Here is a 72,089-nt window from a genome sequence, read left to right as displayed (position 1 = left end):
CCATCCGTCCGGGTGCAGGACGGGGAGCGCGGCGTTTGGGTCTCCCGGCCGCGACCATCTTCCTGGGGCCTGTAGCGTGCACATCCAGTATGAGAACCAGCCAAAGTTGTTTGTCTCCAGTCCGGCACCGCCATCTTGTGGTAGCCAACCAATGGCCCGGATCCCCAGTTCAGCTCCTCCAATCAAGATCTGCCCTGGGGGATAAAGCAGAGCCCTCTGGGGCATACAAGCACCAGTGCTTTGTTGTCAATCCCTTGGGAAGAAGCTTCTGCCTGTGCTCCTGCCCTTGCTCTGTGAAACCCTTGATTCCAGTGTTCCCTGTCTGCAGTCCACACCTGTATCCTGTATTCATTATCTTCTAATCAGCACCTGTTACCTGGATCCCTGCATTTGCATTCTGCCTCCAGTCCTTACAGCTCAACACCTGTTTCCTGGACATTGCAATTGCATCCTGCTTCCAGCTTTCTCAGGTTTGCTCCAGACGTCTCCACTCCTGCTGTCGACCAGCTGCACCTGCTGCCAGCCCTCCGTGCCTGTTGACACGTCTCCATTCCTGCTGTCGACCAGCTGCACCTGCTGCCAGCCCTCCATGCATGTTGAGACGTCTCCATTCCTGCTGTCGACCAGCTGCACCTGCTGCCAGCCCTCCATGCATGTTTACTCGTCTCCATTCCTGCTGTCGACCAGCTGCACCTGCTGCCAGCCCTTCATGCATGTTGACACTTCTCCACTCCCGCTGTCGACCAGCTGCACCTGCTGCCAGCCCTCCGTGCCTGTTGACACGTCTCCATTCCTGCTGTCGACCAGCTGCACCTGCTGCCAGCCCTCCATGCATGTTGACACGTCTCCATTCCTGCTGTCGACCAGCTGCACCTGCTGCCAGCCCTCCATGCCTGTGGACACTTCTCCACTCCCGCTGTCGACCAGCTGCACCTGCTGCCAGCCCTCCGTGCCTGTCGACACTTCTCCACTCCTGCTGTCGACCAGCTGCACCTGCTGCCAGCCCTCCGTGCCTGTCGACACTTCTCCACTCCTGCTGTCGACCAGCTGCACCTGCTGCCAGCCCTCCGTGCATGTTGACACGTCTCCATTCCTGCTGTCGACCAGCTGCACCTGCTGCCAGCCCTCCATGCATGTTGACACGTCTCCATTCCTGCTGTCGACCAGCTGCACCTGCTGCCAGTCATCCATGCCTGTTGACACTTCCTCACTCCTGCTGTCGACCAGCTGCACCTGCTGCCAGTCATCCGTGCCTGCTGACGCCTCTCCACTCTAGCTGTCGGCCATTTGCACTTGCTGCCAGTCATCGGTGTCCGTCGACACTCAACCTCCGCTGCTATCTGCCGTCCGCACCCGCGGTCAGTCGTCAGTGTCCCTCTCGGTACTCTGACAGAGACTCTTGGACATTCCTTGTTATTGTGGACATTCCCTTGTTGCCCAAGTATCCACTGGGTTCCTTGTCCTGCAGTTTCCCTAAATGGTCTTACCTTCCAGTGTTGGTACTACAATAAAGCGTTATATTAAACCTGCTGTTCTCCAGTCTCCTTCAAGCCGTGAACCCCTGACCTCCAGGTCTCAGACAGATCCACAAGGTACCCCTAGTGACACGGAGCCTGCAAGTATAAGTCAGTCTCCACCGACTTATATTTGCGAGCCCTGGAGAAATCATTCAAATGATTTTTCCCGCTGCGGGCACATGCGAGGGGATGTGTCTTCGTGTAGGGGTTGCGTATTCAAGAGGATATGGTGGCTGAGGGGTATGTAATCGCCGGGGCGGCATTACAAGGACTCGGTGAATGGCGTATGTGGAAGGCCACATCCATTAAATAATCTGTAATCACGTTGCAATGCAGAGACTTAGATTTTTATAGACAGTTTAAAATAAAGCTGTGCAGCATTTGTGGGCTACATGCAGAATCGCCCCGGATTGAACAATATGTTACGTGAATGTGCACTATATACTGTAGTTCACATCCGCATTTCCCTGCGTGCAGCACATCCGATGGGATGACCCCGGGCAGTGCATGGTAGGGATGGACATCGGATCTCGATGTTTCACAACCATCAATGTTTTTGTTTGGATTTTAGTCGTTTTACCACTTGATGGCGGCATTCCGATGATTTCCACCATGGAATTATAAACATTTGATGGTGTTCCGATGGTCCGACCCCCCCCCAGCTAGTCACGCTGCAGTGCTTCAGCACATGGGTGACCACGTTGAAGATGTTTGCACATGTGCAAAGGGCTTTATTTTTGTGCATGCATAATTCATATGAATCAGAGGGCGGGATGTATTAAAATACATCGCCGCCCTTCGCGCCCCCCCGCCGCGATGCCGCCGCATATGTACTAACATATGCGGCTGGCATCGCGATGCGGTGACGGAGGCCCCCCGCGATACCTGCACTGTGGTCTGCGGGGGGTCTCCGTCACCTCCCGGCCGGCTTCTGCAGCTTTCACGCCGGGGACAGCTAAGCAGGCTGTCCCCGGCGCTTCCTCCTCCCCCTGCAGCCGGAAGGACGTCCGGCTGCGTTGCTAGGGGGAGGAAGGGCTTACCTTCCGGGGTCCAGGAGGACCTGCAAGAAGGTAAGCCCAAGGGAGGGGGGAAAGGGGGGGTCGGCGAGGCGGCGGGTTGCGGCGACGCGGCGGGCGGCGAAAAGAAGCCCATAGGCTATCGCCACCCAAAGGTGGCGATACCCTGCCCTGCGAAACCGCTGCGAACGGGTTTTAGTACATAGGAAAATGCGGTAAAACGGGGGTTTTACCGCATTTTCCCTTTAGTACATCTCGCCCTAATTCTTTTGATGCGATGGTGTCAGTGACCACCGCAACAAAAGATTTGATGGCGTGAGCCCAGTCATCATGCGATGGTGGGCTTCCGATGTCCATCCCTAGTGTGCGGTAGTGGGTACATAGTAGCCGATGTTCCAGAAATACACTACAAGCAAATACATTTCAATTGCATAATACATTAAATAAAATCTTCACAAGGACTGGAACTAGGTATCTATCATACAAGGGGCCTGATTCAGACCTGACAGGTAAGCGCTGTCCGACGTACGCGCGGAACCTCCGCCCTCCACCACCACCACCACCTCAATTATTTTTCTACCCTTCTTCAGTGTAAACTGACTTTTATATCCACCACTGATTACCAAATATGGGGGGGAGGGCTGATGTCATGTGAAGTCAGCCACCCGTCCCAGGCAGGCAACGCCATGCCTGTGTACCCAGGGGAACGCCCGGCATTTTTATGGAGATGCCCTTTTAACACTGGGTGTCCCCCTGCTCCAGCCCTCTGTTTGCCGCTGCCTCCCCCTCCTGGAGCTAACGGCCCAGCGAGTGTGAAACTTGCAGAAGTCGTTGCCTCTCGGAGTTTGCACATTGCCAAACCTCAAACATCGGAAAGGGGCCGATTCCGAGCGTATCTGAATCAGCCCCAACCAATGTTCCCTCTAATTTTACGAAGGCTGTGTGCGGCAAAAGATTTCGGCTGTGCAACTTTGGAAGGAAATTAAAAATTTTGTGCGTCGCTTATATATAACTGGAAAATGACGTTCAGCATTTGTGTTAACTTTACTTCAAAATTATATTAAATATTTAAATATTCAAAACACAGCAGACAATGTAGTTAATGGGTGAAACACACATTAATTGAGTCCACAACTGCAAAAAGGGACCACTGCTGCTTTGTGCGCTCTGTTGTAATGTCTGTGCGCACGCTCGTCGAGTTGTGCACAGCTTAGAGGGAACACTGGCCCCAACGTTTGTAGATGTTGCATTCCCAGGGATCAGTGCCTCTGAGTCAGCTGGTTATATATAAATTTCCCACATATCTCTCTTATCACGCATTTCACTGCACAATTTTATTTCAGGGTTAGGGCTTTAACCTTCTTTTAAAAAAAGCTTACGTCAGATCAACATTAACCCTTTGAGTGCCGTCTGAATTTGTCGAAATAGGTGTGAAAATTGCCAAGCAAACAGTTTTATTCATCATAATGACCTGTAATGTTACGTTATGTAGGAAATGTAATCAATATTTTTTACACATTTTTTTTAAATTTGACTCTATATAACAAATGTCAGCGACGCTGGCGCCTATTTAGCATATATTTTGAACATCTCTCACAGAGATGTTGGCACTTAAAGGGTTAAACCAATCACTCTTAATCCCAGAAATTAGGTAGCAACTCTTTTTTTGGGAATCCAGATTGAATATCAACATAATTACCCATTAGATTTTCAAATGACAACAATAATGAGATAACTACCTTCTTTTCCATTTATACTGTCACAGAGTATCTTATTGGCAGAATAATAATAGCATTCATTTTTTTAATTGTCTTTCTTTAAATAATGGGTACTTATGTATTATCTGGACTCCCATGTTAAATGCACCCCATTTTTTCATACCCCTACTATCCAACTACGCATGGAGTTGATTTTATATAGTGTGGCGAGCGTAGCGAGCCACCGTGCCCGAAGCGTGGTGAGCGCAGCGAGCCCCGCGAGGGGACGCGGTCTCATAAGAAAAACGGGAGTCCAGATATTACATAAGTACCAAATAATGTATTTAGACGTGTAACATATACATGCTTGTATATGTTAGAAATGTATATATTAAAGTTATTAGCAGTTTCCACCTCAGAAATGATATTGTGTGATGGACTCTTATAGGGATATGGTAACATTGACCGAGCAACCAAACCGCATTTGTTGCTCAGAAACTTTCCAAAACTATGTGGCATGAACATATGTATACTAATGACTATGGCTAAAACAGACTTTGCCATACATATGTGTTATTGTTGATTTATTGAGCAAGGAACTTTATGGCAGTGAGTGTATTATTTACCACAGACTTTGGTTAAGCAGCACTTGTACTGTGTTGCCCCCTGAGTGACCTTACAGCTAGCTGTCTATCAAATGGGGCCAGTGAGTGTCCCCGAGGACACTAAAAGTGCGGGAAGTCAGCTGTCTCGAGGGCTGAGCGGGAGAACAGCTGAGCTCGTGCCCAACAGCTGACCTCCCAGTCTGTATATAAAGGAGCTGTCAGTGCAGCGCAGGTCAGACTGCTGTTCCCTCCTTCGGGTGCTCTCCTCACTGCTGGCAGGCTGTAAACATTGAGCTATAGACATTTGCCACAGCAGAGGAAAAAAGAGCCGGTGAAGGGGCGTCCTCTATAACTGCCTGCTGGTTTACTTACAGCTACGAAGGGACAGACATAGGCAGCCCTGGACCTGCAGTTATAGCTGCAAATTACTAAGGCGCCCCGGAGTAACATTCATTCAGTCGAGAAGCACCTACAACAGCCAAGAAAATTACCATCGACTTGTAAGGAGAGAAGCGCTGTCAAGCGAGGCATCCTGTCAACCACAGCTATCGGGGATCAAGCATCGTTACTGCACAAGCCGGGAAGAAGCGTCGGTGAGTGACACTGGGCCACCATCGCACTACCCAGCACGCTTGCCGCCCACCATATCACTGCCACTGCAGAGAAGCGCAAGCACCCCTCCACACCCTGGGATCGCTTCTGTTATCGGCGATACCCAGCGGGAGACGGGAGGGGAGCAGAGAGCCATCCAGCAACGAAGGGACTCTTCGTCGGAGAAACTGCCCCGCCGCTCACCTGAATCGTCTGAAGGGGTGTGCCGCCTCCCATCCGTTCATTGGTTACAGCTGACTGTAGGAGGACAGCGCAATCCTGCCACCTCCCGCATACAGAGGGAGGGAAGCGCTGCCGGACAGAGTCAAGCTGCCGAGGAACGCTGCCGCTCACCACATCAGCTGTCATAGGAGGGCTTCCCCTGTCACGCCCCTCTACACCCTGGTGCTGCTTGTAACATAAGCAGTCACCAGCGGGAGACGGGAGGAGGCGCAGACAGGAGGAGAAAGGAGCCGCGCCCACCTATTACCTCACCGCCCACTAGCAATCAAGCCGCCGGAGTAAGACGCCGCCCCCTCCGCCCACTGCAGTGAAGAAGCGGCAGCACATAGGCATCCCCAAGCACACCCCCCTCCACACCCAGAGCCTGCCTGTCATACAGCAGAGTTCTGCGGGAGACGGGAGGGGGCGGGGAAAACGCAGCCCAGTTGCTGACAGCCATCAGCCCCAGCCAGCAGTAGCTGAAGAAGGGACAGTGTCTCATTACCACTCACTAGCAGTTCTTCCTCTGTGCCTCCTGCACAGACATCAGGGAGAGGGGTAGCCGCTGCCCACTGACTAGTGATTCACAGCAAGTAGAAAGGAAGCCACAAACATGCCCCTCTACACCTAGGTATTGCCTGTTAGCCTGGCAGCAATACCTACGGGAGACGGGAGGAGGTGAATTGCCTAAAAAATAAAAGCATATTGCACAAAGTGATGCTCTTAGCCAAGCAGAAAGAGAGAGGAAGATAGAAAGAGGGACAGTTTACCAAGCAAGGAGATAAAGCAGGAAAGGGAGGACAGAGAGAGAGAGAGAGAGAGAGAGAGACAGTTGCCCAGTATAAACAAAGCTGCGAGAACTGGTGAGCTAACCTCTTTATGCACTATAACACCACAGGAATCTCAGACATTTATGTTAGCTCTATTTAAAGACAGCAGCAGTATAGGAATGGCTTAAGCTCCCTACTGCACTGAATAGGAGATTTTGTAGCAATTGCCCCTAGGCTCACTGCCAAGCAATTATAGGAGAAAGATAGAGAGTTTCAATTCTCAAAGGGAAAGCCAGACTATTGTTTTTAAACTCAGTTATACAGATACTTTGTGTGATTAATATCACACATCATAGGGACAGAGACATAGGGCGAAATGTAATAGGGTGTGATTTTTTAGACATGTGCGATTTTTGGTCAAAAACGGCCGAAATCGCACATTTTCCGAAAATCGCACATTTAATAGGTTGAAAATCGCGGTAAAAAATCGCACTTTTTACCGCGAAATCGCACTTTTAGAAGTGCGATTTTTAGTCACATTTCAATTCGCATCCAGATGTTTTCCCATTATAAAGTATACAACTCGCAAATGTAATAGGGTGCGATTTTTGGTAAATGTTACCAAAAATCGCAAAAAAAATAGACCAGGTTCTGACAGGCGAATTTGACAGAACCATGCACAGATCATTGAGATCTGTGCATGGTTCTGTTAATAAAAATGTGTAAAAGTGTTTTTATAAAAAAAAAACGGCGTGGGGTCCCCCCTCCTAAGCATAACCAGCCCCGGGCTCATTGAGCCGGACCTGGTTCCAAAAATACGGGGGGACAAAAAGCATAGGGGTCCCCCGTATTTCTGAAACCAGCCCCGGACTCTTGGACCGGTCCTGGTTCCAAAAATACGGGGGACAAAAAATCTGGGGGTCCCCCGTATTTTGAAACCAGCACCGGGCTCCAACAGCCCGCGGTGTCATGCCACAGCCGGGGGACACTTTTTATACAAGGTCCCCCGGCCAAAACATGAGCACCGTGGCTGGTCAGCCTTGGACGGGGTACCTGGAGGAGTGGGGACCCCCCCAATAAAGGGGTCCCCCCCCCCCAGGCTTCACCCGTCCAGGGCTGAAGCCCGGGGCTGTCACCGGCGTCCGTGGCCAGTGGACGCCGGCCTGATAGGGTTAAATCCATCATACATATCATTACATTGCTTTTTACTGGCGAACTACAAGTGCCAGCAGACCTCCCCCGCATGCTGGGACTTGGAGAACCACAAGTCCCAGCATGCGGGGCATTAATGGGCCCGCTGGGACTTGTAGTCCACCTGTAAAAAGAATGTTTATAAAAAACACACACACAGAGAAGTACAAGTTTATTACACACACACACCTCACTTTTACACCAGCGTTACTTACCATTCCTGGATCCAGCGCTGGTCTGGCTGCTTCACAGCCGGCTCCCCCCGCACTGACAGGCAGCGGGGAGAAGCGGCTGTCTCCGTCGCTTCTAACAGCCTCTGTAGCGCTGTCCGAGTGCTACAGAGGCTGAGAGCGTGATTGGCTGAGCTACAGTATGCGTCTCCATGGAGACGCATAGCTCAGCCAATCAGGACTGAGCTATGCGTCTCCATGGAGACGCATACTGTAGCTCAGCCAATCACGCTCTCAGCCTCTGTAGCACTCGGACAGCGCTACAGAGGCTGTTAGAAGCGACGGAGACAGCCGCTTCTCCCCGCTGCCTGTCAGTGCGGGGGGAGCCGGCTGTGAAGCAGCCAGACCAGCGCTGGATCCAGGAATGGTAAGTAACGCTGGTGTAAAAGTGAGGTGTGTGTGTGTAATAAACTTGTACTTCTCTGTGTGTGTGTTTTTTATAAACATTCTTTTTACAGGTGGACTACAAGTCCCAGCGGGCCCATTAATGCCCCGCATGCTGGGACTTGTGGTTCTCCAAGTCCCAGCATGCGGGGGAGGTCTGCTGGCACTTGTAGTTCGCCAGTAAAAAGCAATGTAATGATATGTATGATGGATTTAACCCTATCAGGCCGGCGTCCACTGGCCACGGACGCCGGTGACAGCCCCGGGCTTCAGCCCTGGACGGGTGAAGCCTGGGGGGGGGGACCCCTTTATTGGGGGGGTCCCCACTCCTCCAGGTACCCCGTCCAAGGCTGACCAGCCACGGTGCTCATGTTTTGGCCGGGGGACCTTGTATAAAAAGTGTCCCCCGGCTGTGGCATGACACCGCGGGCTGTTGGAGCCCGGTGCTGGTTTCAAAATACGGGGGACCCCCAGATTTTTTGTCCCCCGTATTTTTGGAACCAGGACCGGTCCAAGAGTCCGGGGCTGGTTTCAGAAATACGGGGGACCCCTATGCTTTTTGTCCCCCCGTATTTTTGGAACCAGGTCCGGCTCAATGAGCCCGGGGCTGGTTATGCTTAGGAGGGGGGACCCCACGCCGTTTTTTTTTTTTCCTTTTTTTTTTTTGAACAAAATCGCATTTATGAAAATGCGCACATTTTCATGACTGAAAATGCGCACATTTTCATGACTAAAAATCGCGGCAAATCGCGGCAAATCGCATTTTTTGCCGCTAATTCGCATCTCATTACATATGCGAATTCGCGGCAAAAAATGCGATTTTTAAAGGTGCGATTTGGTGCGATTTTTTTTTAGTCTAAAAATCGCACCCTATTACATTTCGCCCATAGACTTCTACAGTGCTAGGAACACCTAGTGAAGAACAGCGGAGAGACTCATATTTAGACAGGTTGCTTATTAACCCATTCATACCTTCAGCATATCAAGGGCCCCAACGAGAGCATTCATACCTATATACTGTGTTTATTGTTATTATACTGGCCAGTAATTGGTAATTTTTGTAATGCATGCACTATTTTTATTGTATAGGCAAACATAAGGGTTTTAGTGTGTTAGTGATATTACATATATATGTATATATGAAATGTATTACAATGTTTGTATTTTAAGTATTTACTGTATTTAATTAAATTATTTCTAAGTATATTTACCATTTGTGGGATATTTCCTTGACGCCATTTACCGATATCTAGATAAATAAATAGAGATAGTGGGTTACCCAAGTGACCCATATATATACTTTTAAAACTTGGGTGGAGGCACATTAACAGTTACCCTCATACTTAAAGGAGGGTTACATTTGGAGGCACAGGCCGAGATACGAAATACAGGATATACGCCTGTTAATTCACAGGAGAAAATGGAGATCATGTCAGGGAAAGATATTTATGAATGGTGTTCAAGAAAAGGAAAAGATGAGGATAAATGTTTTGCAGTAGGAGGAAATTTTTCCGAATTTACTGATGATAAAATAATACAGCAAATAAATAGGCTATGTGGTGTAGTCAGACCTAGAGTGATAGATAAATGGAGAGGAGAATTGGGGAAAGTTGTGGCTGTATTAATTGAGACTGACGAGGACTTAGACAGTGAGTTAATACCATTAATGATTATAGCTGACAAGGAGACGGGGAGGAGATGGCACATTATGTGGCCTAAAGTAACAGAAGAAGAGGCTGCAAGTGTGCATGCGTCAGCATTCAGGTCTGGAGAAGGAAATGAGAGGGGTGATGCTGATAGAACCACTCAAGAAAATGATACCAACCTAAATGGTAGTCAATTTGAGACTATGGTAGGCAGAGTAGTTACTCAGTTGGAACGTTGGCACTATGAGGGCAGCTATAGAAGATTAAGAATCTTTTCTGGAATTATCCCTGTACCCGCTGGAGAGGAGGCTTATGAAGTCTGGAAGGAGGCTGCCATACAACAAGCCGAAGAATGGCAATGTCCGGATAAAATCAAAAGGCAAAGAATAGTCGAAAGTCTGAGAGGTCCAGCTATGGGGATAGTACAAGCTGCCCGGCGTAGCAACCCAAATGCCACGTTGGACACCTACTTCGAGGCACTCGATTATGCCTTTGGAACCATGGAAGACGTCGGAGACCTAACATCCCGCTTATACCACACTTTCCAAGAATCCGGAGAAAAGCTGAGTACCTTTCTAATTCGTGTAGACAAGCTGCTGTACAAGATTGTGGACAAAGGAGGGATTGAAAAGAAGGATGTCGATAAACAGCGGATGAAGCAGCTCCTAAGGGGGGCTTTGACCAGTGACCCTGTAGCACAGAAATTGAGGTGCTCAACAATGCAAGAACCTCCTCCTACCTTTAATGATTTACTCAGAGACATAAAGCAAGATGAAGCACTGATTGAAATGAGGGAAAAGACCGTGAAGAAAGTGAAGGTGGTCCAGCCTACAACAGAAAGCAGTGAGTTCGAGAGCAAGGTTCTTAAGATGTTAGAAGAACAGAATAAAAAGATAGAGGGTTTTTTGACCAAACAGAACTCCAAGACTCCTAATGTGAACAGCTATACCCCTCCGAGAGGCTTGGGCAGAGGAAGCGGTAGAGGGTGCTTCAATTGCGGAAGATTTGGACACCGAGCATTTGAATGTAATAGAAATGCATACAGAAACCCTGGCAGAAGAACTGATAATGATGAGCCACAACAAGAAAGCCAGAATCAGGGAAACGGGAGAGGGAGACCTATGAACCCCGCATAGACTCCCTCGAAATCACGTACTGTGCCATGGGAAACTCATGGTGGAATGGGGAATTGCCTGAAGGTTTGGTGGGGCCCTCCTGCCATTTGAATGCGACCATCAACGACAAACCATGCCGAATACTCCTCGACAGCGGATCCCAAGTGTCCATAATCTTTGAAAATTGGTACCAAGAAAACTTGCCTGAGGTACCCATTAAACCACTCAGCGGGCTCGTGATATGGGGACTTAGTGCCGAAAAATACCCATATTCGGGCTATGTACAAGTGACTCTTAAATTCCATCAAGAATCATCAGAAGAAGGTGACACTCTGGAGATCCCTTTAATTGCCTTGGTGTGCCCTGATTTATCGAAAGAGAGAGGTGAGACACCAGTGATCGTGGGGACAAATACCCGGTTGTATTCCTTGTTACAAGAATGGCAGGAGGGTGAGAGTGAGCAGTTCAAGACGACTTCTTTCTGCATACAACCTAAAGAAGATAAATTCCATGTCTGCTTTGAGGGGAGCGACATTCGTAAAAGTGATAAAGATGAACTTATCTTTGAACTTGAAAAATACCAACAGGCATTCTCCGAGGGAGAGTGGGACCTTGGCACAGCAAAAGGAGTTGAGCACAGCATCCGACTTACCAACGAGACCCCTTTTAGAGAACGCTCCCGACGGATTGCCCCAGCTGACTTCGAGGATGTGAGACAGCATTTGAAGGGATTGATCGAGAACCAACTAATTATTGAATCTCGGAGCCCTTACGCTTCCCCTATAGTGGTGGCCCGAAAGAAAAGCGGCAAAATCAGAATGTGCGTAGACTATCGTACGCTAAACCATTGTACTATCACTGACCAATACACCGTGCCCAAAGTGGATGAGGCCCTAGACTGCTTGCAGGGGAGCAACTGGTTCTCGGTGCTCGATCTTAGAAATGGTTACTATCAGATCCCTATGAAGCCAGAGGACAGGGAAAAGACTGCTTTTATATGTCCCCTGGGATTCTTTGAATTCCTGAACATGCCCCAAGGGATCAAGGGAGCCCCTGCAACTTTCCAACGGGCCATGGAAAAGATTGTCGGGGATATGGCGTACAGAGAGGTGGTCGTATACCTCGACGATATCATAGTATTCGGAGCCACGTTGCAAGAACACAATCAGCGCCTTTTAAAAGTACTAGGAAGACTAATCGAAGGTGGATTGAAACTATCGATCGACAAGTGCCTGCTGTGTCAGTCAAAAGTAAAGTATCTGGGCCACATCGTCAGTCGGGATGGGGTAGCTACTGACCCCGAGAAGGTGGAGGCGGTGAAGAAATGGCCAAGGCCGATCAAATTGAAAGAAGTGCGGTCATTCTTGGGTTTCTGTGGGTATTACCGGAGATTTGTTCCCAACTACTCCAGTGTGGCAAAGCCCCTAACCGACCTCACCAAGGGGTACCCTTCGACGAACAAGAAAATTAAGAGCAAGAAAGAGTGTTATAAGGTTGGTGAGCCTTTTGGAGAACGATGGACACCAGCGTGCGAAGCAGCTTTCCTGTCTCTGAAGAGATGTTTGACAGAAGCACCAGTACTAAGCTATGCAAATCCTGACAGAACTTACACACTCCACATTGACGCCTCTCTAGATGGACTAGGGGGAGTGCTATACCAGGAGCACGAGAATGAATTACGGCCTGTATCATTTGCCAGCAGAGGACTGAGTGAGAGTGAAAGGCGGTACCCGACGCACAAGCTAGAATTTTTGGCGCTGAAGTGGTGCATTGTCGACAAGTTTCACGACTATCTGTATGGGACATCATTTATAGTGCACACTGATAACAATCCACTCACCTATGTGCAGAGTACCGCCAAGCTCGATGCCACCGGACACAGGTGGCTGGCCGCCTTAGCTCTCTATGACTTCTCCTTGAAATACCGTCCGGGTGTCAACAATACAGATGCCGATTCACTCTCCCGCATTCCAGGCCAACAAAGTAACAGCGTAGAAGACGACTGGATTGAAGTGCCTGTATTAAAGGAATGTGCCATAGTATTGGAGTAGAGCTGCAGTTTGAAAAGAGATGCGTGGATTGTCTAGGGCCCCCGCCGCAAGTCCTACCACTATCATATTGCTGGCTCAGTCAAGTCGAGATGGAGGGACTGCCGAAAGTGAGACAGGATCAATTAAGAAAAGACCAGCGAACTGATCCCGGTATGAAGTATGCCTTCTTGAATAAGTCTGACCCTAATGTTTCACAAGACATCAAAAGAGAAGCTGAATTGTTGAGGCGACAGAGAAAAAACTTTATCACTAAGAAGGGAGTGATGTACAGGAAGCATGAAACCGAGAAAGGCCGGTGGCAAATTGTGCTCCCCAAGAGACATCGAGCAACAGTAATGAAGGCATTACATGATAGGCATGGTCACGTGGGAATGGAAAAGACCTTGAAGTTAATATCTGACCGTTTCTACTGGCCTAATATGAGGAAAGATGTGGAAATGTACTGCAAGAGATGTGGAAATTGTATTGTCCGGAAGACCCTCCCGGGGAGGACGGCCCCTTTGATGAATTTGAAAAGTCAAGGCCCCATGGACTTAGTGTGCATAGATTTCTTGACGTTAGAAGTAGACCCAGGGAACAAGTGCAACATCCTAGTAGTCACTGACCACTTCACTCGCTATGCACAGGCGTATGTCACCCCAAATCAAAAGGCCATTACAGTCGCAAATGTGCTCTGGGAGAAGTATTTTGTACATTATGGCCTTCCCAACAGAATACATTCCGATCAAGGACGTGACTTCGAGAGCAGGCTCATCAAGGAAATGTGCCAAAGATGCGGGATAAAAAAGTCCAGAACAACTCCCTACCATCCGCAAGGCGACCCCCAACCTGAGAGATTTAATCGTACTCTGTTGGACATGCTGGGGACATTGAGTCCATTAGATAAGCGTAGTTGGAAACAACAGATCTCTCGGCTAGTACATGCTTACAACTGTACCCGTTGTGACGCCACAGGATACTCGCCATACTACCTCATGTTTGGGCGTGAAGCGAAACTCCCCATTGACGTCAGCTTTGGGACCCCAGATCCCAACCAGTCAAACCTGTCCCATCTAAAGTATATACAGACTCTTCGCAGAGAACTCAAAGAGGCATATGAACTGGCTGAAAAAACTGCTGATAAGTTAGGGAAGAAGAATAAAACCAATTATGACCGCACTGTGCGTGACCATATTCTCCATCCTGGAGACAGAGTACTACTGAAACGGCTAGGACATCCTAAAAAGTTCAAAATATCCTACAGGTGGAAGGAAGAACCTTATGTAGTGCTGGAAAAATTTAGAGACTCCCCTGTCTACAAAATTCAAAGGGAAGATGGAAAGGGAGCCATCTTAACTCATCATCGACAGAACCTACTACCAATAGGAAGAGATACTCGCATGGAAGATCTTATAGACAAAAGCACAAAACCCATCAGGGAAGAGATAACCACAGATAATACCAGTCAAGTACAGCACCAAACAGAGTCTGAAGAGAGTGAGGAAGAGATTGGACAGGGTCGCTACTACAAAGACTGTGATCGAGACAGAAATTTGTGAATGTAACCCAGAGACTGATGAACTCTCTTCACCAAGCCCTGTGTTGCCTGAGTGGGACTTTACCATTGATGACTCTGACCGTCCTGTCCCTGAAGAATGGGTTGTGGGAGAGGGGGATGTAACAGAAAGTTATCCCAATGACTATACTTCGGAGGATGGGGAAGCATTTGGGGAAGTGACTGCAACTAAGCCTCAGAGAGCATGTAGGCCCCCAAACATTGTTACCTATGATCAGTTAGGGGTACCCACATATATCCCAAGAGTGACCTACCCTGCCAATTTAGCAGTGTGGCCTTATTTTGCAAATACTCAGACTGTATATTAAGAAAATGTAAATATTTCTATGATGATCCAAGTTCATTTATTGCCTTATATCATCAGGGGAAGAATGTAACATATACATGCTTGTATATGTTAGAAATGTATATATTAAAGTTATTAGCAGTTTCCACCTCAGAAATGATATTGTGTGATGGACTCTTATAGGGATATGGTAACATTGACCGAGCAACCAAACCGCATTTGTTGCTCAGAAACTTTCCAAAACTATGTGGCATGAACATATGTATACTAATGACTATGGCTAATACAGACTTTGCCATACATATGTGTTATTGTTGATTTATTGAGCAAGGAACTTTATGGCAGTGAGTGTATTATTTACCACAGACTTTGGTTAAGCAGCACTTGTACTGTGTTGCCCCCTGAGTGACCTTACAGCTAGCTGTCTATCAAATGGGGCCAGTGAGTGTCCCCGAGGACACTAAAAGTGCGGGAAGTCAGCTGTCTGGAGGGCTGAGCGGGAGAACAGCTGAGCTCGTGCCCAACAGCTGACCTCCCAGTCTGTATATAAAGGAGCTGTCAGTGCAGCGCAGGTCAGACTGCTGTTCCCTCCTTCGGGTGCTCTCCTCACTGCTGGCAGGCTGTAAACATTGAGCTATAGACATTTGCCACAGCAGAGGAAAAAAGAGCCGGTGAAGGGGCGTCCTCTATAACTGCCTGCTGGTTTACTTACAGCTACGAAGGGACAGACATAGGCAGCCCTGGACCTGCAGTTATAGCTGCAAATTACTAAGGCGCCCCGGAGTAACATTCATTCAGTCGAGAAGCACCTACAACAGCCAAGAAAATTACCATCGACTTGTAAGGAGAGAAGCGCTGTCAAGGGAGGCATCCTGTCAACCACAGCTATCGGGGATCAAGCATCATTACTGCACAAGCCGGGAAGAAGCGTCGGTGAGTGACACTGGGCCACCATCGCACTACCCAGCACGCTTGCCGCCCACCATATCACTGCCACTGCAGAGAAGCGCAAGCACCCCTCCACACCCTGGGATCGCTTCTGTTATCGGCGATACCCAGCGGGAGACGGGAGGGGAGCAGAGAGCCATCCAGCAACGAAGGGACTCTTCGTCGGAGAAACTGCCCTGCCGCTCACCTGAATCGTCTGAAGGGGTGTGCCGCCTCCCATCCGTTCATTGGTTACAGCTGACTGTAGGAGGACAGCGCAATCCTGCCACCTCCCGCATACAGAGGGAGGGAAGCGCTGCCGGACAGAGTCAAGCTGCCGAGGAACGCTGCCGCTCACCACATCAGCTGTCATAGGAGGGCTTCCCCTGTCACGCCCCTCTACACCCTGGTGCTGCTTGTAACGTAAGCAGTCACCAGCGGGAGACGGGAGGAGGCGCAGACAGGAGGAGAAAAGAACCGCGCCCACCTATTACCTCACCGCCCACTAGCAATCAAGCCGCCAGAGTAAGACGCCGCCCCCTCCGCCCACTGCAGTGAAGAAGCGGCAGCACATAGGCATCCCCAAGCACACCCCCCTCCACACCCAGAGCCTGCCTGTCATACAGCAGAGTTCTGCGGGAGACGGGAGGGGGCGGGGAAAACGCAGCCCAGTTGCTGACAGCCATCAGCCCCAGCCAGCAGTAGCTGAAGAAGGGACAGTGTCTCATTACCACTCACTAGCAGTTCTTCCTCTGTGCCTCCTGCACAGACATCAGGGAGAGGGGTAGCCGCTGCCCACTGACTAGTGATTCACAGCAAGTAGAAAGGAAGCCACAAACATGCCCCTCTACACCTAGGTATTGCCTGTTAGCCTGGCAGCAATACCTACGGGAGACGGGAGGAGGTGAATTGCCTAAAAAATAAAAGCATATTGCACAAAGTGATGCTCTTAGCCAAGCAGAAAGAGAGAGGAAGATAGAAAGAGGGACAGTTTACCAAGCAAGGAGATAAAGCAGGAAAGGGAGGACAGAGAGAGAGAGAGAGAGAGACAGTTGCCCAGTATAAACAAAGCTGCGAGAACTGGTGAGCTAACCTCTTTATGCACTATAACACCACAGGAATCTCAGACATTTATGTTAGCTCTATTTAAAGACAGCAGCAGTATAGGAATGGCTTAAGCTCCCTACTGCACTGAATAGGAGATTTTGTAGCAATTGCCCCTAGGCTCACTGCCAAGCAATTATAGGAGAAAGATAGAGAGTTTCAATTCTCAAAGGGAAAGCCAGACTATTGTTTTTAAACTCAGTTATACAGATACTTTGTGTGATTAATATCACACATTATAGGGACAGAGACTTAAGGGCCCTACATACGCAGAGATGTGTGCCAGAGATACATAACGGGAGATTCAGCACAAGAGATTTCACTCTTGTGGCTCATTTCAGACAATAAGCCACATACAGAGAGATTTGTGTCAGAGATTCAAATTGGGAGATTCAGCACGGGAGATCTCAAATCTGTCACAACTGTGACATTGTGCAGCTGGCTACTCTGGATGTGCCTGCCCAGACTGCGCTATATATATATATATATATATATATATATATATATACATACACATACATAGTATATATATATATATATATATATACACATATACATATATATATATATATACATATACATATACATATATATATATACATATATATATACATATACATATACATATATACATATACATATACATATATATATATATATACATATACATATATATATATATACATATACATATATATATATATATATACATATACATATACATATATATATATATATATATATACATATACATATATATATATATATATATATATATATATATATATATACACAGTATATATATATACATACACAGTCCCCCATAAAAAGTTTTAATCATAGTCCCCCATAATAAGTTTTAATCATAGTCCCCCATAAAAATTTTATTCATATAGTCCCCCATATAAAAAGTTTTAATCGTTGGTGGTATAGTGTGGCATCCCCCTCTCCCCTCAACCGTTGGTGGCACAGTGTAAAAAAAAAAAATATATATATACTTACCAACTCCGGTGTCTTCCAGCGTCGCGTCCTCTCACTGCAGCTTCCATCTGACTGCAGAGGGCGGGCGCGGCACCCGGCAGGTCCAGGAAGCGTCTCTTCAGCTGGGCTCCGGCGGCGAGGCTTCCAGGCGGCGGCGGCGGGGCTTCCAGGCGGCGGCGGGGCTTCCAGGCGGCGGCGGCGGGGCTTCCAGGCGGCGACAGCGGGGCTTCCAGGTCGGTGGCAGCGGGGCTTCATCTGGGCAGCGTGCTCCGGCATGACAGTCACTCAGATGGCCCTGCTCATCCCCGCGCCACACATGCGGGAGATGAGCAGGAGCATCTCAGCGACTGTTATGAATTGACTGACCGGGCCATTCTGAATCTTGTGCAGATTCAGAACGGCGGGGGCGCGCATGTAAATCGCTGTGTGGGCTATATACACAGCGATTTACATGCATTTTCAGGCATTTTCTGAGCGATTTAGTAAAATCGCTCAGAAAGTGCCTGAAAATTGTGCTGTGTGTGGGGGCCTTTAAGGCCCCCATACACTATACGATTTGGGCACGATTTCACCCGATTCGGATGAATCGGGTCATGAAATCGGGCCAAATCGCATGGTTTGACAGCCCCCCCGATCCGATGCGCGGTCCCGTGCGCATCGGATCGGAGTCGGCCAGTCGGACCGGCTGCACATAAGATTTCCTAAATCTTATGTGCAGCCTCCGGGCGGAGGACGCCAGAGCCAGGCAGGGGGAGAGCGGGCAGCGTCAGCGGTGACAGACGCTGGGGAGGGCGATGCTGGAGAGCCGGGCTGGGGACACAGGCAGCAGCGGGCGGGGGTGGACGCCAGTGAACGGAGCTGGCCGGGCGCAGCATGACCGGTGACGGGGAGAACGCTGCAAGAAAAAAAAAAAACATTACAAATGAATTGGAAGCCAGTGATTGGCTGAGAGAGCTCTCTCAGCCAATCAGCAATTGGCTGAGAGAGCTCTCAGCCAATCACTGGCTTCCAATTCATTTGTAATGTTTTTTTTTTTTCTTGCAGCGTTCTCCCTGTCCCCGGTCATGCTGCGCCCGGCCAGCTCCGTTCACCGGCGTCCACCCCCGCCCGCTGCTGCCTGTGTCCCCAGCCTGGCTCTCCAGCGCCCCCCCACCGCCCGCTGCCTATTTGACAGCTACAATGCCCGGCTCCCCCCCTGTTGCTCCCCAGTGTCCCTCACCCCGCTCTCCCCCTGCAGCTCCCCGGGAGTTTTATATGATAAATCGCATGGCGATTTATCATATGCACAACTTGGCACATCAAGTGCCTTATCATGATGGAAACCTCCCGGGGAGCTGCCGGGGAAATCGGGTCCGACTTGTCCCTAGGACAAGTCGGGCTAATGTATGGGGGGCCATAGACTTCTACAGTGCTAGGAACACCTAGTGAAGAACAGCGGAGAGACTCATATTTAGACAGGTTGCTTATTAACCCATTCATACCTTCAGCATATCAAGGGCCCCAACGCGCGCCAACGAGAGCATTCATACCTATATACTGTGTTTATTGTTATTATACTGGCCAGTAATTGGTAATTTTTGTAATGCATGCACTATTTTTATTGTATAGGCAAACATAAGGGTTTTAGTGTGTTAGTGATATTACATATATATGTATATATGAAATGTATTACAATGTTTGTATTTTAAGTATTTACTGTATTTAATTAAATTATTTCTAAGTATATTTACCATTTGTGGGATATTTCCTTGACGCCATTTACCGATATCTAGATAAATAAATAGAGATAGTGGGTTACCCAAGTGACCCATATATATACTTTTAAAACTTGGGTGGAGGCACATTAACAGTTACCCTCATACTTAAAGGAGGGTTACAGACGGCAGGATTGTTGTGATCCCTAAGGAGAGCAAAGACCTGCTTAATTGAGCCAGCTATAGACCTTCTTCCTACTTAACCCAGCAGAAGCTCGTGGTTAATCTCATTCGAACCCAAATCGCTGGGCCTTCAATCTGATCCCAGGCTGGTCTATATGGGTCAATTGGTTCCGGAGATATTGAGGGTAAAACTATTTTTGTTATTTCTCTGGAACCAAATGATCCAGTTTCACGGGACCAAAATCATTCGAAGCCCACTCAAAAGTTCTTCAATATGATAGTGGTCACATGTGAATGGGTCAATTGGTTCAGAAGATAATGGGCCAGATGCACTAAGCTTCAAAAGTGATAAAATGGAGAGTGATAAACAGCCAGCCAATCAGGTTCTACCTGCCATGTCATAGGTTGTGTTTGAAAAATGTCAAGCATGGTTGGTTGTTTGTTTATCCCTCTCCATTTTATCACTTTTGAAGCTTAGTGCATCTGGCCTATAGCTGGTTAAATGATATAGCCTGTTAAAGGGGGAGGGGGGGGGGGTTTCGCTCACCCTCACACCAGAAAATGAAAAAGGGGCCAACCTGGGAATGTCCCTGCATGATCCAGGGACCATATTCCCGGGTAAGTCCCTGCATTTTCTGGTGTGAAAGGGGTATTATTTCAAATAGTCGGGACCTGCAGTGATCTGAATACCTCCTGCTCTCTGCCCGGCTGTCAATGGCTGTCACTTCTGCCCAGCAGCAGCTGTCCCCCAGTTACCACAAGCATGTATTCCCCCTTGGCAATGAGCATGTAATCCCACATGGCAACGAACATGGAACCCCTGGCAATGAGCATGGAAGCCTTGGCAATGAGCATGTAGGTAAGCAGCACTTATTTAGAATCATTTTTAATAGGCATTATGGTGCTTGGCATAATAAGTAATGGACATTATGGTGTGTGGCTTAACATGTAATGAGCATTATGGTGTAAATTTATAATGCACGCCTTTGGTGCGCAATGTCCCTGTTTATGAAGCATTTTGTGAATTTTGCCTAAATCCATTTGGCATTATATGCATTTTGGCTCAATACATATGGCATTATGTGAATTTTGGCTCATACCATTTGGCATAATTTGTAACGTGTAAGCTGAGCTCCAGGAGTGGATGAGTGCCAGTTGGCTCAGACTGAACCCAGATAAAACCGAAGTCCTGATGATAAATCACAGGACAAGACGGCAGCATAGCCAACTGACAGGTCTTACGCTGGGGGTCACAGCACTAAAAAAACTCTGATCATGTTCGAAATCTGGGTTTTGGATAGTGGCCTGACACCAGGGCCGGACTGAGAACAGAAATCGGCCCTGGCATATTGAACACACAGGCCCACCTGCAGCAGACGGGACCCTTGCGCGTAGAAGCCACACAGCGAAAAGGTGGCGTGGCCTCATGGAAAGGAGGCGTGGCATCACATAAAGGAGGCATTACACAAAATGCTGCACACCGTAATGCCCATTACATAAAATGTCCCCCTCTCCCTGTGTCAGACATGTCCCCATTCCTCTGTGTCAGAGAGAGAAAGGAGGAGAGAAAGAAAGAGGGAGGTAGGGAGGGTGGAAAGGGATTGAAAGGGATGTGACAGCATGACAGGCATCACTGACAGGAGGGAAGGGGAAATATAGAGGGTATGGGAGATAGGAGGGACTTAGGGGGAGATTCTCTAAGAATCTCCGCCCCCCTTCGCCGCCCATCGCATTTATAATTATCGCATATGTTCTAACATATGCGATAATTATAGCAAAGGACAGCTCTTGCGTTAAGAGCTGTCCTTTGCGGTGCGTCAGCGGGTCCCAGCAGGTCCCGGCGGCTCCCCCCTCCCTCCCACACCCGGCGCTGCTGCTGCTGCTGCGCCGGGCTCTCCTCCTCCCTGCACCCGGAAGAGGATCAGTGCAGGGAGGAGGTCACAGGTCCGGGCAGCACTGCGCTGTGCTGCCCGGACACAGGTGAGGGGGGAGGGGGCGATGCGGGGCGGCGGGGGTCCATGTGGGGCGGTGGTGGGATGCGGTAGAAGCCCATTGGCTTCTATGGGGCATCGCCAGATTTTTCTGGCGATGCCCCCCGCCGCGTTAACCCGGCGGGGGATGCTTACAGCATCCCAAAATGCGGTAAAAACCCGATAACGGGGTTTTTAATGCATTTTTAGCTTAGAGAATCTCCCCCAGAGTGAGAGAGGGTGGAGGGGGAAGGAAGGGATCAAGGAGGTTGAAAGGACAGAGAGGTGGCAATGAATAACCTTGTTCTACACCCCCCCAGCTTCCCATTCAGTACAACTACCTTGAGTAGCAGCGCATCTTCTGCACACAGCACCGGGTCTGCCACAGACACAGCGTCTCCCTCAGGTGCAGCGTCAGGTCTCCTGCAATAATACAGTGCTGGATCACCGCAGTCTCAGCGCAAGGTCTCCGGGGACAAATTGCTGAGTCTCCTGCATTCACAGCACCAGGAATCCAGTGGTCACTGCCCCGGGTCTCCCATGCTCACTGTCATAGCACCGGGGCCTGGGCTGGCAGCAAGTTCGCTTTGTTTTCCGCGCTGGGGCACGCAACAGAACCATCAGAGAGGGGAGGGGACTCAGGGAGAGCCTGGATCAGGGAGGAGAGGCAGCTTCTGCCTCAAGGGGAAGGGGGCAGCTGTGCACAGTCACACACAGGGCAGAAAAAGACCGCAGCGAGGAGCAGCCACTGGCTGCTACCCTGATCCCGTGACCTGGCTGCACAAAATTGGCCCACAAGGCCATCGGTCTCCCATCAAAAGAATTGCACTGCTTGCAACTGGTACAAAATGCAGCCGCCAGACTATAAACTAACCAGTCCCGCTCCAGCCACATAACTCCCATTCTCTACGCCCTTCACTGGCTACCTGTAAAATGGCGAATCGTTTTCAAGATTGGCTTACTCACTTTCAAGGCCCTACATAACCAGGGCCCAAGGTACCTGCAGCAGCTGCTGATCCCTTACTGTCCGACATGATTACTACGATCCGTTGAAGAAGGACTACTAACTGTACCCAGAATCTCCCTGAATTCATCTGGGGGTCGAGCTTTCAACTTTGTTGCTCCAACTCTATGGAACTCTCTTCCTCGCATAGTGCGAGAAGCCCCCACTGTAGAATCCTTTAAAAACAGACTAAAGACTTACTTATTTCACTGACATCCACTGTTAAGCTTGTTTTGTATTTTGAGCTGTAAAGACAATGGTGAAGCACTTTGAGTCCTATTGGAAGAAAAGCGCTATATAAATATTATTATTATTATTATTATTATTATTATTATTATTATTATTATTAGTATTACTAGCTGACCTGCCCGGCGTTGCCCGGAAAAACCTTGGGGTTTCTTTATTTCCAAAATTGCTGAAAAATGTCATCTTACAATATGCTGTGCCAAAGACCTAAGATTGTAATTTGTTATAGATTCCACCATAATGTTAGAATGTGTTTGCATTGATACTCAATGACGGCAATGAAATCAGGTGTGGTGTTGTTGTTTGATACACAACACTCCTGAGTTGATAACTCGTATGTGTTGATGAATTCCACATCCACTCCTGAGATTTAGCACCTACTGTATGACATATCCTCCAACATCTGAGGGTCAGAAATCGGTACAAAATCAGAAAGGGACGTGGCCACACCTCCATTTCTATACTTTCAATGGTACATTTTCTAGGGTGTGTAATTACAGGCGCTGAGTGCGTGGAGACCGGGATGGGCGTTACTTACCCCGCCATAATTAATTAAAAATTCAACGCTCCCGGCCACTGCTGCTCCCCTCACCGATCCTGCCTGTAGCAGTCTCTGAGGTCTGGGGATCTGTAAAGCACATGCACCGGGCGTCTCTACCAAATAGTGGGGCAGCCCCTGAGTGTGGGAGCAGGTCCGCGGGCCTGGCCACATGATGTCATGACGCGACGCACGCTACCCGCACCACTGTAATGCACCACTGGGAATGGGTGCAATGGGCCAAATTCTTCCCTACACCCGCCGAGCCAATCCACTGATCCAGCCATCACAATCATCAATGGGTGCATTGATAAGGTTTGAGTGTAAGAAGTTGAAGAATAAGACTGAGAAAAAGAATTGCCATGTTACAAAGTGTACAATTTACTCAATAAATCGTGAAAAAAATGTAAGTGTACATAGAAGTACAATCAAGAAATGAAAGTAGGATTAAAAAGTAAGTTCTGATTCAAACTGATAATTGTTTGGATGGGGTGGGTTGTGAAACAAATCTATAGGGGAGGGGGGGGGGTATGGATATTGTGGGCATAATTGGTGTACCAAATGGGATTTTCACTACAGAGTTGATGGGATTTTCACTAGAATGTCACCAGAGGGGGATTACCAATTGGGGTCCAGGTGGTCTTTTAGTAACCCTTTACAATCCCGTAGGTCTCTTCTCCTTGAGCCTACAGTCTCCCTTAACCATAGGCTCCAGGAGAAGAGACCAATGGGATTGTAAAGGGGTCCCTAAAAGGCCACCTGAACCCCAATTGGATATCCCCCTATGGTGACACTGTAGTGAAAATTTCTCATCATCTGGGTACCCCCTGTAGGTGTACCAAACACCAATTATGCCCACAATATCCATACCCCCTCCACCTACAGATTTGTTTCGCAACCCACCCCCATCCAAACAATTATCAGTTTGAATCAGAATTTATTTTTGAATCCTACTTTCATTTCTTGATTGTACTTCTATGTACACATATTTTTTACACGATTTATTGAGTAAATTGTACACTATAACATGACAAATCTTCATCTCAGTCTTATTCTTCAACTTCTTACACTCATAACATTCAAATACATGCAGCTCTCATGCCCATCGACCAAACATTATCTATGAACCAAAAGAGTCTGGGAAACCCTTAAGGCAGAGCAGTGCCTGATATCCAACTGACTAACAGAGTGAGTGCAGTGTACCCACTTTGTATTGATCAACGGGTGCATTGGCCAGGACAAAGATTTCTCAGTGCAACTGGCCGGGGAGCACAGTGACAGGCTGGAGGACTGTAGAGACGGATATGGGGAAAAAAGTAATAATGGTACATTAGGTACAGTTTTTATTTGCCGGTACAGACTGTTAAATAAACAGCAAATTATTTTATTATGTGTTCTGTGTGCTTATGTGTATTGTACTGTTTTTGTGTGTGTGTGTGTGTGTTGTAGTGTATGTGGTTGTGTGTGTTGTCTTGTATGTATCTGTTCACTGCGTAAGTGTGTGAGGTGTGCTATGTATATACAGTATGTGTATGTGTGTGTTGTGTCTTTGTGTATCTGTGCAATGTTTAAGTGTGTGTTTTGTGTATGTTGTACTTTTTTTTGGGTGTGTATGGTGAATGTGGGGTGTGTTGTGCTGTTAGAGATATGTTATGTGTGTGTGTGTGTGTATCTGCCTTATGTGTAAGTGTGTTAGGTGTGCTATGTATAAATGTGTGTGTGTGTGTGTGTGTTGTGTGTATCTGTGCAATGGTTAAGTGTGTGTGTTCTGTGTATTGTACTGTTTTTGGGTGTGTGCTGTAGTAAATGTGGGAGTGTGTTGTACTGTGAGTGGTGTGTTATATGTGTGTTGTGTTGTGTGTATCTGCCGAATGTGTAAGTTTGTGAGTGTACATATGTGTGTGTAGTGTGCTGTGCGTATCCTGGCAATGTTTGTGTGTGTTCTGTGTGTTTCTGTATCTGCACAATGTTTAAGTGTGTGTGTTCTGTGTGTTTGTTGTACTGTTTTTGGGTGTGTGTTGTAGTGTATATAGGTTTGTGTTGTACTGCATATGGTGTGTTATGTGTGTGTTTTGTTGTGTGTATCTGTTCAATGTGTAAGTGTGTGAGGTGCGCTACGTATATATGTGTGTCTTGTGTGCTGTTATTCTCCCTTGGGCACTACTTCATAGAATCCACATACGTTAACCCCCGCAGACTGACTCCTTTATGGGACATGCACTGCACAGAGTGACCTGTCATATCTAAACAGCATTTCATTCTCATATTTAACTTAGATCTCTGGGATCAGAACCTTTTAAATTGAACCTTAAGGTTCAAACACACTGGGCATTTTTGCCCAGCGTGTATGGATAACAACGATGGCTAAAATTGCTGGGCTGAAAAACGGGCAGTGCATTTTAGCGATTTTTCCTGGGGTGAACGGCTTTCTATAGCAGGACACTATGGAAAGCAGTCCAATCTGCTGCCGGGGTGTGCATCAGCGCTCACCACTCATCGCTACCGCGTACACACTGGGCAGTTTTCCAGCTGAAAGCAGCTCAGACGAGTAAACTGAGCGTCTTTCAGCTCAAAGTTGCCCAGTGTGTATGGGCCTTAACTTCCCAAATGTCCCCTTTGACTTCCATTTGGTTTGAACATGAGTGCTCACCTGCTTCTTCTATTTTCTGCTGGCCAGGCGGAGGGGGAACGGCCGCCCCACCGGGAAATGGCCCAGGTTCCCAGTGGGCCAATCCGCTCCTGCCCACAGCACCCCCCTGTCAGTGGCCCTGATCGCAGTAGAAGTATGATGCAATTTTCCAGACACGATTCCAGGGATAGTATAGAAACCAATGGGCTATGGAGAGTCCAATGTCCTCAATAAGTCCAGCAGCAATTAAAACTGGCAGGTGCTACCTAACGTGTTTCGTTGTCATGTGGCAACTTGACAACGAAATATCGAATGATTTCTGTCCCCTTCGGCAGCATGCAAGGGGATGTGTTCTTGCACACATCCTCATACCTCCCAACCGGTTTTCGTGGGACCATCCCGGTATTTGGGGCGGTCCCGACCGAGGCCGCCAGTGTACCGCGACGGGGAGGCACAGCATCTATTCAGCATTGCAGAAGGTCGGGAAATGAGGAGGTGGCCTGAGGACGCATCATCCTGTGAGGCCACGCCCGCTTTTCATAGGCTGCACCCCCTTTTCGGATGCTGTTGCATTTTGAAGATGACATATGTTGCGAGGTATGCATCCCCTCTCATGTTACAGAGGGGATGTGGGTGGTGCCGGTGGGGGGGACGTTCGGCGGGGGGTACTTAACGCTAAACAACGCTGCTTAGCGAGCTGGTCTGAATCAGGCCCTACGTTTCTATATGTCCCTGACTTTCTATATCAGTTTCATTTCTAGAAAATGACTCAGTACTTCCTTTAAAATTCCAAACGCATTAGAGCATGCAGTAATCACATAGTAATCCGGGTGAAACCCAGTGACCACAGATTCCCCATGCTTTCGTTTCTCAGCCAGCTTAGAGTACGGTGCTTTTAGCACATATTTTGCACTTTTAAGAAACGGTAATTTCATTGGTTTGGCTCAGAAAATCCCCAGCATGGTTGCCAATTCAATTGTATTAAACAAACGAAGCACTGTTGTTAGTAATCTAGCTGGAAGCACAGAGGCACAATAGACAATACGGCAATACGGATGTTTGTGTAGGATGCCAGAGATATATAAGAACTTTAGTCACATTTTTTTTTATCCTGCACTCTTTCTTGTCACGCAGCCAGGGATGGTCCATAGGGGGTACAGAAGTAGGGATGGCCATCGTTGCCTTTGCCATCGATAATAAAAGTGCAACTGGCCATCGATAGTGTATGACTATGCAATGGATGACCATCAATGTTTTACATATCGATGGTCATTCACTTTCTTTGATTGATTGGCCAGCAGGCCAATCAAAATATGGGGACGGGGCTTCACGGGTGTCAGGGGCGGGGCTACACTCCGTGTCCTGGCCCCCCCTTGGGGAAAAAAAGCAAAACAAAACTATTCGTTGAAGCTTGACATCGATGGTGGTAAACCATCTGGTTATCAATGTCAAAACTATTCAACATCCGCCATAAACCATTGAGGATTTGTACCCATTGATGGTCGATGGCCATCCCTAGACAGAAGGACTCATGTTGGGGGGGTGGGGGGTCCTGGGTTAAATCAGGTGCAAGTGTGTCTGCCTCATCTGTACAAACAAAACCAGTTCTGCATTGCTGGACTGATGTAGTGGACTGTGACCATCATCATCAGGAGCCCATGTATTATGGAGAAGAGGAGGGCACTGGCTGTGCAGCAGTGGAGAGATTATAGGTATACTAGTGAGCCTGCTCAAAGCAAAAGCTTCGAAAGCTAGTCTGCTACCTTCTGTGTTTGTGCATGTGTGAGAAAGATATCTAGTTTCACTCTCTGCCAGCAGATGGCAGTGTTTTGGAGACTCACGGACACTAGACATATATAGATGATCAGAGCATATCACAAATTATGTTGGGGATCTGTTATAATTCTACCCACATAAATTATTGGTAGGCTTGGGGAAGGGGGGGGGGGGTTGGATGGGGTGTTTGGTTGATTTCATTAGTGTGTACTGTGGTGAAGACAGTATATCTCCACATGAGAATAATGTGGAGGATCCAGACCAGGTTTTGAAGCAGAAGCCAGGTGTGTAATCAGCAGCACCTGTGATCTCCTGATATAAGTGTTTCCAGGGTAGAGTACAAATGCTTTTGATGGTGGAGTAATTGCACAAGCGATAGGCCGGGGGTGTGAGCTATGGTAGGGACCATTGGAGGGTTTGCAAGAGTTTGTTATATGCTGTGATTAGCTGTATGCTGCTGCCAATAACTACGCTTGCCCGTGGGATTTATCTGGTATGCTGTGACCTGCTTTATAAATTAAAGATCAAAGTCTTCATTTGAATCCACATGTATGTGATCCTTGTCACAGTACCTCACTGATGATTGCAAGGAGGAATAGCAACTAAAGGACAGGAGTTATGTAAACAACAGCATGTTCATCCTTGTCTGCATCAGTCATGGTATAGGGTTCGACAATCTCTCGGTCGACAGTTGACACCTAAAAATAGTCAACATCCCATAGGTCAACGCAAGCTTAACGGCAAAATTAACATGGTCGACACTGAAAAGTTGGCACCAGTTTTTCACGATTTTTGGTGTCTTTGGGCAGTATTCAATGTTTTTTTTCGGCATGTGCAGGGAATCCTGTTTAGGATTTGCTGCACATTCGCTGCGTTCGGGAGGGCTGGAGCATTCACTGCCAGTCCTCCCTGTCACCCTACTGAACGCGACCATGTCCATGTCGGCCTTAAGCTTCTGTCTACCTTCTGTCAATGCCAACCATTTTCAGGTGTCTATCAAGTCACTGTCAACCACTAGTGGTCGACCTAGCGACTGTTGATCTAGATATTGTCAACCCAGGGACCGGATACCGTCTGCATCATGTGTTAAGGCCCCTATACACTATGAGATTTTCGTCCGATTTCATCAGATTTCGGCCCTTTGGGCCGATAAATCGGCCCAAAATCGCATGTGTTTGACATCTAATCTGATGCGCGGTCCCGCGCACATCGGATCGGATCACGGCGTCGGACCTGCAGAACATAAGATATATCGGAATCTGAGCCATCATGGGTGCTTTTTAGCACCCACGATGTTCAGATACGATATATCTTTATATACAGCCCCCCTGTCTTACTAGCAGCCCCCCCCCCCCCCCCCCCGATTGATGGCTCCCGGCGGAGGTAGTGCAGGCGGGGACCGCAGGCGTCACAGAGCAGAGACCGTCAGCGCGGCGGGAGAATAGGAAGAAATCCTATTCAAAAGACCGGGCGGCCGCTGATTGGCTGAGCTCAGCGGCCGCCCAGTCTTTTGAATAAGATTTCTTTCTACAGTCTCTGCTCTGCGACGCCTGCGGTCCCCGCCTGCACTACCTCCGCAGGGAGCCGTCAATGCGGGGGGGGGGGGGGGGGTGTGTGTGTGTGCTGCTAGTAAGACAGGGGGGCGCTGCGGGGGACACAGAGTTGGCAGTACAAGAGCCGGGCAGGAAAAGCTGTCAGCACTGGAAAAAAAAGCCCATACAATGAATGGGCAGCCTGTGATTGGCTGAGCCAGTCAGCAATTGGCTGAGAGAGTGCTCAGCCAATCACAGGCTGCCCATTCATTGTATGGGCTTTTTTTCCCAGCACTGACAGCTCCCGCCTCCCCCTGCCCGGCTCTGTCACTGTCCCCCGCAGCGTCCCCTGCACGCTGCCTTAGCAGCGCCCCCCACCAGCAGCCCTGTTCTGCAGCCCCCCCTGCTCTTCGGGTTTACATGTGCTAAATCGAGACGATTTATCACATGTAAAAAATGGCACATCAAGCGCCAATCTTATCAAGCTCCCCCGGGGAGCTGCCGGGGAAGCTCAGGGGGAAGTCGGGGGCGACTTGTCCTCAGGACAAGTCGCCCTAGTGTATGGGGGCCTTTAGTTAGGCCCCTTCTCTTCATTATCTGCGGGCTTTCCTCTCCCTTCCCTGTGTGTCCCTGGCCAATCATTATCTGGGTGTGTTCTTCTCACACAATGCCCTTCCCCCCATGTGTCCTCCTTTACCCCTCTTATTATATCAGTATACCTCTCCCATCTTTTTCCACCATTAGCCCCCACTACCATGAATATCAGACTAGATAGAGCGAGGGCCGCATAGGTCAGAGGGAATTTAAGATACTGGGAATTTGTGGCCATAAGCAGTGTAACAACAACAGCAGTGCATAGCCGTGGGTAATAGCAGAGAGCAGTAGGTGGAACCACCAATCAGGGCACAGGGGGGCGTCAGCTCAGAGAGGGGTATATCTGGGATTGCAGCCAGGAAGTGAGGCCTCTTTGAGTCTGGATTCCCACCCTCCCTACCCTCTTCTTTTTCCACGTGCTATCTGGCCTGACGCCATTTCACCAAATTCGGCTAGCATGCCATAGTTTTAGTTTAAACAATCGGCGAGAAGGCGCTCTCGACCAGCAGTCAGGTGGGGTGTCAGGTGGTCGCTGTGCGGTATTGCCCCCCCTTTGCCAAGAAGGCGGGCGAGTCCCCACGCTCCGGCTGGGGGCGTCGGACACTTCCTGGAAGGTCCGCGTCATGCAATAGAAGGGGGCGGTATGTCCGTCACAGCGCGGGCTGTACCCCACGTGAAGGGGTGTTGCTAGATTGGGACGCTACGGTCGTTACCATGGCAACACCCGGAACTGGTGCTGGTCTCAAGTGCTTTCTTTGCCATCCCTTATACAAATAGGGGTCATACCATTTAAATAAATATTCATGACCTTTAACCTTACGCAGTTGGTGTCCGTGTCTTATTTCAGTTAAGGTTTGTCCAGTTATTTCTAGGCTTAAGAGTTAAGTTAAGGTATAGATAAACAACAACAACATAATTCCCTAGGAGCCTTAGTAATTACACACACTCACAGTAGCTTATTTATACTGCACAGTGATTTACGCTTCCCAGACTGGATCATTGTAAATTCTTATTGCTGCTTATTGAAGGAATAAGAAATTAAGGATTGCCCAGATATGTTACAAGAAGTTATTACTAATGATATCACAACACTTTTTCATCAGGATTCCTGTGTACTGATGCTGATGGTCACAAAAACACAAGTGGATAGTGTCAGAGAGGGATCCTACAGATCCCTCTCCCAAGAATGTGGCCCATAATGCCACGCAGAGATGTGATATATTCTGGATCTTGGTAAATTCAGCACAAAAAGCAGCGCCCACTAAGAAAACATATACTTTTCTAAGCGACAACGGGAGTGTGCAGCAGATATCTCCGATGTATATTCTATACATACTTTAAGGATGTATTTAGTATTTTCTGAGTACACCACAACACCTACCCTGCTCCCAACAACACTAAACACAGAATAAGAGCAGAAAGCACAGGATCGCAGCCAGCAACAAGTCAGCACCAGTGCAGGCAGCAGATAAAGCAGGGAGAGACATGCTGGGTCAGCAATAGCAGATCAAACAGGTTTGATTCAGAATAAAGAGTCAGGTAAATCAGGCCAGGAACCAGAACATCAGGATAAGCATTGAATGCAGCTTTCATAGGTCAGAAAAACACGCACAATAAGCTGGCAGTGATTCACAGGAAATGGTAGCTGAGTAAGACAAACAGTTGGGAACATGGGGGAGGGGTACTATAGATCACAGGGTCACAAAGGGCCAGTTGTATTAAGCTTCATAGAGTGATAAAACGGAGAGTGATAAACAGCCAGTCAATCAGCTCCTAACTGCCATGTTACAGGCTGGGTTTGAAAAATGACAGGTAGGAGCTGATTGGCTAGCTGTTTATCACTTTTTGAAACTTGATACATCTGGCCCTTAAAAAAACCTGGGCAGCGTCAGGGTCCGAGCCGCACTGAGCACCCGGGGAGTGTGGGTGCAGCGTCGTGGCAGGATGGGCAGTCCGCATCATCCGGGAAGTGCTGAGCAGACCTGCAGCCAGCAGTGGCAGAATTTTTTTTGTAAAAAAAAAAATCAAAAGTTAGGCCAGCCGCTAGGGTCTGCGAGAAGCGCTGGGAGCTTCTGCCTACTTAAGCGCCGGGGAGATCTGGAGAGCTGGCGGGAGCTGAAGTGTGGGGAGCTGGAGGAAGTTGCCAACCAGCACAGGGGCATCCTTCCTTCCCTCCTGAATTCTGCAGGCATGCGAGGCGACACTGGTGAGCTGTGGCACTGCTCCCCCAGTGGCAGCTGAATAGCCACCGGCGTTGTGAAGTTGCAGCCTGCGCCAGGATTGGCTGGCGTGCAGACTGCAATGGATGAGACGGAGACTAGCGCGCCACTTTACCTCCGCTGCCCACCCCACTGCCCATCAACTGCCTGCCACCCGCCCCATCCTCCGCCTGCTTGCTGTCTGCCTGAAGAAGTTAGCAGAAATGGCAGAAATTTTGGCAAGTATTTTTTAATGTTTTCTACTTATATTTTATTTGCGTACGATACAGAGGTGCAGGGAGGACAGAAATGTTTTTAGCTTGGGGGAGCAAAATTTCTAGTTATGCCACTGACACAAGGGACCGCACATAGGGTCAAATGGAATGTCAAACACATCCAATTTGGGATGATTTTGCACACTGATCCATAAGGAATTTGCCCAAATTGGATAAGTGTATGGGCACCTTTACAGAGACTCAGATACACAGGGGAGTATGGGGCAACAGAGACAGGGGCTGATAGTATCACACTGGGAGAAGAGCAGGGTTGCCGACTTTTAGCTGGGAGGGTAGCCAGCTCAGGAAGTAGGGAGCAGGGGGCGGCGGCCGTGCAGGAGGCAAAGCTGGAGCCGGGGCTATCAAAGGTATCATTAGAGTGGGGGTGCGGCCATTGCATTTGCATCATTATGGACAAGCCCCTCGTTTTGAAATGCCGGTGGTTCAGGCATTATACAGCAGGGACGGTGCCTTGACAACACACCATGTGGGAGGATGGCACCATTGCATTTTATTTTTTATTTTTACTTGGAGCCCAAGGTGGTGCTCCAAATACCCAGTGCAATGACCTAAATCATACGTATGGACCCTCTCCCAAAGGAGAAAGGCCCCATTACTCCCCTAACCCCTCTCAGCCAAAAGGCCCAAGAGAGGAATATAGGGATCGTTGGGTCCTCCTTGCTGAAGCTCGGAGAGACCCTCTTCCCTCAACCCCTGGAAGGGTTAGGGCAGGTGGCTCCTTCTTGCCGAAGCTTGGAGAGACCCTTGGTAGGCTTCCATCCACCTTGTGGCTTTGGGTCACCCTTGGGGATAATAGCTCTCTACTGAAGGAGAGAGCTTTGGTATGTGGGGAGCGGGTAGCCCATAAGGGTTGTACACACAGCCCAAAAACATGACCAAACAAATGAAAAAATCGTCCTGCCCCAGCCAAAAGACCTAGGGCAAGGACATGCAATGCATACTTAAAGGGAAGTGCGCAGTGCTAGTGCCAAAACGTGCCAGTGGGGACACCAGTGAACGTTTAAGACACCTCCGAGTTCCCCCGGGCACGCTTCACCTTGGTCTCTAAGCAGCTGGCCAATCAGTGTCCAATAAAGTGTTTCTCTGCTCCTACCTACAATGTTTTTCGACTCCTGGCATGGGAATGGATACTCCACCGTGCTTTTCCATTGACTCCCATGAGGGTTGAAGTCCACCCCCCCCCCCTCGGAAGAGCAATTTACTCAGTCCCAGTGTTTCTCACATCCCAAGGTTAAAGTACTAAGCTGGGCTTTTTGCTGATTCCCTATCAGAGGCTACGAACCTCTGGAATGAGAGTGTTTCCCCGCTCCTTGGGAATGGATACTAGACTGGGCTTTTCGCTGTCTCATCCTTCAGGGGTTACAAACCGCCTAAAGAGAGCCACCTACTAGGCCCGGCACTATTGCATGGGACTTGTCCATCTTTCTGAGGGCCGGAAGGTGGACCCAATTTCTGGGAGGGTAGGCAAGTATTGAGAAAATACTAACACTTTAATGGAGGCAACACAGGGAATAACAGAAGAGCCCAAACATGAAGCCCTTGGCAGAGGAGGAGTTTAAAAATAGCTTCCACTCCCCCCCCCCCTGTCGGGATTTTGGCGGTTGGGATTCCGGCATCGGGATTTTGAACGCCGGGATTCCGACCGCCGGGATTTAGTACCAATCCCCTCACATGAATGTGCTTTGTATGCTTTTTGAACAGGCTTTCATATTTTAAAGACAAGAAGAAATACTGACATTTCCTGGGCGCTGACCAAATTCTCGTTTCCCGATTTCTCAGAGAGCACAATAGTGTAATACAGTTTGATAAACTGATACAACACTTTTTTCAAGCTGTTTATAATTGACTGGACTCGTACCCTTCAAGATGGTCTACTTTTTAAGGTAGACAATTAGCGCGTCCTCAGGGGGCTATAACGTCACCGTGAAGGCTTTAGCAAGCATAAATATGGAGAAAAAGACTGGTATGGTGTATAAAATGACATCATAAAATCAGGGATATAGCACAATGGACTCTCACCGAGTGTGTTGGTCAACAACACAAGTGTAGACAAAAAACCAGGTGGTATATAGCAGGCATCCCTGAAAGCTTGCACGGTACTTGTGTAGTTTCACGGCGCCAGCATGGCGCCGTGCTACTTCCGGGTTCTACGCTCGCCACAAACTATGTTAAAAAAAGTAACTTAACTCCATGCCAACATGGATAGTTCATACCCCCACTATCCATGATGGCATGGAGTTGATTTTAAATAGCGTGGCGAGCCCGCAGCGTGGGCGCCGTGAAACTACACGAGTACCCTCGCACCCGGTGTTAGGTCCTCTGTGGTTCATCCTCTCAGGCGAGGAGGAGAGAGGGTAGAATGATAGTGATATTCATATTAGAGAGAAACTTTCCAATCTTTATAGCTGTTAACAATGCAGCATACGTACAGGTTTTGAAATTGCAGGGTTTTGCAGGGGCAAACGCAGGATTTTCAGAAGGGGGTTTCCAGAGGGGCGGAGCAAAGAACGGAGATGGACATTTAGGTGACCCGGTATATGCCGGGTCAGTTAAAGTATTATAGATAGACCAAATGTATATAAATAATAATAATAAAAAAATATATGTATACATATATATACACACACACACACACACACATATATATATATATTATTCATATACATACATATATATATATACATACAGGGGCGTCAACAGCAGTGTAGACCCCTGGGCATAGCAATGTATTGGGGCCCCCACCGATCCTCCAGCGATAGGGGTGGGGGAAGCTTTGATGTCCTGCGGGTGGTAGGGGGTATTATATCAACCGCTCAGCATGTAGTCCCTGGATCAGTAATTTCCACTAATTACCCCTTTACTGCACAGATGGTGGGAGATGGGGTGGCAGAAGGGGGCATTGGGCTGAATGAAGGGGCCCTGATACATAACTTTCAGGGTGGTAGAGGATGTTTAATATGCAGAGGAGGGGTGTATAGTGGAGTGGGCTTATTATTCATAATTTTCTGGTGGGAGGACAACTTGCTTGACTGCAGATATCTCCAGTTCCCAGAAATAATGGAATTAAAAACTAGAGAATCCCACCTACGAAATGGTATTGGGGACTAGGGGATCAGAGTTCAGAAAGCAGAGCAATCTGCCAATGAGATTATAAACCTACATACCAGGTGTGTGGAGCTGGAGCAGTAACCAGCTGCTGGAAGGCTGATATCTCTGGTTCTGGGAACAGTGGAGACAAGCTACTACTGTCCATCAAAGGGGGAAAGTCCCAGCTTTTGGAATATACCATCAGAAAATCTCTAAATCAGACAGAACCTGAAATATCTGACTGGGAATAGCAATTAACAGGCTTGGATGGGGACCACAGCTTTGAAGTCAGATATCTCCGGTTCCCAAGGGCCGATTTGTAAAATTCTTATACCCATGGAAAGAGGGGACCCTCAGCTTTCAGACCTTAAGGCCCCCATACACTAGGGCGACTTGTCCTTAGGACAAGTCGCCCCCGACTTCCCCCTGAGCTTCCCCGTCTCGATTTATCACATGTAAAACACCCGGGGAGCAGGGGGGGGGGGGCTACAGAGGTGGGAGCAGGGGGGCTGGGGACTCTGTGTCCCCCACTGCTGGGGACGCTGCGGGGGACAGCGTCTGTGTCCCCCGCTGCTGGGGACGCTGCGGGGGACAGCGTCTGTGCGGCGAGGCGGTAGAGGGAGCAGGGGGGCTGGGGACTCTGTGTCCCCCGCTGCTGGGGACGCTGCGGGGGACAGCGTCTGTGCGGCGAGGCGGTAGAGGGAGCAGGGGGGCTGGGGACGCTGCGGGGGACACGTCTGTGCGGCGAGGCGGTAGAGGGAGCTGGGGACGCTGCGGGGGACACAGGCGGCATAGAGCCGGGAGCTGTCAGTGCTAGAAAAAAAAAGCCTATACAATGAATGGGCTGCCTGTGATTGGCTGAGCGCTCTCTCAGCCAATTGCTGACTGGCTGAGAGAGCGCTCAGCCAATCACAGGCCGCCCATGCATTGTATGGGCTTTTTTTTTTTATTCAATACTGACAGCTCCCGCCGGCTCCCCCTGCCCGGCTCTATGCCGCCTGTGTCCCCCGCAGCGTCCCCAGCCCCCCCTGCTCCCTCTACTGCCGCACTAGGTCCCAAGTCGGGTGGTCGGACGTGCAGCAGATCCGACCACCCGACGCAGATCCGATGCGCACGGGACCGCGCATCGGATCTGAGGGGACATCCAAACTAGCCGATTTTGGTCCGATTTCTGCCAGATCCGACTGATCTGGCTGAAATCTGACCAAAATCGGCTAGTGTATGGGGGCCTTTAGACTCCTGGGGGGGGTGTTCTGGGTACTCATAACCCCCCCCCCCCCCGTGTGCGCTACTGTTTTGGGACGCATTTATCAATGCAGTATGGATGGTGTAATGGTTAGCATTAGATTAAGCAAGGGCTGCATAGGCATGAGGGCATATACAAGCCTTGCAATTTTGTGATTGGTATAATAAAGTTAGTGAAATGTTTCCCAGCCGGAAGGGGATATATGCCCCGTGCGGCTGGCCACGGCGTATCTGCCTCAGAGGTCTGCCGCTCCGGCACAGTTCCTTGCGCATGCTGATGCATCGCTGTTAACGCGTTTCCAGTTCACTGCTGGATTGAAGCGTTGTGTGGTTGCGTTGGGTTTGGAGGTCGCCAATTGTGGGACGCATTCGTTCCGTGTCGGTGCGGCCACCGGCGCAGCTGCAGCAGGACTTCCGGTGAATACCATTCAAGAGCTCGGCCGCTGGAAGTCCTCCGCGTATAAATCTCACATATGTTTAGATAAGGTTTAGCATGCGCCTGAGGCACGGATCCAAAAACGATGTTTACACTCGGTTTGGGAACGGCAGCGTTCCGAAATCGAGGGTGTGAAGGGAATTTTTTACTTTTCCCTCCGATAGTGGGCCAATTACAATTGGCTTCCCCCTCAGGTCCACCGGAGGTTTTTTAAGGTTTTCACCTTCACTTGGGTCCTAGTTGTACTAATTCATGTTGTGCATCATACATGTCCTGACCTTAAGTTGTGTCATTTTACAGTTTAAGTTTTGATGCTAACTGGTTAGGTTTTCTCTTTTCAGCCCCTTCCCCTCCCTCAAGGACTCAGGTCACTGTCTGGTTCGTTGGGCATTCTTTCATTTTCTGGGCATCCAAACACTGGTTAGCTGCCAGGGCTCGCTTAGCGCTAGGGGACGGTTTGTTAGTATTGCTGTTAGAAGAGGAAAGCAGGTGGTGCCGCCCTGGTGTGTCAGTAATCCACCTAGATGGTAACTACTTAAGCCAGGGTACCAGCATTGTCCTTATATTGAGGATAGAGGCGGATCACAGGTCGCTAGTCGGCCGTTGGCCGGAGTTGCGGATTGTTTGGTCCGACACAGTGCCTCGTGTTAACTGGAGAGGCTGCTGGGATCTCAAGTCGTTGGAGAACATCAGGCGCAGGGTTAATTTTGCGGTCCCTAAAGTGGTCACGTCTTTGGGTGGCATAGCAGTCAGGCACCCCTCTTTAGAACGGGAGTCCCCATCTTTCTACAGAAATGATGGAGTTCATTTGTCAGACACAGGCATGACGGTCCTTCTTCAGGACCTGTTTAGTTGTTTTGGTTAGGGGTTTATCCCTTTTTATGGTTATGCACAGGGCTATTGTTAGGGTTGGCGGTCAGCGGTTCTGTAGTAATTACCTTTAGTGGTAATTTTTTTAACCTTGCTGTGGCGGGAGGGCGCTCTCGATCAGCGGTCAAGTTTGAGGTACAGGAGGTCACTGTGCTTTATTGCCACCCTCTGCCAGGACGGCTGGTGAGTCCTGCCCCCGAGGGGGGACGTTGGACACTTCCTTGAACTGTCCTCACCATGCAATAGGAGGGGCGGTAAGACCGTCACAGTGCGGGCTGTGCCTTGAATTCAATGGGGGCGGTTCATCGCCCTGGTTACAAGTTGGGGCGTTGTAGTTGCCGCCATTGTTAACGTTTGTGACTTAGCTGGTCTCCAAGCGGTCTCCTGGCCATCCCTTTCAATAGGGTCATACCAACAATAAATACTGTTGACCTTTTAAACTTATGCAGTGGTTGTCCGTGTGGTTATTTCAGGTTAACGTGTCCGAGTGATTTATTTCTAGGGGTACAAAAAGAAAACAAGGACCAATCGCACTGGAGAATTTTTTTTTAAATAAGTGGTAAGGCCACTCACTTTTGGTATAGTATGTATATTGCAGATACTAACAAGAGGGTGTGCCGCCACTGTACATTGGGTATATGACAGAAAGACGGTGGACAGAGAAAGAATGTCTCTGTGTGGCGCACCAAAGAGAAAGATTTGATATAAATTAACTTTTAATTTATATTTCTTAAAAGAGCTAAATAAAACACACAAAATCTACACATACAAACACCAACATGTATTTAAAACGGGATATGACTATCCCTACAACGTGAGACCCCACTGTCCCGTGTACCTTCTGTTTTAATAAGTGTAAGATTCAGATAAGGGCATGAATTCACAATTTTATTATCTGTTTTACAAGTGTAAGTGTTGGTGGATACGTTTGTATTCTCTGAAGTCTATGGCACAATCGCTATAATTGAAACACAGTGTGCAGATATGCCAGTTGTTTTGACTTGCTATCTTCTCAGCAATTTGTGCAGATAGCAGTTAAATACTGCTCAGTCACCGATATTGTGCTGCGGTATATTCTCAGCTATGCTGCTGCTGAAGGACGGGACCCGGGTCTCTAGGTGTCCCGTCTATCGGGCAGAGTTCTGTGAGCCGCTCGTGACTGTTGCAGAGGCTACAGCTCCGGGGGGGAGATAGCGCCGGGTGTTAGCCTGAGTGGCTGAGCACAGAGGTCGCGGTCACGGACGTCAGGTGCCGCGCCTCAGGTTCAGCTGCTTCAGAGCGCAGCGTACCACTTTCAGAATCAGCCCTATCTAGACAGATCAAAATACAGTAAATTCAGCTGGGGAGCTTCGTCAGGACCAACGCTTGGTCTTTGTTGGACAGGGGACTATGCACACTATAATGCCCATTACACATTATACCACATACTGTAATGCCCATTACACAATATGCTACACACCGTAATGCCCATTACACAATATGTCACACACCGTAATGCCCATTACACAATATGTCACACAGTGCCAGGGGTAAGCTACTGTGTGCCCTGCACTGTGCAATAAAGGAGACAGCCGGACAGAATGGTAGGAAACCCGGCATTCTCAGAGCAGGTCTATGCGTTCATTTTTTGGCTATATCAATGATGCGTCGCCTCACAAGCCATTTGGAACTTGTGGCCCGGCAGCCAATCAGGCATTGGTAGCTCTTGAAGGGCTACCAGGCCCCAAGCTCCAATTGGCTGACAAGTCACGAGCCGGCGCATCAATTGAAATAGCCACGTCGCAGACGAATAGACCTGCTCTGAGATAGCCGGTTTTCCCAGCGCTGTACTTAGCTGTCTCCTTTAGCGATGTAGGCAGTGACAGACAGCGGGGCAAAGTAAACGGACGGAATGCAGTTCCACCCCATTCCTGCTCACTTTAACCCCTGGGGGGCAGTGGTGCCAATAATATATACATTGCTGGCTTGTGCCAGCAATGTATATATTACTAGGTGATTCATCGCACCCTACGGGCACTCTTCACACTGTCGTAAGGGGCTGCGCCCCCTTAATTTGTGAACGTTTGTATTGTGAGAATGATTTGGAAGGGGGTGTGTATTGTTTTGTTTAATTAAAAAGCTGTTACAGAGTAAGATGTACATTGATAGTGTGGAGGATACTGTGTCATTTTTGGGTGTGGGGGGATGTGTGTGCGTGTTGTTTAGGTGTGTGTGTGCAATAGTATAGCAGGGTGTTTTTGAGTCAGCGGCTCCCCACTGGTGGAGGTCACGACACAGGAGAGCAGGAAGCTGGGTAGTGATTGGGGTGTGTGGGCATAAGGGGTACTAAAGAGGAGGGTGGGGGACACTGTGCAGCTTCTGCCAGTGGGTGAGGGTCCAGCATGGCAACACAGGAGTACAGGATGGTGGCCCTGAGTCAGTGTCTCCTCCTCCTGGGTGGGAGTTAGGGTGCATGAGAGCAGGAGGCTGGGCTATGAGGCATGATAGGGGTATGTGGGCAACACAGCGTCAGTGACTCCCCAGTGGTGGAAGTTACGGTTCAGGAGAGCAGGAAGCCGGGTAGTGATAGGGGTGTGTGGCCATACGGGGGACTAAAGAGGAGGGTGGGGAACTGCCACACTGGACCCTCACCCACTGGCAGCACAGGAGTACAGGACGGTGGCCCTGAGTCAGTGCCTCCTCCTACTGGGTGGGAGTTAGGGTGCATGAGAGCAGGAGGCTGGGCTATGAGGCATGATAGGGGTATGTGGGCAACACAGCGTCAGAAACTCCCCAGTGGTGGAAGTTACGGTTCAGGAGAGCAGGAAGATGGGTAGTGATAGGGGTGTGTGGGCATACGGGGGACTAAAGAGGAGGGTGGGGGACACTGTACGGCTTCTGCCAGTGTGTGAGGGTCCAGCGTGGCAGCACAGGAGTACAGGACAGTGCCCCTGAGTCAGTGTCTCCTCCTACTGGGTGGAAGTTAGGGAGCATGAGAGCAGGAGTCTGGGTGGTAAAGCATGATAGGGGAATGTGGGCAACAAAGGGTGAGTGGGTCCCCACTGGAGGAAATTACAGGAAAAACAGGAGGCAGGGCAGTGATAGAGGTGTGTGGGCATGAGGGGTAGTAAAGGTTTTTGCCTGTTACAGAGTAGGGATGAGCATTGGTGCAGATGCCATCGATGGTTGGCATTGATGGCGATTTTGCACCCTGCCATCGATAGTAGTAAAATATTACTTGGATAACCATTGATTGTTGTAGCTATCGATGGTCATCCATTATATCTGACTGAATAGGCCGTGGGACAATCAGAACTCGGTGGTGGGACTTTCATGTTTGGGGGGGGGGGCGGAGCTATGCTCTGTGTCCCGGCACCATAAAAAAATTTGAAACTTGATCGGTTCTCCTTTGCCATCGATGTAGGGAAACCATCTGGTCCTCCTACATCGATGGCAAAAGTATTCAACATCGGCCATAAACCATCGATGATTTGAAATCATTGATGGTCGATGGGTATCCCTAGAACTGGAGGAGGGTGGGGGACAGTATGCAGCTCCCGGCAGTGGGTGAGCATCTCCTCCCACTGGGTGGAATAAGGGGGTGCATGAGAGCAGGAGGCTGTATAATAGTGGTATGTGGGCAAGACATTGATAAAAGTTGTGGCGCTGGTGGCAGAGGACCGTGGGTACACTTCTGGCAGTGGGGGAACCTGCATCGCGGCAGCCAGGGCTGGATTTCCCACCTAGGGTCAGCACCTGCTTGTGTCGTGAATAGCGACATGGGGGGACTGATTTCCATAGCATATTTTACAAATTGTCCAGCCACGGGGCATATATTTAGTTCTTTATCATGGATCGTGGGAGTTTCACGGCTGCTTGTAAATGCTGCGGCACTGGGCTTCTCACCTGCACAGTATTGTCTCTGCTGGGATACTAACCATTTTAACAAAGCATTTGCAGTAAATGGAAAAGCTGCCTTCTTAGGTGTTTTCCAGTTCGCTGCTTTGCCATGTTTTTCCATGTAGCTGCCCATCCCACTGTTCCAATGTATTATTTTGCTGGATTCCCGTGGTGTGCATCTGATTAGGATTCCAGTGGGAAGGCATAGCAATTGTCACCAAATTTTCCTTGTTTGCTAGTTCATTGCTGAGCTTGTGTGGCTGCTAACTGCAGCTATGTGACCTTCAACCACACGCCCATAGCTTTAGTGCCACATTCTATGCTCACATCTGTGGTGCTTTGTGCGGACCTTCTCGCCATAATTTTGCATACATATGACAAGCCTGCCATGTAGCAAGTTCATTTATTTTAGAACTCTTAGATCATACAATACTTGCCTACTTTTGAAAACTAGTTTCAGGGAGATTATAGTTGGTAATAGAATTTTGCACAGTGCCCCATTGAGGGGGTGTGTCATGCTCCACCCAAAGGGTGTCTAGTTCCATATATGGAGAGATTGTGAACGTGGCACCTAGAAGCGTGGGTGTGTACTGCTACATCTGGGAGGAATCTTTTAAAATGACTGATATCTAAATGTAGATGATCCCCAAAGCAGTTAGTAAGAGCTACTGTACTATACTTGGTAAAGTGCTGGGGAATGGTGCTGATGATTCAATGTAAATGTATCCGTCTCTCATTCCTTGTAACAGTGTAAAATGTAACAGTGTAATGTGGGCTAGGTGAAATGAGGGAGATAACTAGGTTGGTAGGGCTGGTCTGCTCCAGGTTGGCACACCTAACACTTTATTAACTCTTATATTTCCTATCACATTGTATATATTTTGTATTTTAATCAAACCTTCACTTCCCTACATAGCACTTATGTGCTTCTTATTAACCCCTACTAATTTTCATTTGTGTGCTGCCCTGGAGTACTCAGCCTATATCGGCATGTTGGGGGCCCACACCCCAGACCCATACCCAGTATTAGGGACCCCCAGTGACAGAGATGCCTTGACGTACGGCCTGGGGGCTTAGCCCTATATCTGCAGATATACCAGGGTTGCCGACAGGGGCGGATTGGGAATTAAAACCAGCCCGGGAAAAATCTTGAAGCAGCCCTAAGAGGGGGGGGGGGGGGGGGGGGGGGGGGAGTGTTGTTGCGCGCCGGAGGCGCGCCCGAATTTTTAGGGGGTGTGGCCTATCAATATGGGGGTGTGGCCTATTCCAACAAGGCCACGCCCAATTTTTGCCGCTGTGAGGGCATGGCTAGTGGCTCTCTTAGCTGCTGGCTATGTCCCCAGCCCCTCAGGCTGCAGAATAGGCGCATGCGTACAGCGTTTATTCTACAGCCTGTGGGGCTGGGGAGATAGAGATGGGGGGGGGGGTGACAGGGGGTCTCCCAACACAGTAGAGTGGCAGGGTGGAAGAGGATGCAGGGAGGGAGGGGGGGATGGAGGGTGCCGTAGAATGCTGGGAGGGGAGATGCAGAGTGGCTGAGAACGAAGGGAGTGAGGACTTACACAGGGTGGCACAGGACGCAGAGTGTGAGGGGGCATGGTGGCACAGGATGCAGGGTAGGAGGGGGGATGCAGAGTGGCAGGGGATGCAGGGAGGGGAGTCACAAAGTGGTGGAGGAGACAGTGATGCCCATTATAGATATGCCATACACCATGATGCCCATTATACATATGCCACACATCCTGATGCCATTATACATATGCCGCACACCGTGATGCCCATTATACATATGCCACACACCGTGATGCCCATTATACATATGCCACACACCGTGATGCCCATTACACATATGCCTCACACCGTGATGCCCATTATACATATGCCGCACACCCTGATGCCATTATACATATGCTGCACACCATGATGCCCATTATACTTGTGCCGCACACCGTGATGCCCCATTATACATATGCCACACACCGTGATACTCCATTATACATATGCCGCACACCGTGATGCTCCATTATACATATGCCACACACCGTGATGCCATTATACATATGTCACACACCGTGATGCCCATTATACATATGCCGCACACCGTGATGCCCATTATACATATGCCGCACACCGTGATGCTCCATTATACATATGCCCCACACCGTGATGCTCCATTATACATATGCCCCACACCGTGATGCTCCATTATACATATGCCACACACCGTGATGCTCCATTATACATATGCCACACACCGTGATGCTCCATTATACATATGCCGCACACCCTGATGCCATTATACATATGCCGCACACCCTGATGCCATTATACATATGCCGCACACCCTGATGCCATTATACATATGCCGCACACCCTGATGCCATTATACATATGCCGCACACCCTGATGCCATTATACATATGTCGCACACCGTGATGCCCATTATACATATGCCGCACACCCTGATGCCATTATACATATGCCTCACACCGTGATGCCCATTATACATATGCCGCACACCCTGATGCCATTATACATATGCTGCACACCCTGATGCCCATTATACTTGTGCCGCACACCGTGATGCCCATTATACATATGCCACACACCGTGATACTCCATTATACATATGCCGCACACCGTGATGCTCCATTATACATATGCCGCACACCGTGATGCCATTATACATATGCCCCACACCTTGATGCCCATTATACATATGCCGCACACCGTGATGCCCATTATACATATGCCACACACCGTGATGCTCCATTATACATATGCCCCACACCTTGATGCCCATTATACATATGCCCCACACCGTGATGCTCCATTATACATATGCCACACACCGTGATGCTCCATAATACATATGCCACACACCGTGATGCTCCATTATACATATGCCGCACACCCTGATGCCATTATACATATGCCACACACCCTGATGCCATTATACATATGCCGCACACCCTGATGCCATTATACATATGCCGCACACCCTGATGCCATTATACATATGCCGCACACCCTGATGCCATTATACATATGCCGCACACCCTGATGCCATTATACATATGTCGCACACCGTGATGCCCATTATACATATGCCGCACACCCTGATGCCATTATACATATGTCGCACACCGTGATGCCCATTATACATATGCCGCACACCCTGATGCCATTATACATATGCCGCACACCCTGATGCCATTATACATATGCCGCACACCCTGATGCCCATTATACATATGCCGCACACCGTGATGCCCATTATACATATGCCACACACACGTGATGCCCATTATACATATGCCTCACACCGTGATGTCCATTATACATATGCCACACACCGTGATACTCCATTATACATATGCCACACGCCGTGATGCCCATTATACATATGCCGCACACTGTGATGCCCATTATACATATGCCACACCGTGATGCTCCATTATACATATGCCACACGCCGTGATGCCCATTATACATATGCCGCACACCCTGATGCCCATTATACATATGCCCACACCGTGATGTCCATTATACATATGCCCCACACCGTGATGTCCATTATACATATGCCCCACACAGAGATGTCCATTATACATATGCCACACACCGTGATACTCCATTATACATATGCCACACACCCTGATGCCCATTATACATATGCCCACACCGTGATGTCCATTATACATATGCCCCACACCGTGATGTCCATTATACATATGCCCCACACAGAGATGTCCATTATACATATGCCACACACCGTGATACTCCATTATACATATGCCACACGCCGTGATGCCCATTATACATATGCCGCACACTGTGATGCCCATTATACATATGCCACACCGTGATGCTCCATTATACATATGCCACACGCCGTGATGCCCATTATACATATGCCGCACACCCTGATGCCCATTATACATATGCCCACACCGTGATGTCCATTATACATATGCCCCACACCGTGATGTCCATTATACATATGCCTCACAGTATGAACCTCTCTCTCACACTTTAGTTACCTTAAAATCAAGCTGGCTGGCACTTCATCTACTTCTTCCTTTCATTAGATGTGTGCTCCCGTGTAGCTCCGCCCCCTTCCACTCGTGTAGCCCCGCCCCTCAACTCCGTGTTGCTCCGCCCCCTTTCCAGTCCCTGCTGTCATGACTGATGATGACACATGAAAGTGGGTTGGAAGCCAGGGAGAGAGCTCTGTGCTGCCGGCGCTGCTGCCTCTAAGTCTAATGTAGTGTGACAGTGTACTGGCAGCCGGCAGCTACAGAGTCTGAGGACAGAAGCGGCCGGGGATGTACAGCAGGGAGAGAGCCTCCCTGCGCAGCCATCCTCACAGTGAGTGCTTGCCACACACAGAACCGCGGGAGCAGCTGCGTGCGGTCGCACATGCGCACCAGCACTCCCGCGGCCATTTTTATTTCTGTAATAGCCGAGGCTGCCCGCAGCCATATTTGTTTGGGGCACAGTGCTGCGGCCACGGCCGCCCGTTAACCGCAGAGATGGCGGTCTGCGGCCCCGCCAATGGGGTGAGCGGCCTTTTAGTGACTATTAGGGGCCGGCCCACCGGGAAATGGCCCGGTTTCCCGGTGGTCCAATCCGCCCCTGGTTGCCGACCCTCCCGGAATTTGCGGGAGTCTCCCGAAAATCGGGTCCTTCCTCCCGGCCCCCGGAAGGGTGGGCAACCCTCCCGGAATCAGGGGGACCCCCACTGAGCCCCCCGATCGCGGCATTTATATGCCGCAATCCGCGGGTCTCAGGGGAGGGGGCGGAGCTAAAACGGCACAATCGTGACGTTTTAGCCCCGCCCCCTCCATTGATATCAGTTATTTCTGCTATTTGCTGTAATGGGGGCGGGGCTTAATGACGTCACAGTTAAGCCCCGCCCCCAAAACTCGTAATGCAAGATTCCTCTCCGGGCTTCTCCCGGAGAGGATTTTTTTAAAGTCGGCAACCCTGAGATATACGCAACCAAGATCTCTGTATTATCTGATTAATATGTAGTTATTTTCTCACTCAGTGTGCAATTGGGATACATGTTTTTTTCCTAGACAGAATTACTGATTGAGCAGCTTACCAACAAAAGTGTTGTGCATGTCTTTGATACACCCTGGCTTAGTATTGAAATAACATACAGCAAAAATAGACATCCTGTTTAGCTCTGGTCTACCTTTGCTTCCTCCATACTTCAGCATCTTGCATCTGTATTTATGGTAAATTAATCACATGGATATACGTTCCCTCCGACAGTTTTTTCCCCCCTATGCTCTCCATACTATCTAATGCTGTATTGGAAAAAGAATACAGTATGTTTTTTCCATCTCTGCCCCCTTGCCTGATGCTTCACTGTATGGTAGATTACATGATTGTGTGGTATCCCAGAACCAGGGGTACCCCACCAGTTTCTTGCCCATATGTTTGCCCATGAACAAAATGGTGGACTTCTAGTGCAAATAAGCTGAGGGACCAGTGCCCACCTGGATTCCCTGCAGCCTAAGGACCACTTTGATTGGTGGCTCAAAGGGCGCCAACTCAGAGGGGCGTCCCAGCCTGTTGCTGGGCAGAAACTGGATGGGACATCGAAAGAAAACATCGGTCAAATGATGTTTTTCAACATTGATTGCAAAACATCATTTAGACCTAAACATTGGTACTGTGAACCCGATGTTAACCGATGTTTCGATATTTTTTAAAATAAACTGGTTACCAAAGCATATAATACACTAATAAGCTTCTGAAATGATAAATAATCCCTCTATTAAGTTTATCTCGTTGGAGGCTTACAGTTTATACACACACAATGGATATATGATTCATGTTTTGTGGTAAATCAAATTTGTTACGGAAGGAAAAAAACATGAAGCATTAACTATCAAACCTTTATTGCAACAACTCACAATCTGCTATTACCTAGATTTTTAACTGTAGCAACAGGCTAATAACTTATGTTAATCATAGAAAATAACAAAAAAACTGTACACACAGTGCAACATAGAACATACTACATAGAACAATCACATAGTACATTGAAAAAAAACCTCTTTGTAGCAAAATAGGAATCTACTATTGAGGTACATTAATTATGGGCCTCACAATACAGGTGGATAAAACAAAATAAAAACTGGGAGGAGAATAACAGAAATTGGGGAAGGGGAGACTCCAGTCCAGCATACTTTCAAACTGGCCCCCAAATTTTCCCAAAAGCTGCAGAGCCAGCCATTATAGCAACCAGTGACTTACTAACAGCACCAGTTGCAGTGAGGCAGGGGTGGGGCTGTCCTGTGTGCTGCTGCTGAATGGCTGGCCAGACTGTCTTTCACTGTCAGCTACCACCCACAGCAGCAGCACACAGCCACACACACATATGAAAGCCCAGCCAGCAGTGATACTGTCATGTTTGTTAATGTTTTTTTTTTTATCAGTCTCTTAAGTTTTTAATGAATATAAATCAAGGAGAGAGTGAGCTGGCTGCAAAGCATTGAAAGCAGCACACATTGACACACAAAAGAAAAAACATTGGAAGATTGAGAAAAACATCGGGGGAAAAATCTAGCGATGGTGATGAAACATTGGATCCTCAACATTGCAGGGTTAAACATCGAACATTGGAACCATAAATCCGATGTTACCGATGAAACATCATATGATTACCCATCCCTAGCAGAAAGTAGTGTAACGTGTGCCCCAGGGGGGAGGATGGCAGGGCGTACAGTAAGGCGTGAGCAGTGTGGTCCAGGGCGCGCTGAAAAAACACGCTGAGGCTACTGAAAGAGTAAAGCGCAGGGCGCGGAGAGGGAAGGGAAGGAGCTGACCTGCAAACAAGAGAGACCTGCCAACCCTGTCAGTGGACATCTCTGACGTAGCAGCGGCGCCACCGACCTGTATGATCCTGGCAGTGATTGACAGCGGGACTAGAGAGAGAGATGCCAGCAGCGGGACGCTGTGTGGCGGAGGGGTACGGCGCCTTGGTCTCCAGCACCCACGAGTCAGCAGGACGCCGTGCTGGCCTCCGGCGGTGAGTGACAGCAGGCAGCCTGGCAGGCACAGGGAGCCTGAAGCCCGCGTATCCGCGGCAGGCACATCAGACGGCAGCGGTACCTGTCAGGGGAGCCATAGAGGGAGACCCAGTGCTGCAGCAGAGCTCCGGTGTGCAGTGATCCCCCTGCACTGTTAACCCCACAGTGGCTGGCTGTGCTGTTAGTGCCCAGCAGCGTGACAAGTGCCCAGCAGATCCAGGTGCCCAGCAGTGTGACAAGTGCCCAGCAGTGTGACAAGTGCTCAGCAGATCCAAGTGCCCAGCAGCGTGACAAGTGCCCAGCAGATCCAAGTGCCCAGCAGTGTGACAAGTGCCCAGCAGTGTGACAAGTGCCCAGCAGATCCAAGTGCCCAGCAGTGTGACAAGTGCCCAGAAGATCCAAGTGCCCAGGAGCGTGACAAGTGCCCAGCAGATCCAAGTGCCCAGGAGTGTGACAAGTGCCCAGCAGATCCAAGTGCCCAGCTTCTGGTAGTGTGCTCTCAGCTCAGTAGTGACCGGCAGGAGCTGGCAATGGCACCAGAACCTCAGGTATCCTGCAAATTACCCGGATCACACACTCACTTCAGAGCCAGCATCCCCATTAGCCCCAGTGTATCCAGTGGCCCGTCGCCCTCATCCCTTCCTATTTAGGAATTGCTTTAACAGACGCCACGTCCTTTGTCCACTGTATCAGGCCCACTGCCATTTGCCCAGTTCGGGACAGCCGGCCTATCCAAACAGGCCTTTTGCTTGCAGGGCTGCAGGAACTCTCCCATGGCCCACCCAGCCAGTGCTTTACTGGGACCAATTAGAGACTGCACAGGCCTGAGCCTGTTTCTTCAGTGCATTATTGCCATTCCGCACCTGGCGGTATATTTGGTGCACCTAGGCCAAAGGTACCTAACTTTAGGGGTAAAACTGCGCAGTTTAAGGGAAATTAGTACATTTTTGTGCCTTTTAAAGCGGGGAGTTGGCATACTCTTGTTGTGCTCATATTGTCATTTTCAGATTGCTTTGCTGCATATTGTGCGGATTGTGGCCCAGCGCTTGTGGGCCTCATTGTGCAATTTTAATCCAGTGAAATTGATTACATTATTCATTGATTGCCCATCTGTGATAGTAAGTGTCGTGTACCGTGCGAGTTGCGACCTGGGTGATAGGGTCTCTTATTCTTTCATCCTCAATATTATTGTCAGACATTTTACTTGTTATTCTGTGCTTTTCCCTGATGGTGATCAGTGACCCAGAGCTGCAAAATTAAATATCTGTTCACCGTCCTCACGTTTGGTGAACCTATTAGTTCATGTGTGTGGGGGGTGTTGTTCCTTGGGGTTCCTTCTCCCTTTGCACTCAGAGTTCAGGCGAGTGAAGCTCGACGACCACCGAAGGACCGTGACAGGTGGGAGTAAAGGGAGCAAAGTACCAATTACACCTCACCTGAGTTTGGCGACATTACACTTGGCGTCCGTGAACAGGATTCAACGATGTCAGACTCAGATCGCGCAGAGACCCCCACATCGATCACAAGGAGGAGATGACTTCCTGCGTCACCTGATCAGGGGAACTCAACAATGATGGCGGCAGCACCTATCACCATGCCATATTACTTTGGCGCACAATGGGTGCCAACCTATGCTGGAAACAACGCTCCGGATACAAGCACGCTGATGGAGTTCAAAGACAGGATACTGTCCATGGTCCAGTTGTATAAGCTCAACAGGGAACAAGTGGTTGAAGTACTGGTGGGACAGCTGAAAGGCCCTGCGCTGCGTGAAGTGAAAGCGTGGGAAGACAGTGAAAAGAAAACAGTGGAACTAATACTGAAAAAACTAAGAGACATCTTCGAATCCAGGACAGTAGCAGATTTAAAGAGTCGTCTGTATTTGAGAAAACAATGGCCAAGTGAGTCACTGCGAGAGTTTGCTCTAAGCTTACAAGAACCCATGAAGGCCGTACAGGCGGTGGAAGGCAAAGACAAAGAACAAGCTGATGAAACGCTAACCAATCTATTCGTAGAGGGAGCACACGGAGAAGCAGTCAGGTCACAGCTGCGAATGTGGAAACGCCAGAAACCAGATAGTACATTCTCTGAATTTAAAGAGACAGTCCTAAAGATCTTGGAGCTGAATCAAAACCCAGAGAGTGACCATACTAAGCTGGAAGAAGGAATCCCACAGAACACCTACTCCTACCAGGACATGGATCCCTTAGTCTGCAACAAGGCGCCTTTCCAACAGACTCAGGCTCCGGCCAGAACAGACCCGATAGAGACTCTGAATCGTCAGATGAACGAGGTGACGCTAAATCTAGCTCAGTTAACACGAAGATTGGAAGAACTCAGCCAGGACAGAGGCGGATATCGACGCAGAGAGAGCGGGGCCCCAGAAACCGCCCCAGGTGGGAAACTGCCCCAGAATCCGGCCAGAGGTCTGCCGACCAATTCGATCAGCAGGGTCAACCAATCTGCAGGGGGTGCAAGCAAAGGCGGCATATTGGCCCTTATTCTGGTTGGTGCGGTGTTTGCCGCTTGCGGTCGTACCGCCGATGTTTTTCGTCTGCGCATGTGCAGAGGTCACTCTGCGCATGTGCAAGCGGTTTCGCCGTACGTTTTTTTTAGACGCCGCACAGGGGGCGGAGAGGGGCGTGAAGGGCTACTTAGCCTCATTACCCTATGCATACGCCCCGCGTTTCATGGGCGTTCCCATGCAAACGCTAGGCGTATGCATGGTAATAAAGCCGTGACGCATGTGTAGGGGGCGGGCATCTGACATCGCCGGATGTCAGCTGCCCGCCCCCATACATGATTTCATACGGACAAGTGTCTAGGGTGGCGGGAGCTGGTGGAGCGTGCGGCCCTGCATTCGATGGTCGGCGACCATCGAATGCAGGGGCTGCTCCCAAGATGGAGGAGGCGTATCCCCGTCCACTTTCATGCGGACCGCCACATATCCGCGTACGGACGGAGGTGGCGATCCGTATGGAAGGCGGGGATTCGCCTGCACGGTCCTGGCCGCATATTCTGATCTGGCCGCACAGATCAGAATAAGGGCCATTGAGAGATACTGCCCGAACATCGCTTTAAACAAGGAAACCCAGAGGTGAGGGACCGACCCTCGGGAGGAAGCTCATTAACAGGTCCCAGATCATTGCTGCAAAACCAAGTCCGAGTAAGTGTGCTACCTGATGTCGAGGATCGTCGACCTAGAAGAAGAAAGTTGATTGGCCAAGTATTATGGTTTAACGTAGCACGTGGCTATGGTATTATCCGAAGAGCAGATAACGAGAGAACGTATATGTCCACTATACGGGCATCCGGAAGACCCATCGAAACGAGTGCTTCCGGAGTCTAGCAAATGGTGAATGGGTCGAATTTGGACTTACAAATGGAAGAAAAGGTGTTAACGCCATTAACGTGCAGTAAGAGGCAACAGATGCACAACAGGCCACAGTGATCGTCAACACTCCGCATATGACCGCAATGAAACACATGGTTGCCGGCAACCTGAGCAGCATAACCAGAGGGAGAGAAGACTACGGGAAGTCCTCGGTGAGGCTGACAGGCCTAACATGAATCCTCCCCATCCTGACCAGATGCCTCGACCACCAGAACTTGACATCCCTAAGCAAGGCGAGCTTTTAAAAGACAGAGAGAGACAAGTTGGGAAAAGTGAAGCAGTGCAGCAACGCCTTGAAAACGTAATTAAACCACAACGTTTTCCAGAGGCAAAGCGTGCCAGTATACAAATGATGGAAGATGCGGATTCCAGTGAAGCCACCTTTCAAAAGACCGATGTTGGAGCGACCGACCGAGGAAATGGCAATGAAATTGTGCATTACGTGGCAGTGAGAGAGAGATTGGACTGCTTGGAACCCAAAGGTACAGAGTCAATGAGGCCGCCATCCGAATTCAATGTCCCGGCTGAAATCCCAAAGGAAGCCGGGAAGGCCGAAGCCCAACTTGAGAAGAAGAGTCCTGGCAGCGAGTATGAATACGCAACCATCTAGAGTGAAAAGTTTCTGTTCCTGATGCAGCAGGCCATCAACAGGTCTAGAAAAAGGGAAAGAGAGGCACCACGTGCTCATTGCCGACCGCACGTGGTGATTTAAGGTGCAGTCAAAGAACTGTGTGGAAGAACAGGATAGAAAGACTCGTCTGAGGTGGAGGGGCGGGGAATCCCGGGGGGGGGGGGGGGCATACCCTTACACGACCCCATTGAGTTGCTGGTTTTCATGACCGGTTTGAGATCCTACACCCCAACCCTTTTTTGTAAGTCGAGTCCGGAGGCCGACCCGCCTACAGAAGGCTGGGTTCAGCCAAATCCGGCGTCTGACACAACTGAGGCTAACCGCCTGGTTGAACCAGTCCGCAGGTCAGAGCGGGAAATTAAGGGCACCCTGCCCTTAAGGTACAGAGAGTGATATACTGTACAGTAAAATTGTAAATTACTATGCAATGTAAAGTGACATGTACCCTTGTATATATTTAACACTTTATTGAACAAAATGTAAATTGTAATGGATACAATGCCTTTTTTGTAAAATGTGCCTTGAAACATTTATTGCCTAGTGAGAGACTGTAACGGGACTGTTGTTGTCTCTCAACTGATGCCTGCGGACAGGCATCCTTCCACCATGGGAGCATGTGGTACCCCAGAACCAGGGGTACCCCACCAGTTTCTTGCCCATATGTTTGCCCATGAATAAAATGGTGGACTTCTAGTGCGAATAAGCTGAGGGACCAGTGCCCACATGGGTTCCCTGCAGCCTAAGGACCACTTTGATTGGTGGCTCAGAGGGCGCCAACTCAGAGGGGCGTCCCAGCCTGTTGCTGGGCAGAAAGTAGTGTAATGAGTGCCCGAGGAGGGAGGACGGCAGGGCGTACAGTACGGAGTGAGCAGTGTGGTCCAGGGCGTGCTGAGAAAACACGCTGAGGCTACTGAGAGAGTGAAGCACAGGGCGCGGAGAGGGAAGGGTAGGAGCTGACCTGCAAAGAAGAGAGACCAGCCAACTCTTTCAGGGGACACCTCCGACGTAGCAGCGGCGGCACTGTCCTGTACGATCCCGGCGGTGATTGACAGCGGGACTAGAGAGAGACGCCAGCAGCGGGAGGCTGTGTGTGATGGAGGGGAACGGCACATTGGTTTCCAGCGCCCACGAGTCAGCGGCACAGGGAGCCTGAAGCCCGCGTATCCGCGGTAGGCACATGCATCGCATGCAATATAGTGGCATACAATTCATGCGATGCGATTTTTCATTGTAAAGACCCGATTTTTAATTGTATAGTCACCCATGGGTGATTTCATACCCCCACTATCCAACTACGCATGGAGTTGATTATATATAGTGTGGCGAGTGCAGCGAGCCACCGAGCCCGAAGCGTGGCAAGGGGATGCAGAATACATGTAAAGTAATCCATGTAAAATAATCCACTGAAATTTTGTACATTATTCATTGATTGCCAATCTCTGATTGTAAGTGCCGTGTACCGTGCGAGTTGCGACCTGGGTGATAGGGTCTCATAGCGCACGATATACATTTATTCTTTCATCCTCAATATTATTGTCAGACATTTTACTTGTTATTCTGTGCTTTCCCTTGATGGTGATCCGTGACCCAGAGCTGCAGAATAAAACATCTGTTCACCGTCCTCACGTGTGGTGAACCTATTATTTTGTGTGTGTGTGTGGGGGGTGTTATTCCTTGGGGTTCCTTGTCCCTTTGCCCTCAGAGTTCAGGCGAGTAAAGCTCGAAGACCACCGAAGGACCGTGACCGGCGGGAGTAAAGAGAGCCATGCTAATACAGACACGGATCCATTTCCTACTAACCTTTGTCTCCTAGCTGTGCAGATATGGTGATGACATCACTCTGCTTTGTGTATAAGTGTAGGGGATTGATAACGAACAGGGCTGGCGAGTTTATTTATTACAGTTTCTTATATAGCGCACACATATTCCGCAGCGCTTTATAGAGAATATTTGACCATTCACATCAGTCCCTGCCCCATTGGAGCTTACAATCTATATTCCCTATCACATGCACATACACAGATATTGTAGGGTTAATTTTGTTGGGAGGCAACCTACCAGTATATTTTGGTTTGTGTGAGGAAACCGGAGAACCCGGAGGAAACCCACGCAAGCACAGGGAGAATATACAAACTCTGCACAGTTAGGGCCATGGCGACCTCAGTGCTGTGAGGCAGTACTTCTAACCATTACACCGTCCTTGTTAAGAATAGAAGGGAGTCATTTATTCCATTATTTAATTAGATGAATTTATGTATTTTTGAAATGTTGTTAGAATGCATTAACAGTGCATATGATTAATGTCGAAACGGAGAAGTGGATCAGTGGAGAAGTTGCCTGTAATAGAATGTACTTGATAATTGTTACCCTAAAGATAATTAGTTGCTGAGCTCAGCTTCTTCAGTGGTCTGTCTCTCCACTCTTTTCACTGCTTGGTATATAAATCCCATGCTATCCAACCCATAACTGTTCATACTGTAAAATGGTAATAAGTTAATGCATAGCTGAAAACAGTTGGAAATAATGTTCTTAGTATTCCACAGTACACTTCCCGGAAAGTCTTATGTCATACTTATCTACCCTCCTGGAATGGCCGGGAGGGTCCCGAAAATCAGGTCCCCCACCTGACACCCCCTGGAAGGGCGGACAAGCCTCTTGCATCTTGCAGGGACCCCACATACCTCCCCGAACCCCTTCCTTCAGCGGGACAAATACCGGCACTCGCAGATCTTTTGGGGAGGAGGCGGTGCTAAAATGACGCCAAGGTTGTACTGTGCATTATACATACAGGCAATAGAAGCCTAATCCGCAAGAAACCGACTCTCGGATCAGCGTTAACACATGCGACCGGGTGCTTATCCCGGATCCCTTGCATTATTGCTATGCAACTTATCCCAGATCCCACGTTGCTTTTTTTGGCCAAAGAAAAGGGCTGCACTCACCCTAACTTATTGACAACTTTCACAGTGTTGATATTTTGAACATGAAGTAGAAAGAGAATCACCAAGGTGATAGTACAGGCGCTTTGGGGTGGGTGGTTGTGCCAGTTGCTCACACAAGGGGAGGGTCAGTCCCCAAGGTACATGAAAAGAAGAAAAAGGTGGGTTTGTGGAGCGCTCAAATATAATTATGTTATTGGTTTATAAAACAATCTATTATGATCAATTGGGTATCACATACATTTTTTTTAATAAGTCTCATTTATTGAGATATATGCAGCATCAATAAAAAACAACAGTATAAAAGAAATACAGTATAACATACATTTGTAAATAAAATTGCTCTCTGATGTCAAGAATAGAAGGACAAAAGGAATTTTATACTTAGAGTCCCGCTTGTTCCTATTGATACTCTCCTGTCGACATTTAGATGTAATAGGTCACAATAGAGTCCATGGTAGACTGGTGTAGTGGGTGTCCATGGGATGCAGTGTAAATCCCGGCGGTCGGGATCCCGGCATTCAGAATCCCGACGCTGGAATCCCGACCGCTGAAATCCCGACACTTTTTCCCTCCGTGGGTGTCCACGACACCCCCGGAGGGAGAATAAATTAGCGTGCCAAGCGTAGCGAGGCACCAGGCCCGCTGCGTGCCGAGCGTGGCGAGCGCAGCGAGCCCGCAAGGGGGGGTGATCCACATCCCCCCCTTGTCGGGATTTCGGAGGTCGGGATTCCAGCGTCGGCATTCTGAACGCCGGGATCCCGACCACCGGGATTTAATACTGAATCCGGTGTCCATATACCTGGCTGGATGCCTTTGTGCTTTTGTATCCTCTTGTGAAGAACAGATGCTATATGAAGGATAGGCTCCAAAGAGTAGGCCTGGTGGTGGTGTCCCAAATTGATATGTCCAGTTGGTGACCAACTGTCGGTTTAGAGGAGAGCTGGTCCAAGTGGGATATTCCAATGTAAAAGTTCCAGAGTCCAACAGAATAAAATGGTTTGACATTTTGAACATGTCGACATCATAGAGGTCATGGACTCTAGGTAATTAATGTATTGGACCCAGATGTGCAGGACAAACTTAGATTGGCCAGAGGGAGGATATATCTAGACACCAGGAAGGAAGTATCACACTGATCCTAAATTGCACCTTGAAAAAGACCCCAGTTTGGTGTAGAAGGACAAGTCGGACCTAATCATCCTAAAATCCCCGGGGGTTGTCAAACACGATTTGGCACTTGATGTGCCAAGTTTTGTATGTGATAAATCGCCAGTCCCCGTGGAGATGCAGGCGGAGGGAGCTGTGAGCCTGGCAGGGCGGGGGGCTGTTGTGGAGAGCCAGGCACCAGGCACGCAGCAGGCAGTGGGCGGGTGAACGCGCCGAGGGGACCAGAGCACTGGGTACTGGTAGGGGAAGCCGGCCGGCGAGCGCACATGGAAAAAAAAACCTATACAAATAAATGGTCAGCCAGTGATCGGTTGCGAGCTCTCAGTCAATTACTGGCTACCTATTCATTTGTATAGGTGTTTTTTGGTACTTGTGTATTATCTGGGTTTTTTTTCATTGCATGCCACAACTTAAGGCATGCAATGCAATGCAATGTAATTTTTCATTGTAAAGACCAGATTTTTAATTGTATAGTCAGCCATGGGTGATTTCATACCCCTACTATCCAACTATGCATGGAGTTGATTTTATATAGTGTGGCGAGCGCAGCGAGCCACCGAGCCCGAAAAATGGCGAGCAGACGCGGATTACTTTACATGTATTCTGCTTCCGCTCGCCACGCTTCGGGCTCGGTGGCTCGCTGCGCTCACCACACTATATAAATCAACTCCATGCGTAGTTGGATAGTGGGGGTATGAAATCACCCATGGGTGACTATACAATTAAAAATCTGGTCTTTACAATGAAAAATCACATTGCATTGCATGCCTTAAGTAGTGCGATGCGATGCAATACAATGAAAAAATCGGGCACCCAGATATTACACAAGTACCTTTTATTTTTCTATGTGCGCCTGCCGCCTGGCTTCTCCTACCTGGTGTTCTGGTCCCTCGACCGTCGCTGCATTCACCGTCCACTGGCACTGTGTCCTCTGCCCGGCACCAGGCTGCACATAAGATTTAACAGCATCAGGTCGGACGGGATGGCCCGATCCATCTGAATCGAGTGAAATCGGGCCCAAATTGCATAGTGTATGGGGGCCTTAAGTGTTATGCTTGGTGAAGGGGTTTGGACACCTCCAGCTTGTTAAACCAACCAGGCTGCTCTGTACGAACGGTACTGTTATTTCTTTGCACCCTTTTTCTGTATCATATATGTTACCATTTTATAAAAATTTTTATTTATTATTTTAATTTTCAGTTAATCATATTAACAGGAATTCCTTAATCAGCGCATGCAATGGGATGCAGTTACAATCCCGGCGGTCGGGATCATGGCGTTCAGAATCCCGACCGCCGAAATGCCGACACATTCTCCCTCCGTGGGTGTCCACGACACCCCTGGAGGGAGAATAAATTAGTGTTTCGAGCGTAGCGAGGCACCGGGCCCGCTGCGTGGCGAGCGAAGCGAGCCCGCAAGGGGGGGCGATCCACGCCCCCCCCCCCCCTTGTCGGCATTTCGGCTGTCGGGATTCTGAACGCCGGGATCCCGACCGCCGGGATTCAATACTGAATCCCATGCAATGCGATTGTAGTGCTGAATACGCTCTATGGAAAATATTGAAGTCTCGCAGAGGAAGCTCTAGACTCTAAACAGATAGGGGTCATCATGCCAGGCTGTGCTAATAATGCAATTACCGTAATTTCAAAAATAAGGGCGGAAATAGATTACATCTGTGTCATTGTCGGATAATCTTAAAGAGAGAAGGAAATGACTAATTTGTAAGAAGGAAAAAAGTTCAAGATCACCAATGTAATTTTTCATTGCTTGGTGTTCAGTGAAGCAATATACCAGTACATCAGAAGGTGAAGCACTAACATTTTGGGGGTAAAAAAATTAAAAAAATTCTCTGATTGATTCGCTAGTTCCACTACAAAAAACGATGTGTATAAAATGCACAAGGAATATAAATAATGTTATTATTGCATTTTCTTAGCTGTCTGCTTACCGATCCTGCACTAGCAATGAATTGACCGTTATAATACCCCTTTTCCACTAGCCTAAATATCACAGGAAGGTGGAAACGCTCGCAGTTGAAATGACCCAGATCGTGAGACCCGGCATGTACTTCAGGGTTGCCGACTTTCAAATGCTCCTCTCCGGGAGAAGCCCGGAGAGGAGACTTTCATTACCCGTTCGGGAGGGGGCGGGGCTTGACGTGACGTCTTTAAGCCCCGCCCCATTACAGGAAATAGCCGCAATCACTGATCTCCATGGAGGGGGCGGGGCTAAAAGACACAAGTGTGTCATTTTAGCTCCACCCCCTCCTCTGAGACCCGCGGATTGCGGCGTTTAAATGCTGCGATCGGGGGGCTCAGTGGGGGACCCGGTTTTAGGGTGACTCCCGGTAATTCCAGGAGGGTCGGCAACCCTGATATACTTATATAATATAACTACTCAGGTGTGAGCCTGACGAAAATGCACATGCATTGAAACGTTGCTTGTCTGCAAATAAACTTTTTTGGATTACTACAATGTCTGGAGTGCTACGTCCACACCCGCCACAGTCTACATAACCTTTGACGGGGCACCCGACCAGCTACAGCAACAGGGCAGTGTGCTCGGCCACACCAAACAAGTATATATAATATAACTATATATTTGCTGTATTCAATTTTCCGGTTTGGAGGTGCGTACATATGTAACTACTATACATAGTAGGGTGTTTTTGAGTCAGCGGCTCCCCACTGGCGGAGGTCACGACACAGGAAAACAGGAGGCTGGGTAGTGATAGGGGTGTGTGGACATAAGGGGGACTAAAGAGGAGGGTGGGAGAACCTGTGCAGCTTCTGCCAGTGGGTGAGGGTCCAGTGTGGGGCGCGATAAATCACCTAGTTGGTTATATATTCTTGTAGAAGGCTGGTAGGATGTTGCTGTCATTCAGAATGCATTTACATAAACAGTAATAGTAGCAGTAAAAGATCTGACTTAAAACACCTACAGTAAAACAGAACAGGTGTTATATATTATACAAAGAATTGGTTGATGATGTGTAGGTTGACGTGCACATAATTGTCACTGTAAAAAAATTGCTACAAGAAAAAATCAACACAGAAAGGTCAACACATGTAAATATTGACATAAGTGTGGCACTTCATTGGTGTCCATGTCGACACATGAGAATGAATATGAAAACATTCAAAAAAGAAAAATAAATCTTCAAAAACTCATGTCAACCTTTTTCATTGTCGACCATAGCCGTGTCAGTGTTTTGCATGTGCCATTTAATCCTGGGGTTGCCGTGAATCGCAAGCTGGGGTGGGGGGGAGGGGGGAGGAGGTGAGGTGTGTCCGCGAATCACGGGAGGAGGGGTCGTGGGTGGATGCCGTGAATCGCGGTAGGGGGGGTCGCGGGGGGTGGGGGGTACCGCGAGGAAGGGGGGGCCTAGGGGGTTGGCACAAATCGTGGGAGGGGGGGTCGCGGGGTGCCACGAATCGCAGGAGGGGGTGTGTCACGGGGTGGGGCCGCAAATCGCGGGAGTTGCCGCGAATTGGGGGGGTGTGCTGTGAATCGCGGGAGGGGGGTCGCCGGGGGGTGCCGCGAATCGCCACAAGAAAAAATCAACACAGAAAGGTCAACACATGTAAATGTTGACATAAGTGTGGCACTTCATTGGTGTCCATGTCGACACATGAGAATGAATATGAAAACATTGAAAAAGTGAAAAATAAATCTTCAAAAACTCATGTCAACCTTTTTCATTGTCGACCATAGCCATGTCAGTGTTTTGCATGTGCCATTTAATCGTGGGGTTGCTGTGAATGGGGGGGAGGGACACATTGCTCTGTTTCTGGACTTTCTTCTTAATTTATGGATTACCATCACCTGTGCTTAAACACCTTTCTTATCAATTACCCTGTTTAAAACAGGTGATGACAATCATAAATTAAGATGGAAGTCCACAAACAGAGCATTCTGTCCCTCCTGGAGAGGGTCATGTTGGGAGGTATGGAGGTGTGGGGCGCTCACCTGGTGTGTCTGGTGAGTAGCTGTGTCTTTGCTGTGTAACATGGAGAGGCAGACCCTGGCAGTCTGGCACTGTGGGCTCACTGGGCTGGTTCTATGTCGTGTGAGTCAGTCATGTGAGTCAGAGGCTCCACCCAGCGTTACAGCTTCAGGCACACTTTGAGTGACAGATGTAGCCAAATATATAAGAGATATAATATAATATAATCCACTCGTGCTCCGTGCGGTCAGCGGCTTTCCGCATTCGGACGGAGTGAGCGATCCGTACGGAAGGCGGGGTTTAGGACGCACGGTCCTGGCCGCATATTCGGCTCCGGCCGCACAGACCAGAATAAGGCCCCAAGTTCTATACTCTATTGATGCCAAATCACCATTTGTTGCCAATGGAAGGAAAGGAATTACGAGGCATAAAAAGTAGCCCACCCCTAACAAAAGACACATGGCATCACACACAGTACTCAGGATATAAACTGAAATATACATATAGGGCAGAATGGACGGTGTAATGGTTAGCATTACTCACAGCGCTGAGGTCATAGGTTCCATTCCCACCATTTCCTCCCACATCCTAAAAATATAAAATTAACCCTACAATGAATGTGTGTGCATGTACTTGTGGTAGGGAATATAGCAGTGTGGTAGGAAATATACAGTCCCTGCCCCAGCTCCACTCAGGCAGGGACTGATGTGAATATTGATATGTGTATGAACATTCATATGTGTGCACTATATAAATAATTGATAATAATAATAATATACAGTACTTGGTGTGACATGGATAAGCGGTTCTACTGTGTGGCGTCTTTTGAATAATGGAAATGACTGTATGGTGTAATGTAAATTGGCACTATGCTGTTGCCATGCCCCTTTCACACTCCCCTGTATTTTTGGCAGGGACTACGGCATGCACTCTCCCTATTATGAGTATTCGGTGGAGGCGGGCTCAATTTTCCTTCCTGAAAAGGGCATCAAAATATCTAGTTCCGGTTCTACACTCCCTCACTGGAATATTGGGAGTGGTGAAAATAGTGTTGGGGGATTGTGGGATTTCATGTACGTACATGGCTACATACTACACCTCCTGATTTCACTACATGACTTAATGAACAAAGCATTTTAGAGAGCCTGATTCTTAGTCCCAGTGGTCTTTACTATCGTCCGCATTTGCACCCCCCGGAAGCTGGGGGGTCTGTGCATGCGCGGTTATGCGCTGACCCCCCCGCCGCTCGGGCAGTGCGATATGAACCCATAGGCTACAACGGGCTATCGCCACATTAGAATGGCGATAGCCCAGGGGTGCGAATCCGGGCTGCCCGATGTTAATACATCGGGCAGCTTCGCATCCCTCATAGAAACTTATAGGGGATGCGGCCGGCGGCGCTGTGGGGATCGCAGCAGGGATAATACATTCAGGTGATACTTAGTATTTGCGACTTAACCCCAAAAATGTGTGTTTTTGGTAAATGGGCCCCTTGATCTTAGCCAAAAGGCCGATGCTACGGCTCAAGGGCACTGTGTGTGACAATGCAGGACCAATTCTGCACACCACTGGAGATGAAGGAAAATAATCGGGTTTGCATACATCTCTGAATTAGATCACTGCCACCACTACAGAAATAAAACCCGCCCAGTGCAAATCTGTGAGTGAATTGCAAATTATCGATTTACAGTTTCTTATATAGCGCAGCAAATTCCGCTTTACAATAGGAAACAGTGATAAAACAAACCGACATGCAGGTAGGAGGGCCCTGCTCACAACGTACAATCTATACGATGGATCACTATTCGCGATCCACCGCATATCGATATGCAATTCACGAACCATCTAATGATTTTCCGAGGTCATTATTACCCCTTTCAGATTGCAAAAACAGGGGGAAGCGGTACTATTTGTCTACAGCAAAAAGATAGACAACCATTAGGTCGACACCATTAGTTCGACAAGCAAAAAGGTCGACACTACCATTAGGTCGACAGTGTCTAGGTCGACAGTCAAAAGGTTGACATGGGGTTTTACACTGGGTTTTTTTGGCCCAAATGTCGACACAGTTTAAAGTGAACCGCAGCCCCTCGCATCGCGCGCTTCACACGCTATGCTTCGGGTACGGTGCCTCGCTGCGCTTGGCACACAATTTTATTCTCACACCTCGCCCTAGTGGATGGTAGGGCATGAAATACCGCCTGTCGGCACATGTCGGCTCAAAAAACAGTGAATAACAATGTCGACCTAATGGTTGTGTCGACCTTTTTTCACGTCGACCTTTTTGCTTGTCGAACTAATGGTTGTCTATCTTTTTGCTGTAGACAAATAGTCCGGATCCCAAATAGGGTCGGACCCTGGTTTTGAACACGGATCAGACCTGGGTCCGACCCAGATCAGGGATGTTTGTAACGCATTATACCCCTTTCACACTTGCAAAAATATCTCTGGTTTTTGCACATGAACGCGCATCAACCCGGGATTTAGCTCAGTGTGAAAGGGTCTTGGACGAATATCCCGTGTTCAGCATTCCGGGATCTCTACCCAGGACCCAGAATCGACACGGGATGCGGTCAGTGTGAACGGGTATTCCGGGTCAGCATGACCCAGATCCCATTCACTGCAGTGAAAATGTGCCGCAGGGAGGTGCTGACACCTTCCAGCGCCGCCCCGGCCAACCCTCCACATGACGCCACCCGCCTGACTTCATTCTGGGTCAGGTGGCCAGTGTGAAAGGGTACATTCCCGGGTAGTGTCCTGAAAAGCATCCGGGAACACATTCCCGGGTATGACCCGGGTGTGCGAATGTGAAAAGGATATTATTGACCTGGGTTATTGCAGGGTTGGTGCATTTTTACTCAGGACGGGTCACCCATGTTCAAACCAGTGTGTCATTTTTAAAGTACTTCATTGGTCTCTGAGGTCTGAACAAAGGAGGGGGTGATGTCTATACAAAGAAGGAGGCTGGGGATTGTTTGATGCTGGGTACTAATAAAGCCAGATGCTGCTAACATTTTACTGATATTGCGATAAATTATTGCATCATTGACTGTGTCCGGGCAGTCGGGATCCCGACGTCGTGCTAATGACTGTCGGAACCCCATACCAAACCCAAGAGTAGTAAGTAGAAAGTACAGTGCAGTACAGTACACTTCTTGCAGCCAGATTGTAGCTGTTTTGCTTGTCCTTACTGTGCAGTGCAGAAAAGTACTGTGTGCTCTACAGGCTTATCAGCTGTACGCTGAAACTAAAATCAATCCACACTCTTTACTCAGAGCAAGGAAATAACCCGGGTCTGCAGTATAAAATGCACAATTATACCCCTTTCAGACAGAAAAGTCTGAAAATCCCAGCATTTCAAATGCCTTGTTATTTTGCCGGGTGCAGCCTGACCCCCCTTCACACAGAAGATCAAATTACCGCAGTGGCGTAACTACTGTAAGGCAGCCCCAGCTGCCGCTTGGGGGAGCAAGTGGCAGCAGGGTCTATGTGGGCGCTGGCACCCGCACAACGGACTGATATGCTGCTGCCTGCCACTGGCCGAGCACCGGAGGCGAGTCAGTCGCAGTGCGGGTGCGGCCATGGCAGAGATGACAAATCCCCCCACTGATTCAATTGACTGTACACAGAGCCGGCTATTGGCTACTGTGTACAGGATGGGCGTGCTAGGGCTGCCTGGGATGTGTTGGAGCCAAGGGAAGCAGCAGTGTCTTCTGGTCTCTTTTCCTCTCACTTGCTTCAGCTTCTCCGTTATGTCTGGGGGGAGGGGTCGCCACAAACATTTTGGCAGGGGGGAGCAAAATTTATAGTTATGCCACTGAATTACCAGGTTGAAAATTTCTACCCGGTAATTTGCTGAATAACAGGGGAATTTCTTCTGTGTGAAAGGGTCAACACGGGTCATAAATCCGGGTGTGGTATAGTAGCCCGACAGTCGGGATTCCGACAGTAATTAGTCAGATGTCGGAATCCCGACTGCACAGCGTGGGGAACGCAATGAAGACCCCCACGAGGGAGCAGTCGGGATTCTGACGTCGGAGGAATGACTGTCGGAATCCCGACTGTCGGGGAGCCATCCGGCACCCATAAATCCCGTGTCCTCGACCCTGGTCAATTCCAGGGTCGGAGACATGGGATTTCCAACACGGGTGTGCCCTTTCACACAGAAAAAGGACCCGTGTATTTAATGAAATTCCCGGGTGGGACTGCTTCACCTGGGTATTTCATTTTCTGTGTGAAAGGGGTATAACCCGGGCATAGGTGCCGATTTATGTTTTTGCTGGTGGGTGCTCAAGCCAAAAATATAGAGGAGTGGTTTCATGGGGAAGGGGTGTGGCCACAGAGTAATACAAATTTATATTACAGAGCACAGTTGTCTCCAATATTCAAATTACAGCAACATTGTTCCACATACATAAATGCCCCCACAGTGCAGGTACATAAATGCCCCCACAGTGCAGGTACTTCGCGGACAGAATACACAGTACTTGTGTATTATCACGGCGCCCAAGTTTCTTACGTACGGCACTGTAGGACAATCGCATAGCATCACATGGGCCTTTTTAAGGGTCATGCGATGCGATTTTTTTTATGTAATTTATTCACCGGGGGATTGCATGCCATTTTATAGGATGTGCGATGCCATGACATTAGCTACACCATAATATCATTGTATGACATACAATGATGTTTTACGTACCCCCTCACTATCCCCGCCATCCTGAAGCGTGGCGAGCGGCGGCGGAACCAGGGTGGTATGAATTGGGGGGGCCTAAAACATGATATTATTGTATAGCTAATGTAATGCGGGAGGTGCAATGCGATGCGATCCCCCTTAAAACGGCCTATGCAATGCGATTTTCCTACGCAGAATAGCCCACTAAGCAAATTGCTTAGTGGGCGCTGCAGCCGCAAATTAGCAAGTTAATATGGCGGCCCAGCAGCGGGACTCGGGCCCGTGGGTGCTCAACAATTTCCATGGGTGCTCGGGCCCTTGAGCACCCACAGAATCGGCATCTATGAACCCGGGTCTGACACGCATATAACCCTTCTTTTTTTCCTGGGTTCAAACACCGGGTTATCGACTGTGGTGCTTTCACATCGCACTTTGACCCGGGTGAAATCAGCAATAATCCGGGACTGACAAACTGCAGTGGGATTGCAATTAGTATCCATATTTTTGTCGCTATCTGGCCTTGTGCACTACAAATCGTACACATGCGCAGTCATTGGATAACCTAACAGATTGTGAAGTCGTACAACAGTGATCAACTCTGAATTGGCCATAAATTTTAAGGAGTTCCTGCTAATGCCCTGCAAAAGCGAGCGCTAATAATGTGCAGTGATATACTGAAAGTCCAGCTGTGTCTGTGTGTCAAATGCAAATCCCCCTAGGTAATATTTCCAATTAGAAATAAGTGACTTTTGCTCAGTTCCCCTTTATTTGTGTGTATTCCCCATATTCATGACGAACGTAATTAGTAATAACATTACCCAATGGGATTATTTGAACAGCTCAGTTGCCTATTATATACTGGAATGTTTGTTATTTAATAGTCAGGCTTGTAAAAAAGGGGATTTCTAACCAGTACTACTACTTTCCATTCCTTCCTATTATGATAGGAAGGGACTTTCCAGCGCGCGTAGTTCCCCACCTGCGCGTCCTCAGAGTCAGTGCTGCCACGTCAGCAGCACTGCAGCCACTGCCTGAGTCAGTCTCTCATCCCCCGGAGAGGGCATTTCACACTGTCACACCGAGAAGGGCAAAAATAAAACAATTGAGGTTTTTTTTTACACAGAGTCCATCAATTATCAATTGTGTATTGTATATTAATTACAAGGAAGGGTCATCACCGCGCTCTCTCCCGCCCACAAGCGCGTTACACTACAGGGTGGGGGAAGGGGAAGGAAGGACATTACAGGGAAGCTGCCGCCATGTTAGAGATCTAGGTAAGGCGAAGAGGTTGTAATTCTGGGTCCGGCGGGGCGCTGGCGGGAAGCGGTGCGGGCGCCCGACAACAAGCGGCAATGTCTGTGGGGGGGACGCGGCAGCGCGCTGTTACCGGCAGCAGCAAGGGGACCCGGGCGCCGCTGCCCCTGCAATCCCAGATGTCGGTGCAGCATGGAGGCCGAGGTCGCTTCTGACAGGAAAAACCCGCAGCCGATAATCGCTGCACAACACGACTGCAGTGCTGGCCGGCGGCCGCTGCTATAATAAATTAATACTAAAAGCATTTTGCAATTCTTGCCACTTGGCGGCCTGGGAGGGTCCTGCCTCATAGAAGAGGAGGGTGGGGGAGGGGGGATGGGGTTGTGGGAGGAGAGGTGTTTATGTGTCTGTGGAGTATATATGTGTCTACAACTACCTCTTCTATGCTCTGGTTGAGCGAGGATTCTTTTTATGATGCCGTCCCGAAAAATTGCTGTGCACTGCTGTGGGTACGTGTTGCAAAATGGGGAATGGGGGTGGGGTTATAGTTTGCTATTGTGTTGTATTTTAACCCTTTGGAGTCAATTTGGTTTAATTGCAGCAAAAAAAAAGTCTGCATTAAATTGTCATTTTAATTATTCTTTTTTTAAATGATAAAATATGTTCTTATTTGAAGGTGGCTCGCCATTGGATCTGCGACTAGCGCTAGGGCAATTGAGCCTGACTAGATGTTGGACCTGAAAGGGTTAAGAGCTTTTTTTGGGACATGCAAGATACAAGTTGCACATTCTCTTTTTAGTTTTGTGTGTGTTATGCTGGGTACACACTGGCACGATGCTGCTCGTGAGAGGAACCCCACTACAATGGTCGTTTCTCAGATCCTACCTGCTGCAGGATGGATCTCAGAAAAGACCTAACGATCCACGGGGCCGCACATCGGATCGGGATCGCAGCGAAATGGCCCAAAACATGGCCAATTTACATTCAATCGGTCGAGATTGTATGTAAATTGGCTCATTTTGGGCCAAATCGTCTTGGTGTGTACCCCACATAAATGTGAATTTTGGTTGTAAAATGTGTCATTCCATTTACCTGTACATTATTTTTGTTTGAAATGTTCAGTGTATGTGGCAAATAACACACTACCGCTGGGCTACAATCAGCGCCGCTGGCTGCGCTATCATTGGAGCATTTCTGCTGGTCCCCCTGGGTCACCGCATTGGTTGGTAGGAATAGTAGATTGAAAGAAAAGGTACTTTTTACCTAGAAGGGCGCCCACGATTTTGATCGTGGGCATCGTTAGTAAAAAATGGATGGTCATCCATTATATTTGACTGAATGGCCAATCAGAACGTGGGGATGGGGCTTCTGGGTGTCTGGGGTGGGGCTATGTGCCGTGTCCCGGCACCTTTGAAAAAAAGAAACATTGGTTCTCCTGTTCCATCAATGTAGGGAAACCACCTGGTTCCACATAGGGTAGCGAGCAATAGTGTGCAAAATCGAAGGGTGCCAGCCTGCGAATGGTGTCAAATCGGGTGCCATTGCTGGTGTTTAAATGCCGTTGGAATGGCACCTCGCACCCTTTGCAATTAATAGAATGGACCCCATATAGAGAGAAGTGTAGTGGCAGCACTCACAAAATATAATAAATGCTGGTACTTATATGTAACTAACATATAAGTACCTAAATGCTTATTCTGTGAGTGCTTCTATATTATATACTAGCTGACCCGCCCGGCGTTGCCTGGGAAAAACTTGTTTTTTTTTCATTTCCAAAATTGGGTACTTTTTTAGTTTCACGGCGGCAGCATGGCCGCGCGCTCGCCCACGCTACGGGCTCGGTGGCTCACTACACTACACTCAAAAACTTGTTTTTTTTTTTCATTTCCAAAATTGGGTACTTGTTTAGTTTCACGGCGGCAGCATGGCCGCGCGCTCGCCCACGCTACGGGCTCGGTGGCTCACTACACTCGCCACACTCTAAAATCAACTCTATGCCAATGTGGATAGTGGGGGTATGAACTATCCACGTTGGCATGGAGTTTATGTTAGAAAGTTTGGCGATTGCAGAACCCGGAAGTAGTGCCATTGCTGCCGCCGTGCAACTAAACAAGTACCCAAAATTGCTGTAAAATGTCATCTAATGCTGTGCCAGAGGCCCAAGATTGTATTTTGTTAAAACCTCCACCATAATTTTAAAATGTGTTTGCATTGATACTCAATGCCAGCAATGAAATCAGGTGTGGTACAGGGTTCTGACAGTCATTAGCCCGACGTCGGGATCCCGACTGCCCGGACTCAGACAGCATGGTGAGTGCACGCTCGCCACCTATTCTATTCTCCGTCTATGGGGGTCGTGAACCCCCACGAGGGAATAAAGCGGGTGGCCTTCGGGGACCTGTCTGTCTGCGTTTTGACAGTCGGGATTGCGTCAGGCACCCGTTGTTTAAAACTCACCGCTCCTGACTTGATAGCTTGTGTGTGTTGATGAATTCCACACCCACTTCTGAGATTTAGCTCCTATGATGTATTTTTGTTGTGTGTTGAAGTGTATGTGGGTGTGGTGTGGTATGTTGTGTGTATCTGTCCAATGTGTAAGTGTGTGAGGTGCGCTACGTATATATATATATCTCCCTTGCGCCGGCGAGCGAGACTGGGACGCGCGTCCCAGTCTCTCGACGGTGGCGATGCGGGTCCCTACCCGCCTCCGCTTCAGGGAGACGGGCAGGGTTAGGGGGGATGGCGGGGCGGCAAGGGGCACCGGGGGAGGCGGTGGGACCCGGGACAAGTTCCGTTGCCACGGGGCACATTAGTCAAAACAGTAGTAGACCCCCTTACACTTGCCCCTTAAACATTATGCCAGGCGGAAAGAGCCAAAACTCCCCTTATGCGATACAGGATGTGCAAAAAAATTCACGTAGAATGAGCCAAAATTCACATTATACCACCCGGATTGAGCCAAAATCCATGTTATGGCAAAATTCAAGTTATGCTACATAAATTGATCCAAAATTCACATTATGCAACATGCATTGAGGCAAAATTCACATGATGCCACCCAGATTGAGCCCAAATTCACATTATGCCACCCGGATTGAGCAAAAATTCACATTATGCCACCTGGATTGAGCCAAAATTCACATTATGCCACATAGCAGGGTGATGCATGAACAGAGATGGTGGGGTGATGCAGGGACAGAGATGGTGTGGTGACGCATGGACATGCACCTCTGTCACACTACTTGTAACATTCCTCCCACATTCATCTGATCCGGCTCCTGTTTACATCAATGGGGGAGGCCGAACCACTGGACCGCATTGTCCTGCGGTCAGTATGGAGGTTGGGTGGGGGTCGCACACAGCCTTCGCTGCTGTGTGCTGTACTCTGCAGACAGCAGCGGAGGCAGAGAGGAGGTGAATGAGAAGCATTCATTCACCTCACGGATTGGTGGTGCATGGGGACTGGGGGCAGCCCAGCAGCTTACCTTGGTGCTGGGCTTGCCCTCAGTGCAATGATCGGCGTTCCCGGCAGGGGTGAACGCGGTACCAGCGCTTGGAGATGATGTAATCTTCAAGCACTGCCTCTGTCTACACTGCATGTAGGCACCACAGTGTAAACCGTACAAATCCCGGGTCTGACCTGGCTTGGATCAGTGTTCCAAATGCCGGGTCGGATCCAAGATTTTTGGTGTAAAAGAGGTATGTGTTTGGTAGTGTATATGGGTGTGTGTTGTACTGCTTGTGGTGTGTTATGTATGTGTGTGCTGTGTGTGCGTATATGGTGTACTGAGTGTGTGTGATGTATGTATGTATGTATGTATGTATCTATGTATTTCTCAATTATTCCCAATTGTTGAAAGCCTCTACCATAATGTTAGAATGTCTTTGCATTTATAAGCTGTGTACCATATAGCTGAGCGACCATGTTGCCAGTGATTTGTTTGTGCTACAGCGATAAATCGCCAGGTGCACGCTCCCATGTTCAGCCTCCTAATGGTTGCTGGTGATCAGCTTTTTCCCTCTGAGGCTCCCCTGGCAGAGTCTCCTGTTCATCAGCGACCATCTCTCACCAATATATTGCACCGTGTGTACACAGCTATACTCAATGACAGCAATGAAATCAGGTGTGGTGTTGTTCCTTTGTCTTCAGTTTCCCAGATCGTTGATCATTTTTCCAGATCATCAATTAAGGCAAATTGAACCTTGGTGTTTTTTACATTTCAAAACGGCTTTGAGGTGCACACCACCCGGTCCAGAGATACCTTGTTGCCGAATTTGGCGGCTCTGAGTGCCACAGTGTGCCCGCAATGCAACACACACACACTCTTCAACTTATTATATAGATAACTATAATTTAGCTACAGCTCTGGGCCTTCCGTTTGATGTGTCCACCTTATGCCTCTCGACCAATAGTGGTCGACATTTTTACTGTCACCCTAATTAACCTCCTGAAGCATGAGAAGACCCTAGGCATGTAAAAGTAAGTTCTCAAAAAGGAGCAGAGTTGTGACTGCATCAAATTCTGTGTACACACAATGCAATTTTGGCTATTTTTTTTGTTATGACCAACCATATTTATTGTGCATTTTATTTTTTTTCTTCTCTGTTTTAGGTTCTGAGTTCTGCAAGTCCATTTCTAGACATCTGTCACCAAAAGTGTTTTTTTTTTTTGCCCCTGTTTGAGCATTTTGTTATGGAAGGCTAAACACCCATCAGAGGTGGGGGAAGTCTTACTCTGGGAGGTAGTTATGTGCTGTACTTTTATTTATGTACATGGTGTGGCTATTAAATAATGAAACTGCTTATTGTAATAATTAAACCATTCTGCGTGATTTAAAAGGGAACATTGACTATGGACAATCCTAAAATGGATTTGCAGGTTTCACTACCCTTGAACAGACTGCGGTCCTACAGAATTTCAAGAAGTTGTGTTTTTCCTGCGAACACTTCATAAAAAATGCTTAGCT

This window comes from Crinia signifera, chromosome 2 (assembly GCF_055691185.1).
Source record: "Crinia signifera chromosome 2, ASM5569118v1, whole genome shotgun sequence".
Classification (NCBI taxonomy): domain Eukaryota; kingdom Metazoa; phylum Chordata; class Amphibia; order Anura; family Myobatrachidae; genus Crinia; species Crinia signifera.
The sequence above is the reverse complement of the archived record's forward strand: the minus strand, read 5'-3'. Positions refer to the sequence as shown.